The 70,686-nt window shown below is 41.2% G+C and overlaps 6 protein-coding genes across 8 annotated transcripts; 1 reads left to right on the top strand and 5 right to left on the bottom strand.

Annotated features, from left to right (window-relative positions):
• Positions 1 to 16,833: 16,833 nt before the first annotated feature.
• Positions 16,834 to 26,282, bottom strand: fam50a (family with sequence similarity 50 member A). The gene is made up of 13 exons (XM_020507006.2): positions 25,884 to 26,282; positions 25,635 to 25,719; positions 25,418 to 25,517; positions 25,132 to 25,268; positions 24,955 to 25,031; positions 19,442 to 19,508; positions 19,212 to 19,273; positions 18,995 to 19,071; positions 18,621 to 18,675; positions 18,481 to 18,529; positions 18,295 to 18,365; positions 18,077 to 18,187; positions 16,834 to 17,234 (listed from the first exon to the last, which is right to left on the bottom strand). The coding sequence occupies exons 1-13, from the start codon at positions 25,992 to 25,994 to the stop codon at positions 17,226 to 17,228; spliced, it is 1,011 nt and encodes a 336-aa protein (XP_020362595.1). The 5' UTR covers positions 25,995 to 26,282; the 3' UTR covers positions 16,834 to 17,225.
• LOC109908366 (transmembrane emp24 domain-containing protein 4) lies at positions 26,247 to 28,726 on the top strand. The gene is made up of 5 exons (XM_020507011.2): positions 26,247 to 26,493; positions 26,813 to 26,913; positions 27,059 to 27,184; positions 27,298 to 27,444; positions 27,615 to 28,726. Exons 1-5 carry the CDS (start codon positions 26,355 to 26,357, stop codon positions 27,762 to 27,764), a joined length of 663 nt encoding a protein of 220 aa, XP_020362600.1. The 5' UTR covers positions 26,247 to 26,354; the 3' UTR covers positions 27,765 to 28,726.
• A 348-nt stretch (positions 28,727 to 29,074) lies between these two features.
• plpbp (pyridoxal phosphate binding protein) lies at positions 29,075 to 41,426 on the bottom strand. The gene is made up of 8 exons (XM_020507009.2): positions 41,273 to 41,426; positions 37,554 to 37,661; positions 37,420 to 37,455; positions 37,252 to 37,327; positions 36,838 to 36,978; positions 30,104 to 30,246; positions 29,878 to 29,976; positions 29,075 to 29,731 (listed from the first exon to the last, which is right to left on the bottom strand). Exons 1-8 carry the CDS (start codon positions 41,360 to 41,362, stop codon positions 29,576 to 29,578), a joined length of 849 nt encoding a protein of 282 aa, XP_020362598.1. The 5' UTR covers positions 41,363 to 41,426; the 3' UTR covers positions 29,075 to 29,575.
• A 293-nt stretch (positions 41,427 to 41,719) lies between these two features.
• On the bottom strand, positions 41,720 to 47,658 carry LOC109908367 (small nuclear ribonucleoprotein G). The gene is made up of 4 exons (XM_020507012.2): positions 47,537 to 47,658; positions 42,562 to 42,584; positions 42,082 to 42,206; positions 41,720 to 41,946 (listed from the first exon to the last, which is right to left on the bottom strand). The coding sequence occupies exons 1-4, from the start codon at positions 47,566 to 47,568 to the stop codon at positions 41,896 to 41,898; spliced, it is 231 nt and encodes a 76-aa protein (XP_020362601.1). The 5' UTR covers positions 47,569 to 47,658; the 3' UTR covers positions 41,720 to 41,895.
• Positions 47,659 to 47,801: 143 nt separating this feature from the next.
• On the bottom strand, positions 47,802 to 51,105 carry LOC109908364 (zinc finger protein 615). 2 transcript variants are annotated; one of them, XM_020507007.2, is made up of 2 exons: positions 50,988 to 51,105; positions 47,802 to 50,383 (listed from the first exon to the last, which is right to left on the bottom strand). In XM_020507007.2, the coding sequence occupies exons 1-2, from the start codon at positions 51,090 to 51,092 to the stop codon at positions 48,866 to 48,868; spliced, it is 1,623 nt and encodes a 540-aa protein (XP_020362596.2). In that variant the 5' UTR covers positions 51,093 to 51,105; the 3' UTR covers positions 47,802 to 48,865. The 2 variants fall into 2 exon arrangements, with proteins under 2 accessions (XP_020362596.2, XP_020362597.1); XM_020507008.2 differs by having other exon boundaries at positions 50,894 to 51,058.
• Positions 51,106 to 52,743: 1,638 nt separating this feature from the next.
• On the bottom strand, positions 52,744 to 70,083 carry LOC109908607 (TBC1 domain family member 22B-like). 2 transcript variants are annotated; one of them, XM_020507273.2, is made up of 13 exons: positions 69,793 to 70,083; positions 67,657 to 67,713; positions 66,136 to 66,485; positions 65,801 to 65,968; positions 64,368 to 64,438; positions 63,760 to 63,888; positions 62,954 to 63,019; positions 58,865 to 58,979; positions 57,897 to 58,003; positions 57,667 to 57,742; positions 57,424 to 57,551; positions 57,092 to 57,187; positions 52,744 to 56,817 (listed from the first exon to the last, which is right to left on the bottom strand). In XM_020507273.2, the coding sequence occupies exons 1-13, from the start codon at positions 69,846 to 69,848 to the stop codon at positions 56,689 to 56,691; spliced, it is 1,548 nt and encodes a 515-aa protein (XP_020362862.1). In that variant the 5' UTR covers positions 69,849 to 70,083; the 3' UTR covers positions 52,744 to 56,688. The 2 variants fall into 2 exon arrangements, with proteins under 2 accessions (XP_020362862.1, XP_020362863.1); XM_020507274.2 differs by lacking the exon at positions 67,657 to 67,713.
• Between the last annotated feature and the right edge of the window lie 603 nt (positions 70,084 to 70,686).

The following is a 70,686-nucleotide window of genomic DNA, read 5'->3' as shown; positions in this document are numbered from 1 at the left end:
TCCAGGTTCTTTAATCCTGCATGGCCATCCTTCATTTATCCAGGTTCTTTAATCCTGCATGGCCATCCTTCACTTATCCAGGTTCTTTAATCCTGCATGGCCATCCTTCACTTATCCAGGTTCTTTAATACTGCATGGCCATCCTTCACTTATCCAGGTTCTTTAATCCTGCATGGCCATCTTTCATTTATCCAGGTTCTTTAATCCTGCATGGCCATCCTTCACTTATCCAGGTTCTTTAATCCTGCATGGCCATCCTTCATTTATCCAGGTTCTTTAATACTGCATGGCCATCCTTCACTGGTCGCAGTTGCCCTGGTAACATTTCAGCAATGCTAATGATAAAACTTATGGTAAAATATGATAAATAAAATATGATAAAACCTGGCATATAAGTGTATAGCACCAGAAATAGAAGCATTTCTTTAGCATTTCACCTGACATGTATACTTTGCCAGAGGACCTGGAAACAGTGAAGCTGCCAAAATATTGCCCAAAGTTACAATCAAGTCAACAAGTCGTGGTCCTCTTCTATGTGCAGGGATGGGCAACTGGCGGGCCGGGGCACTCTTTTGTAGCTCAAACGGCAAGTTGACAGTATTGTTCCATTTCTTCAATTATCTTTAACAGCCGAGTCTTACAATAGTAACGGAGATGCCAAACAAACCACATTCAGGACACAAATTACAATAAACAAGGCCAAATAAAAATGTTGTTTTTAATAATATAAATTAGTAAAGTTGATCGAATTTAATTAACATAGTGAACAGCGTCCAAGTGTAGGTTTGTTTTGTTTTTGTGTGGTTTTTTTAATTATTTGGGATCACACATTTTCATAGAAATTAAAGCAGTAATATTTCATAAACATAATTGTGATGTTATGGTAAAGAAATCACTATGGTTTGTTAGGCAACAACACTTTGGGGAAATGAAAAAACAAAAAGAAGTTAAGGAGTAACAATGAAGAGAAACTTAATGATTTAAAGTGAATATAGTTTATCAATCTGAAAGTAAAATGCTTCTGACAATACATTAACAGTATAACATGGGGAAAAAAATGTGTGTCCAGAAAGATCCTGAAGACAATATTTTCACCGGATCTGAAAAACAAGAAAAAATATATATATATATATTTAATTTACGTTGCATCATCTGCATGTTTTACGATAAACCTCTCAACTTCATATCCATTCTTTACCTAATAATAAAAGTTTTGGGCTATAATGATTCAATTATTGATAATAGGCCGATATTTGATATTTCCTACATGTTTTATAAACTAAGAGCTGAAAGTGAACAGGCCCATATGCATGCAGCTCTGTAAGAGCTGAAAGTGAACAGGCCCATATGCATGCAGCTCTGTAAGAGCTGAAAGTGAACAGGCCCATATGCATGCAGCTCTGTAAGAGCTGAAAGTGAACAGGCCCATATGCATGCAGCTCTGTAAGAGCTGAAAGTGAACAGGCCCATATGCATGCAGCTCTGTAAGAGCTGAAAGTGAACAGGCCCATATGCATGCAGCTCTGTAAGAGCTGAAAGTGAACAGGCCCATATGCATGCAGCTCTGTAAGAGCTGAAAGTGAACAGGCCCATATGCATGCAGCTCTGTAAGCAGACACTCATACAACGTCACGTGGAGAATGCTAATGGAACTATCCTGTTCGTTTCGGCCCAAAAGTTAGAAAAGGGTATAAATCACAAGCCATTAAATGCACGATGATCTATCCAGCCAATGATGCTACATTCTTTTGCTGTTTCATTTGTACATCGTGACGTTGTGATTGGCCACAGCAGGAAATATAATGTAGAGGAACACATTACATCACACTCTACATAAACCTAGAATACCAATCAGATCGTTTGATAAAACTATAAAGAAAGCATTTCTAATATTCCCACGTAGATATTGACAAGTGTGTTAAGGTTAGAGATCACCACTCACTGTGTATTTGTCCCATTTCTTCTCTGGGTCGTAGGGCTCCCAGCGGCTAGCAGGGAAGATGTGTTTGTTCTTCTCATACCAGCACCTCAGCACCACTTTACCTGCGTGAGACTACGACACACCAAGGACACTCGTTGTTAACGCTGCGGCACTAACAAATAACTAGGATTCAAAACACACTTGGATATTGAATATTAAAACAATATGGATCTCCTCACCTCGTCTTTTTCAACAGTGGCGTCGTTCACCAGCCGAATGTCATCGTGGACATCAAAGCTGAAGAGTGGACCTGTAGTGGAATAAAGTATATATATATATTTTATATAATGCCATCAGTGAAGTTACATAAATGTTTAAATATAACAGCGATTTTTAGATGACCTTTGAAGTCACCACTGGCTCACCAGATTTGCCTCGAGCTTTTGTCACAATGAAGTCATAGAAACTGTGATGCTAGAACATAAAACGGAGATAATTGTTCAGTTTAATATGAAGAAGAGACGTACATTTATAATAGTTCAGATCGATGTACAGCAGCACTCACATGTGGGATGATCAGATCCTCTTTGATGTACATCAGCTGCTCGACACCAGCAGCCCTACAAAGACCACCCCCAACATTTTACCACATTCCTTCATAAAGAATAACATTAAAGGGAAATACTATAAAATGTTAGTGCCAATGGGCACCTAGGGTGTATTCATTAGACGAAGAACGTAGCAAACAGTGGCAAAACGTTTTTACAATGGAAAACGTTTACTCCAAAACGGAAAATGCTTTTGAGATGAAAACGCTTCAAAGTTTTTATTTGACAAATTCAGGTCCCTCCCCGTTTAATTTCGTTTGCTTCTGTTTTCTAGTGAATACGCCCGCCTAGATAAAACCAAAGCCACCACTTCAGTCACATCTACTCTTACCTGAGCTCACTGAAATCTTTCCTCAAGACCTCCAGTGCTTTCTGGAGGAATTGCTGCATGGTATTGCCCTTCTTCATCTGCAGTAAACACACAACAGTGCACACTGATACATGCTATAGTATACAGGTGTATCTCATGCGACCAAAGTTAATGTATGGCTCCATTTGCTTTCCGGCAGCACATCCATTGCTAAGCAACCGGTTCTCTCTTACTGTACCTTGACAGTCTTACGATGCCCCGATCCATCCCAGTAGGAGAACGTAATCTCAATTTCTTCACCTGCACAGAAGATGTGTCATTATCATGGCATTATCAATAAGTGTCATTATCATGGCAAGGGTAGTGAACTATTCATTTAAGCTCATCATTACCATTAGGGACCAATCTAAAAAGATCACTGGATGTAATCGTCATGTGTGATTGTCGTGTGTAATCAATCTCTCTTACTCTTGATCTTTTCCTGCTTTCCCTCCCACTCCTGGCGCAGTTCCTCTCGAAGCCGATTCTCCTCCTCCTGAACTCCCAATAATAAACACATTTTAAGCTTGGGTTCTGTGTGTGTGTGTGTGTGTGTGTGTGTGTGTGTGTGTGTGTGTATATACAACCGTTAAAAAATGTGGTCACTTAGAAATGTCCTTGTTTTTGAAAGATAATCCATTTTTTTGTCCATTAAAATAACATCTTATTGATTAGAAATACAGTGTACATATTGTTAATGTTGCAAAGAAAAAGCCCTATCTCAGACTGGCCAATAAAAATAAAAGATTAAGATGGACAAAAGAACTCAGACACTGGACAGAGGAACTCTGCCTAGAAAGGGCAGAATCCCAGAGTCGCCTCTTCACTGTTGATGTTGAGACTGGTGTTTTGCGGGTGCTATTTAATGAAGCTGCCAGTTGAGGACTTGTGAGGCGTCTGTTTCTCAAACTAGACACTAATGTACTTGTCCTCTTGCTCAGTTGTGCACTGGGGCCTCCCACTCCTCTTTCTATTCTGGTTAAAACCAGTTTGCGCTGTTCTGTGACAGGAGTAGTACACAGCGCTGTACGAGATCTTCAGTTTCTTGGCAATTTCTCACATGGAAAAGCCTTAATTTCTCAGAACAATAGACGGAGTTTCAGAAGAATGTCTACACTGCATTTCTGATCAATTCGACGTTATTTTGACAGACACATTATTTTTTGCTTTTCTTTCAAAGACAAGGACATTTCTAAGTGACCCCAAACTTTTGAACGGTTGTATGTGTGTGTGTGTATATCTATATATATGCCCACACACACACACAACATGTATATAGTGTATGCCCTGGGCTCTGTGTGTGTGTATAAAGGCACATTTATATAGTGTACACCCTGTGCATGTGTATAAAGGCACATTTATATAGTGTCCCTGGGCTCTGTGTGTGTGTATAAAGGCACATTTATATAGTGTACGCTCTGTGTGTGTGTGTATAAAGGCACATTTATATAGTGTCCCTGGGCTCTGTGTGTGTGTGTATAAAGGCACATTTATATAGTGTACACCCTGTGTGTGTGTATAAAGGCGCATTTATATAGTGTACGCCCTGTGTGTGTGTGTGTGTGTAAAGGCACATTTATATAGTGTACGCCCTGTGTGTGTGTGGAAAGGCACATTTATATAGTGTACGCTCTGTGTGTGTGTGTGTGTGTGTATAAAGGCACATGTATATAGTGTACATCCTGTGTGTGTATATAAAGGCACATTTATATAGTGTACGCTCTGTGTGTGTGTGTGTGTGTATAAAGGCACATGTATATAGTGTACATCCTGTGTGTGTATATAAAGGCACATTTATATAGTGTATGCCCTGGGCATACTGGACAGGAGTCAAAGGGGTAGGATATGGGCAGATTTCTCCATCCCCATCTCCAGCTGTTGTATTGGGCAGTTCAATGGTGAGAAATGACTCAGTCCCTGGAGCAAAAAGGAAATTGAGGCCATCATAGTTCATGTAGGATTCAAGGACATTATGAAGGGCCGCTCAGAACAGCTGAAGATGGATTTTAAAGAACTGATTGGGTCTCTGCTTGACACCAACAAACTCCCCATACTATCTGGCCCTCAGCCAAATCGTGGCACTGAACGTTTCAACCTCCTATAACTGGCTACGTGACTATTGCAGCTCTGTGGGTGTAACATTAATTGACAAACATAATAATACATTCTGGAAACAAAGCTTGTTTTATAAAGGAGGATGGGATCCACCCAAATCATTTGGGTTCCTGGATCTTTTCACACCATTATCAGGCTGCGTTGAGACAATGATTTATCAATGACCCAGGTGCAGCTCAATTAATCCCCACCGTTGTGTCGCTGAGTTGTCATAATCCCAGAGGCGTTGGAAGGCACAATGTAAGTAATCTCATTTATGTCCCTCTGACTGCCTCAGCTGATCCTACAGCTATTATATGCATGTGCCTATGAACCAGAGTTATACTGTTAGCACTGAGGCGGTGTGCCCTAGTAGGAAGTCCACTGTGTGCAGCTCACCCTGCACTGACAGAAATAACAAGAGCTAATCTACCTCAGCTAAGCTTCCCAGTTAAACAATGAAAACAAGCAAGCATCCCAGAAAAGTGCTCAAAATATGTAGCTTAAGAAACAAGGTTCATGAAATTAATAATTTGCTACTAACATATGACAGTCATATTCTGACAATCTCTGAAACTCACTTAGATAATATCTTTGATGATAGAGTGGTAGCAATACATGGTTATAACATCTACAGAAAAGACAGAAATGCCAAAAGGTGGAGGTGCTGCTGTTTATATTCAGAACCACATTCCTATAAAGCTTAGAGAGGATGTCATGTTAAATACTGTTGAAGTAATATGGCTACAGGTTCGTCTGCCTAACCTAAAGCCCATTCTTGTGGGAAGATGCTATAGACCAAGTGCTAACAGTCAGTATCTAGACAACATGTGTGAAATGCATGTGATATCAACAGAGGGGTATATTTTCTGGGTGATTTAAATACTGACTGGCTTTTCTCAAGCTGCCCACTCAAGAAAAAGCTTTCAAACTATAACAAACTGAACCAGGTCACTGGCACTAATCAGTCAACCTGCCAGGCTAGTCAAACAGCACAGGAATGAAATCATCAACATATATTGATCACATCTTTACTAATGCTGCAGAAAGGTGCTGTAAAGCAGTATCCAGATCCATCGGATATAGTGATCACAATACAGTAGCCATATCTAGGAAAACCAGAGTTCCCAAAAGCTGGGGCTAATATAGTGTATAAGAGGTCATACAATATGTTTGTAGTGATTCCAATGCTGTTGATGTAAAGAATATTTGTTGTGTGTAATGAGGAGCAACCAGATGCTGCACTTGACATATTTATGAAATTGCTTATTCCAGTTACTAATAAGTATGCAACTATTAAGAAAACGATTCTTTAAAAAAAAACTGTTAATTCCCTGTGGATTGATGAGGAATTGAAAAATGGTATGGTTGAGGAGGATGAGGCAAAACAATTGGCAAATAAGTCTGATTACAACCGATTGGCAAACATACTGCAAATAGAGAAATCCTGCAACTAAACTGAATAAAAAGAAGAAACTACACTATGAAACAAAGAAATGACAAAGAATGATAGTAAAAAAAAAAGAAGCTTTGGAGCACGTTAAATGACATTTTGGCCAAAAAGGCAAACTCAGCTCCACTATTCATTGAATCAGGTGGCTCATTCATCAGAAAACACTGATATTGCAAATTACTTCAATTATTAGCAAATTTAGGCATGACATGCCAGCAACAAACACTGACACTACACATCCAAGTATAAATGATCAAATTATTAAAAGACAAGCATTGTCATTTTTAATTCTGTAAAGTGAGTGTGGAAGAGGTGAAAAAAGTATTGTTGTCTATCTATCAACAATGACACAAGCCACCGGGGTCTGACAACTTGGATGGAAAATTACTGAGGATAATAGAGGACCATATTGCCACTCCTATTTGCCATATCTTCAATCTAAGCCTACTAGAAAGTGTGTGCCCTCGGGCCTGGAGGAATGCTAAAGTAATTCCACTACCCAAGAATTGTAAAGCCCCCTTTACTGGCTCAAATAGCTGACTAATCAGCCTGTTACCAACCCTTAGTAAACTTTTGGGAAAAATGGTGTTTGACCAGATAATGCTATTTTACAGTAAAAAAAAACAAAGACAGTTTTAGCACACTTATAGGGAAGGACATTCAACAGGCACTTACACAAATGACTGATGATTGGCTGAGTGAAAATGTGGCTTTTGACATAATCGATAGTCTGCTGATGGAAACAACGTATGCATTATGGCTTTACACACCTTGCTATACTGTGGATGTGTTCTTTAATGGAAGCCTCTCCAACATTGTCCAGGGAGAATCAGGAATTCCCCAGGGCAGCTGTCTAGGCCCCTTACTTTTTCAATATTTATCAATGACATGCCACTGGCCTTGAGTAAAGCCAGTGTGTCTATGTACAGTGCATTCTGAAATTATTCAGACCGCTTGACTTTTTCCACATTTTGTTAGGTTACAGCCTTATTATAAAATGTATTAAATTGTTTTCCCCCCTAATCAATCTACACACAATACCCCATAATGATCAAGCAAAAACAGGTTAATATATATATATTTTTTAACTGTATTTAAAAATAATCAGACATATCACATTTACATAAGTATTCAGACCCTTTACTCTGTGCTTTGCTGAAGCACCTTTGGCAGTGATTACAGCCTCAAGTCTTCTTGGGCATGGACGCTACAAGCTTGACACACATGTATTGGGGAGTTTCTCCCATTCTTCTCTGCAGATCCTCTCAAGCTCTGTCAGGTTGGATGGGAGCGTTGCTGCACAGCTATTTTCAAGTCTCCCCAGAGATGTTCGATCGGGTTCAAGTCCAGGCTCTGGCTGGGCACACAAGGACATTCAGAGACTTCTCCCAAAGCCACTCCCGTGTTGTCTTGGCTGTGTGCTTAGGGCCGTTGGCCTGTTGAAACGGAACCTTCGCCCTGTCTGAGGTCTTCAGCGCTCTGGAGCAGGTTTTCATCAATAATCCCTCTGTACTTTGCTCTGTTCATCTTTCCCTTAATCTTGACTAGTCTCCCAGTCTCCGCCACTGAAAAACATCCCCACAATACAATGATGCCAAACCCATGCTTCACCGTAGGGATGGTGCCAGGTTTCCTCCAGACTTGGCATTCAGACCAGAGTTCAATCTTGGTTTCACCAGAGCAGAGAATCTTGTTTTGCATGGTCTGAGAGTCCTTTTACTGAGGAGTGGCTTCCGGCTGGCCACTCTAACATAAAGGCCTGATTGGTGGAGTGCTGCAGAGATAGTTGTCCTTCTGGAAGGTTCTCCCATCTCCACAGAGGAGCTCTGTCAGGATGACCATCAGGTTCTTGATCACCTCCCTGACCAAGATCCTCCTGATTGCTTAATTTGGCCAGGCGACCAGCTCTAGGAAGAGTCTTGGTGGTTCCAAACTTCTTTCATTTAAGAATGATGGAGGCCACTGTTCTTTAGGACCTTCATTGCTGCAGTAATTTTTTGGTACCTTTCCCCAGATCTGTGCCTCGACACAATCCTGTCTCGGAGCTCTATGGACAATTCCTTCGACCTCGTGGCTTGGTTTTTGCTCTGACATGAACTCTCTACTGTGGAACTTTATATAGACCGGTGTGTGCCTTTCCATATCATGTCCAATCAATTGAATTTACCCCATGTGGACTCCAATCAAGTTGGAAAAAATTTATTTAATCCATTTAGAATAAGGCTGTGACATAACTGCTTGGGGTAAACCTCGATTTTAAACTGTCTTGGCAGCAGCTAATAGGAATCATTAATAAATAACAATACTCTTGCAAATACTCTCCCTCAATGTAAGGGAGGTTTTATTTGGAGAAATAAGTGTGGCTGGTTGTATATACATAAGGCTCACCTCTCTGTCCCGGTCTGGCAGGAAACTGGTGTCACATCTGGGTTCTTCCCTAGCTTCTTCTTCTTAGCGGGAAATCTTTGGAAGATAAAAGTCAGTATTAATTGATTGTTCTTAGACAATAATATACACAAGTATTGTGGCTATAAACAACAGATTTATTATGAACACCACTCACAGTCCTCTTCCTCCTCCTCCTCTTCCTCCTCGGTCTCCTCTTTCTCCTCCTCTTCATCTTCAGGATTAAAGGATAAACTGGCAATCTTTCTCTTCTGCTCTTCTTTTTCTTCTTCTCCTTCTGCTTCTCCAGCTTTCTGAAGGTAGACAGAAGAGAGCGAGATGAGACACTGACAATAGCTTTCGACTGAAGATTTCACCCATAATCAGGGGTCATTGAGAGATCATTAAAGAGATAGAAAAGTGTTCAGGGAATCAAGTAACTCGCGGAATACAGTAACTCACAGCATCAACTCCTTTGATTGCTCCTTCTGGCCAGTTGCTTTCTAGTTCTTTCACAAGAGCCTCCTGCCTGGCCTCATATCATTGAGTGTCACCAGACCTGACAAGGGAAGACCGTATTGCAGTAAGATTGTGTTCTAGGACACCGCGGTCTGGACAAATAACCAATAATACAGTATAAGTCGTCGTTGGGTATTATCCTTAAAAAAATGTGGCATTGGATTCTTTTTAGAGGATGTCCCTTCACAGTGGACGATGGGTTTATTTCTCAACATCACCATGACAACCAGTGATACCGAGCCACTTTAGAGTGAGCTGTTTAAATGTAAAGAATGAGACAGCTTTTTTTTTTTTGCGTAAGATTCCGGGTCCTTCCAGAGTAAAGCTTGGGTAAATTTTAGAAGTAGCCAGTGAATTAGCCTCGCTGACGGATTTACATACATCACTCCCTTCCTGTTAGGGCCAGATTGTTTTAAAAGGTTCTGGGGCTGGGATTGTGGCTCCAGCCCAGACAACCCACCATCAGTGTCTCCAGTAGTTAGGCAGTCTGTCTCCAGTCGAGGGTTGGTGGGTTGGTGGATTATCCCGTATGGCTGTGAAGTCTGAGGTTCTCTGGTTACCCAGGGATGATTATCGCAGCTCTACATTCCAACCGGTCATTTACTTTACTGCAATCAACACAGGAATTCATTTGTGTCAGTACTTCCTCCTCCCAGGCCCTAACTAACAGCGGAACGGAGGTTAACCCCAAGATACCCCCCCCCATACAAAACGTTACTTCGTCTAGGTTTTCATATTCTTCATACAGAATGATAAATGTTTGCTTGTTAATTTCTGAAAGAAAACTAGTCTCTATTGATATCTTTAAAGCTCTGGTTGTTGTCTTTTGTTTTACTGTTGTAGCAGTAGCAGGGTTGTGAAATGTCATAAATGTTGTAAATGTGTAACCGGCATGTAGCTGTTTGTGTCTTTACACAAGCTGTGAAAATAGTGGTTTGCCCTTTGACCTGGGTAGGAATTCATTCTGCTGGAGAAAGACAACCTACAATACCTTTCAACACATTCAGACATTTACAGTATCACACCTCATGCCTCTATTTTGCTCTATTGCAAAGCAAATAATCCTATTGTTTTTACTGTGAGGTTTGATTGTTGATTATTGCATTATTTTATATCTAGACTGAGACTATTCCGATCAACTCATTATAGCACGATTGACATTTAAAAGTCATTTCTTACTGAGCATTTACCGTTATTGCAATCTCTGCGAACGCGGGAAAATTGGCTAAAAGCGCGTCTTATCTACAACTTGCGATCTCGTATTTGAAATCCGCGCCAAGTTTGCTTTGATTTCACACAACCATTACTAACGGCTCGATCCGACAAAACTGAAAACAAATCATTTTGGACGTAAAATGATCTTATTATGTCTGTGTGTCAGTCAGTGTGTGTGTGAGATTCAAAGAAAATGATTATTCCGTGTCGGATGGCTTTCCTGTTTCATATTCTTCATATTCTTCATCTTATGTGGCTAATTGATTTTCACAACGTCCTCATTCTCTCTCATCATTATTATCAACGGACTCTTTAGTTTATTAATAAAGTCAGGATTCAGCCGAACTGACATGCCTTCTAATGGCCTGCGGCACAAATGGCACCCTATTTCTTTATATAGTAGCGACCTAATATAGTGAACTAAATAGGGAATAAGGTCATTTGGAATGCAGCCTAGATGTCGTGATATCTCCACCAGAACGAGAGTCTGATTTATAGTAGGGAGGGAACGAAAGTCATGCCTTTGCTAAAGAAATGTAAACATATATTTTTTTAAAGCATGTGAAGAATATTGAAATTCAACTCGTCTTGACCGATATTAATCCCCTTGTTGTTATTCCTTCACCTCCATCCAAGTATGATCTGTAGATTCAGACAGACATCTTGGGGGATACATTTATTATCATATTAATGGACAGATCCAGGGAGGTTGGGTGATGGGGACGGATCCAGAGACAGAGGGGGTGATGGGGACGGATCCAGGAGACAGAGGGGGTGATGGGGACGGATCCAGGAGACAGAGGGGGTGGGGGTGGACGGATCCAGGAGACAGAGGGGGTGATGGGGACGGATCCAGGAGACAGAGGGGGTGATGGGGACGGATCCAGGAGACAGAGGGGGTGATGGGGACGGATCCAGGAGACAGAGGGGTGATGGGGACGGATCCAGGAGACAGAGGGGGTGATGGGGACGGATCCAGGAGACGAGGGGGTGGGGGTGGACGGATCCAGGAGACAGAGGGGGTGATGGGGACGGATCCAGGAGACAGAGGGGGTGATGGGGACGGATCCAGGAGACAGAGGGGCTGTTGGGGGTGAGGGTTTCCAGGAGACAGAGGGGTGGATGGATCCAGGAGACAGAGGGGCTGTTGGGGGTGGATGGATCCAGGAGACAAAGGTGCTGTTTGGGGGTGGATGGATCCAGGAGACAGAGGGGGTAGATGGATCCAGGAGACAGAGGGGTGTTTGGGGGTGGATGGATCCAGGAGACAAAGGTGCTGTTGGGGGTGGATGGATCCAGGAGACAGAGGGGTGGATGGATCCAGGAGACAGAGGGGGTGGATGGATCCAGGAGACAAAGGTGCTGTTGGGGGTGGCGGATCCAGGAGACAGAGGGGGTGGATGGATCCAGGAGACAGAGGGGCTGTTGGGGGTGGATGGATCCAGGAGACAAAGGTGCTGTTGGGGGTGGATGAATCCAGAGACGTAAGTTGTGTCTTTGGGGGTTGTGTTGCCTTGCCTACAGAAGATCAGAGGGTGTAGGCACCACCAGCTTAAATTCTCTGATGACCCTCTTTTGCACCCCAGTATATCTATCTACTGCACATCATCATCTGCACATCTATCACTCCAGTGTTAATGCTAAATTGTAATTATTTCGCCTCTATGGCCTATTTATTGCCTTACCTCCCTAATCTTCTACATTTACACACACTGTACATAGATTTTTATATTGTGTTATTGACTGTACATTTGTTTATTTTGTAACTCTGTGTTGTATGTGTCACACTGCTTTTGCTTTATCTTGGCCAGGTCGCAGTTGTAAAATGAGAACTTGTTCTCACCTGGCCTACCTGGTTAAATAAAGGTGAAATAAATTTAAAAAAATCACCAGAATTCTAGCAGAATTCTTGCTTCAGAAATTGCTATTTGCGAAGAGCTATTTTTTGTTTATTATATGACCATTTTAGATTAAAACAATCACAGTAAGGGTACTTAATTGTTACCCAGAAATGATTTGATGTTGAGGTAAAAACGGCTGCATTGGGCCTTTAAAATGTGTGTAATTGTACCGCTGAAATATACACTCTATCCTAGGGTTTAGTATTTAGAAGGTGGAGGCAGGGTTTCCTCTAACTTTATATCTGGGGCATATTTTATTTTGATCCTGGCAAACTCCCCAGTCGCTCTGCCGGTGACAAGTATAACCATAACATATGATGCTGCACAACAGTACTTGAAAATACAGAGGATCAACAACATTGAGTTCACTCCATATTACTCACCAGTATCACAAAGTGAAAAGAATAAAGCCTTTGTTATTAATAATCATTCCTGGCTCCCGAGTGGTTCAGCGATCTAAGGCACTGCATGCAGACCCGGGTTTGATCCCAGGCTTGTCACAGCCAGCTATGAACTGTTTATATAATAGCCTCAGATATGAGGTTTACATCTAATTGTTGTATAAGATGAATGAGTGAAGATGATACTGTTTGTAAAATTGTGTAATGTGATTTTGGACTGTTTAATGAAGGAAACTCCAATTCCCTTTTGAGTTGAACTAAATCAGAATACCGCCCATGAGCACAGTTAGGACCTGGCGTCATGAGACAGCCTTTTTTCTCTCTCCCGAATAAAACCCCCACTTTGAGAATTTCTCAACAGACCATGTTTCCCTCAATTACGAAAGGACAAAGGTTTGCAGACCAGCTTACCTCGATAACGAGAGGGCCAAGGTTTGAGTAGATGGCTGAATCTTTTAACCATACCACGTGGTTAAACTCTTAGACAATCGATACCGACAGAATAAGAACAAGTCTTTGATATTAATTACTAGTCAGCAGCTAGGAATTCGGTATCATTGAACGCGAAGACCGACAACCGCCGAAACAACTATTCTATAATGACATGAATGAATGTCACTCTGAACTATTCATTCTAACCACAACAGAGAGAGAGAGGGAGAGAGAGAGAGAGAGAGAGAGAGAGAGAGAGGACGGACACTCTCAGTTTTCAACAGAGACCCCGACGACACACTGAACGTAAATATATATATTGATTGCAATGGTTCCCGAATGAGTGAGCGTTCATGTGCAAAGGATTAGCATTTCAATTGTTATAATTATCAACTGGTTGTTGTCTCATCTCAGTCGACCCCCACTTCTCCTTTGTACACCAAGCCGCGATGCAGGTTTATCCCACTAGGGAAACTCCGTTATCATTTCCTTGTAACTATCTACTGTTTGTTTATGCATCTGTGAATTACTTAGTTAGTAAATAAATGATTTTAAGACAATTGATGTGTAGATGACTCATAGTGAAGACTGGGTTCGTCCAGATAACCAACAATTTACAAACGTTTGGAATGAGACTAACGTGAGGTAAAGAAGAATTCATTAATCAGAAGACTATTGATCAGATATGAAAATATCTGAAAAGTTATATTAGGAAAATTATAACTTTGTAATCTGAATATTTCCTTGGTGCCCCCGACTTCCTAGTTAATTACAGTTAGATGATTAATCAGTTTAATCGCATAATAATAATTACAGAGAGTCATTTGATTAGGATTAATCTTCAGTTTAATGACGCCAACGACAAATGAATATTCTATTTTCAGTGAAATCACATTATCTAAAAGTTTTAGTGGGTTTTGTGGACTTTAAACAACCAATTGTAATGACCACTACATTAGTTCTACAGTATATGATTGATAATTCGAAGAAAAGGTTTGTATCTTGTTTGCCCTTACCAAACTGGCTGGGTTGCCAGGAGACAATGAGTGTGTCATATTTAGGATTCTGATCAGCTACGAACTCAACAGTCACATCTTGTGGAGCGCGGACATAATGCTGTGGCACACATCTGTCCACCCAGAAAGAGAAAAACATGGCCACTGAACACAATCTGGGGAAGATTATGCTAAGAAGAGGATCATTGTAATAATGATTCCAATGAACAAACATCTTTAAAACACAATGCCTAAAATGGCCATGGTAGACATGCAAGAACATCGTATAGTAAATTAAAATAATAGTGACAGGCACTACAGTCTATGACATCTTGACCTGTTCAGAGGTACAGTAAATAACTTTCTTTTTAGGTGACGGCACTAGTCTATGACACCTTGACCTATTCAGGAGGTAAATTCTTAACATTCTTCAAAATCTGAAAACAAACATCACAAGTGAAAAGACAGAACGTTAACCCTTAAGTTGTTTTTGGTTCGGTCTTCAGAAATAACAGACAACGGCTCCTTCTTGTCTCACTTATGTGCAATACAGTGCCTTATGCAGTGACACATACCATTGTAGAAGATACCTTCAAGGTATAAGGTCTGTAGGGTGAAACCATACCATCGTAGAAGATACCTTCAAGGTATAGGTCTGTAGGGTGAAACTGTGTTTATTCTGACAACGCACTTACTGCACATCTCCAGATGCCTCGGCAGAGGAAATGGGTTCTTCCAACATCTCTGTTGATTCTGCAGAATTCACAGCCTGGACCGCCCATAAGATGGTGCATGAAGAGGACAGGATATACATCAATTACTTGATTGGGCAGAGAAAAGGAACAGGGTAAAATGATGTACACCCAGTAATGCAGTACATTTTCATTTGGCGTCACAATAAATCCAACTGCCCGAGGAGAGATTAGATATTTTTCCTAAAACAACTTCTATCACAAGAGAGTATGTATAGGTATATAGGCATAATGGAACTAACGATGTATGTCACAGTGAATAGGTAAACACAGAGGTAGAGGAGCCCAACGGTCTGATCCTTTTCTTTACGCTCGGTTATCTGGAAGGCATTGTTACCCATAGGGCGGTGCACAATCGGCCCAGCGTCGTCTGGGTTAGGGTTTGGCTGGGGTAGGCAGTCATAGAAAATAAGTTGTTCTTAACTAACTTGCCTATTCAAATAAAAGGTTAAATAAATACTCTAAGAGGGAACAAAACACAGCTGGAGTAAATGAGAAAACATTAACAGCCCGAGGCAAAGGCCTTCAACTGTCAGCTAGGTAGTATAGCAGGTAGACTAATGGCCTCCATCATGCTCACTAGCATTGCACGCTTTGGATAAAATGTCTGCTAAATGGCATATTGTTACGTCCTAAAGAGGGGAGAAATGACCATACGAGGGTAAAAACGACACACTTCCAATCACATTTCTACTCTACAATGAATCATTAAAAAAAGTCCTTCACTTATCCAGGTTCTTTAATCCTGCATGGCCATCCTTCACTTATCCAGGTTCTTTAATCCTGCATGGCCATCCTTCACTTATCCAGGTTCTTTAATCCTGCATGGCCATCCTTCACTTATCCAGGTTCTTTAATCCTGCATGGCCATCCTTCACTTATCCAGGTTCTTTAATCCTGCATGGCCATCCTTCACTTATCCAGGTTCTTTAATACTGCATGGCCATCCTTCACTTATCCAGGGTCTTTAATACTGCATGGCCATCCTTCACTTATCCAGGTTCTTTAATCCTGCATGGCCATCCTTCACTTATCCAGGTTCTTTAATCCTGCATGGCCATCCTTCACTTATCCAGGTTCTTTAATCCTGCATGGCCATCCTTCACTTATCCAGGTTCTTTAATCCTGCATGGCCATCCTTCATTTATCCAGGTTCTTTAATCCTGCATGGCCATCCTTCACTTATCCAGGTTCTTTAATCCTGCATGGCCATCCTTCACTTATCCAGGTTCTTTAATACTGCATGGCCATCCTTCACTTATCCAGGTTCTTTAATCCTGCATGGCCATCTTTCATTTATCCAGGTTCTTTAATCCTGCATGGCCATCCTTCACTTATCCAGGTTCTTTAATCCTGCATGGCCATCCTTCATTTATCCAGGTTCTTTAATACTGCATGGCCATCCTTCACTGGTCGCAGTTGCCCTGGTAACATTTCAGCAATGCTAATGATAAAACTTATGGTAAAATATGATAAATAAAATATGATAAAACCTGGCATATAAGTGTATAGCACCAGAAATAGAAGCATTTCTTTAGCATTTCACCTGACATGTATACTTTGCCAGAGGACCTGGAAACAGTGAAGCTGCCAAAATATTGCCCAAAGTTACAATCAAGTCAACAAGTCGTGGTCCTCTTCTATGTGCAGGGATGGGCAACTGGCGGGCCGGGGCACTCTTTTGTAGCTCAAACGGCAAGTTGACAGTATTGTTCCATTTCTTCAATTATCTTTAACAGCCGAGTCTTACAATAGTAACGGAGATGCCAAACAAACCACATTCAGGACACAAATTACAATAAACAAGGCCAAATAAAAATGTTGTTTTTAATAATATAAATTAGTAAAGTTGATCGAATTTAATTAACATAGTGAACAGCGTCCAAGTGTAGGTTTGTTTTGTTTTTGTGTGGTTTTTTTAATTATTTGGGATCACACATTTTCATAGAAATTAAAGCAGTAATATTTCATAAACATAATTGTGATGTTATGGTAAAGAAATCACTATGGTTTGTTAGGCAACAACACTTTGGGGAAATGAAAAAACAAAAAGAAGTTAAGGAGTAACAATGAAGAGAAACTTAATGATTTAAAGTGAATATAGTTTATCAATCTGAAAGTAAAATGCTTCTGACAATACATTAACAGTATAACATGGGGAAAAAAATGTGTGTCCAGAAAGATCCTGAAGACAATATTTTCACCGGATCTGAAAAACAAGAAAAAATATATATATATATATTTAATTTACGTTGCATCATCTGCATGTTTTACGATAAACCTCTCAACTTCATATCCATTCTTTACCTAATAATAAAAGTTTTGGGCTATAATGATTCAATTATTGATAATAGGCCGATATTTGATATTTCCTACATGTTTTATAAACTAAGAGCTGAAAGTGAACAGGCCCATATGCATGCAGCTCTGTAAGAGCTGAAAGTGAACAGGCCCATATGCATGCAGCTCTGTAAGAGCTGAAAGTGAACAGGCCCATATGCATGCAGCTCTGTAAGAGCTGAAAGTGAACAGGCCCATATGCATGCAGCTCTGTAAGAGCTGAAAGTGAACAGGCCCATATGCATGCAGCTCTGTAAGAGCTGAAAGTGAACAGGCCCATATGCATGCAGCTCTGTAAGAGCTGAAAGTGAACAGGCCCATATGCATGCAGCTCTGTAAGAGCTGAAAGTGAACAGGCCCATATGCATGCAGCTCTGTAAGCAGACACTCATACAACGTCACGTGGAGAATGCTAATGGAACTATCCTGTTCGTTTCGGCCCAAAAGTTAGAAAAGGGTATAAATCACAAGCCATTAAATGCACGATGATCTATCCAGCCAATGATGCTACATTCTTTTGCTGTTTCATTTGTACATCGTGACGTTGTGATTGGCCACAGCAGGAAATATAATGTAGAGGAACACATTACATCACACTCTACATAAACCTAGAATACCAATCAGATCGTTTGATAAAACTATAAAGAAAGCATTTCTAATATTCCCACGTAGATATTGACAAGTGTGTTAAGGTTAGAGATCACCACTCACTGTGTATTTGTCCCATTTCTTCTCTGGGTCGTAGGGCTCCCAGCGGCTAGCAGGGAAGATGTGTTTGTTCTTCTCATACCAGCACCTCAGCACCACTTTACCTGCGTGAGACTACGACACACCAAGGACACTCGTTGTTAACGCTGCGGCACTAACAAATAACTAGGATTCAAAACACACTTGGATATTGAATATTAAAACAATATGGATCTCCTCACCTCGTCTTTTTCAACAGTGGCGTCGTTCACCAGCCGAATGTCATCGTGGACATCAAAGCTGAAGAGTGGACCTGTAGTGGAATAAAGTATATATATATATTTTATATAATGCCATCAGTGAAGTTACATAAATGTTTAAATATAACAGCGATTTTTAGATGACCTTTGAAGTCACCACTGGCTCACCAGATTTGCCTCGAGCTTTTGTCACAATGAAGTCATAGAAACTGTGATGCTAGAACATAAAACGGAGATAATTGTTCAGTTTAATATGAAGAAGAGACGTACATTTATAATAGTTCAGATCGATGTACAGCAGCACTCACATGTGGGATGATCAGATCCTCTTTGATGTACATCAGCTGCTCGACACCAGCAGCCCTACAAAGACCACCCCCAACATTTTACCACATTCCTTCATAAAGAATAACATTAAAGGGAAATACTATAAAATGTTAGTGCCAATGGGCACCTAGGGTGTATTCATTAGACGAAGAACGTAGCAAACAGTGGCAAAACGTTTTTACAATGGAAAACGTTTACTCCAAAACGGAAAATGCTTTTGAGATGAAAACGCTTCAAAGTTTTTATTTGACAAATTCAGGTCCCTCCCCGTTTAATTTCGTTTGCTTCTGTTTTCTAGTGAATACGCCCGCCTAGATAAAACCAAAGCCACCACTTCAGTCACATCTACTCTTACCTGAGCTCACTGAAATCTTTCCTCAAGACCTCCAGTGCTTTCTGGAGGAATTGCTGCATGGTATTGCCCTTCTTCATCTGCAGTAAACACACAACAGTGCACACTGATACATGCTATAGTATACAGGTGTATCTCATGCGACCAAAGTTAATGTATGGCTCCATTTGCTTTCCGGCAGCACATCCATTGCTAAGCAACCGGTTCTCTCTTACTGTACCTTGACAGTCTTACGATGCCCCGATCCATCCCAGTAGGAGAACGTAATCTCAATTTCTTCACCTGCACAGAAGATGTGTCATTATCATGGCATTATCAATAAGTGTCATTATCATGGCAAGGGTAGTGAACTATTCATTTAAGCTCATCATTACCATTAGGGACCAATCTAAAAAGATCACTGGATGTAATCGTCATGTGTGATTGTCGTGTGTAATCAATCTCTCTTACTCTTGATCTTTTCCTGCTTTCCCTCCCACTCCTGGCGCAGTTCCTCTCGAAGCCGATTCTCCTCCTCCTGAACTCCCAATAATAAACACATTTTAAGCTTGGGTTCTGTGTGTGTGTGTGTGTGTGTGTGTGTGTGTGTGTGTGTGTGTATATACAACCGTTAAAAAATGTGGTCACTTAGAAATGTCCTTGTTTTTGAAAGATAATCCATTTTTTTGTCCATTAAAATAACATCTTATTGATTAGAAATACAGTGTACATATTGTTAATGTTGCAAAGAAAAAGCCCTATCTCAGACTGGCCAATAAAAATAAAAGATTAAGATGGACAAAAGAACTCAGACACTGGACAGAGGAACTCTGCCTAGAAAGGGCAGAATCCCAGAGTCGCCTCTTCACTGTTGATGTTGAGACTGGTGTTTTGCGGGTGCTATTTAATGAAGCTGCCAGTTGAGGACTTGTGAGGCGTCTGTTTCTCAAACTAGACACTAATGTACTTGTCCTCTTGCTCAGTTGTGCACTGGGGCCTCCCACTCCTCTTTCTATTCTGGTTAAAACCAGTTTGCGCTGTTCTGTGACAGGAGTAGTACACAGCGCTGTACGAGATCTTCAGTTTCTTGGCAATTTCTCACATGGAAAAGCCTTAATTTCTCAGAACAATAGACGGAGTTTCAGAAGAATGTCTACACTGCATTTCTGATCAATTCGACGTTATTTTGACAGACACATTATTTTTTGCTTTTCTTTCAAAGACAAGGACATTTCTAAGTGACCCCAAACTTTTGAACGGTTGTATGTGTGTGTGTGTATATCTATATATATGCCCACACACACACACAACATGTATATAGTGTATGCCCTGGGCTCTGTGTGTGTGTATAAAGGCACATTTATATAGTGTACACCCTGTGCATGTGTATAAAGGCACATTTATATAGTGTCCCTGGGCTCTGTGTGTGTGTATAAAGGCACATTTATATAGTGTACGCTCTGTGTGTGTGTGTATAAAGGCACATTTATATAGTGTCCCTGGGCTCTGTGTGTGTGTGTATAAAGGCACATTTATATAGTGTACACCCTGTGTGTGTGTATAAAGGCGCATTTATATAGTGTACGCCCTGTGTGTGTGTGTGTGTGTAAAGGCACATTTATATAGTGTACGCCCTGTGTGTGTGTGGAAAGGCACATTTATATAGTGTACGCTCTGTGTGTGTGTGTGTGTGTGTATAAAGGCACATGTATATAGTGTACATCCTGTGTGTGTATATAAAGGCACATTTATATAGTGTACGCTCTGTGTGTGTGTGTGTGTGTATAAAGGCACATGTATATAGTGTACATCCTGTGTGTGTATATAAAGGCACATTTATATAGTGTATGCCCTGGGCATACTGGACAGGAGTCAAAGGGGTAGGATATGGGCAGATTTCTCCATCCCCATCTCCAGCTGTTGTATTGGGCAGTTCAATGGTGAGAAATGACTCAGTCCCTGGAGCAAAAAGGAAATTGAGGCCATCATAGTTCATGTAGGATTCAAGGACATTATGAAGGGCCGCTCAGAACAGCTGAAGATGGATTTTAAAGAACTGATTGGGTCTCTGCTTGACACCAACAAACTCCCCATACTATCTGGCCCTCAGCCAAATCGTGGCACTGAACGTTTCAACCTCCTATAACTGGCTACGTGACTATTGCAGCTCTGTGGGTGTAACATTAATTGACAAACATAATAATACATTCTGGAAACAAAGCTTGTTTTATAAAGGAGGATGGGATCCACCCAAATCATTTGGGTTCCTGGATCTTTTCACACCATTATCAGGCTGCGTTGAGACAATGATTTATCAATGACCCAGGTGCAGCTCAATTAATCCCCACCGTTGTGTCGCTGAGTTGTCATAATCCCAGAGGCGTTGGAAGGCACAATGTAAGTAATCTCATTTATGTCCCTCTGACTGCCTCAGCTGATCCTACAGCTATTATATGCATGTGCCTATGAACCAGAGTTATACTGTTAGCACTGAGGCGGTGTGCCCTAGTAGGAAGTCCACTGTGTGCAGCTCACCCTGCACTGACAGAAATAACAAGAGCTAATCTACCTCAGCTAAGCTTCCCAGTTAAACAATGAAAACAAGCAAGCATCCCAGAAAAGTGCTCAAAATATGTAGCTTAAGAAACAAGGTTCATGAAATTAATAATTTGCTACTAACATATGACAGTCATATTCTGACAATCTCTGAAACTCACTTAGATAATATCTTTGATGATAGAGTGGTAGCAATACATGGTTATAACATCTACAGAAAAGACAGAAATGCCAAAAGGTGGAGGTGCTGCTGTTTATATTCAGAACCACATTCCTATAAAGCTTAGAGAGGATGTCATGTTAAATACTGTTGAAGTAATATGGCTACAGGTTCGTCTGCCTAACCTAAAGCCCATTCTTGTGGGAAGATGCTATAGACCAAGTGCTAACAGTCAGTATCTAGACAACATGTGTGAAATGCATGTGATATCAACAGAGGGGTATATTTTCTGGGTGATTTAAATACTGACTGGCTTTTCTCAAGCTGCCCACTCAAGAAAAAGCTTCAAACTATAACAAACTGAACCAGGTCACTGGCACTAATCAGTCAACCTGCCAGGCTAGTCAAACAGCACAGGAATGAAATCATCAACATATATTGATCACATCTTTACTAATGCTGCAGAAAGGTGCTGTAAAGCAGTATCCAGATCCATCGGATATAGTGATCACAATACAGTAGCCATATCTAGGAAAACCAGAGTTCCCAAAAGCTGGGGCTAATATAGTGTATAAGAGGTCATACAATATGTTTTGTAGTGATTCCAATGCTGTTGATGTAAAGAATATTTGTTGTGTGTAATGAGGAGCAACCAGATGCTGCACTTGACATATTTATGAAATTGCTTATTCCAGTTACTAATAAGTATGCAACTATTAAGAAAACGATTCTTTAAAAAAAAACTGTTAATTCCCTGTGGATTGATGAGGAATTGAAAAATGGTATGGTTGAGGAGGATGAGGCAAAACAATTGGCAAATAAGTCTGATTACAACCGATTGGCAAACATACTGCAAATAGAGAAATCCTGCAACTAAACTGAATAAAAAGAAGAAACTACACTATGAAACAAAGAAATGACAAAGAATGATAGTAAAAAAAAAAGAAGCTTTGGAGCACGTTAAATGACATTTTGGCCAAAAAGGCAAACTCAGCTCCACTATTCATTGAATCAGGTGGCTCATTCATCAGAAAACACTGATATTGCAAATTACTTCAATTATTAGCAAATTTAGGCATGACATGCCAGCAACAAACACTGACACTACACATCCAAGTATAAATGATCAAATTATTAAAAGACAAGCATTGTCATTTTTAATTCTGTAAAGTGAGTGTGGAAGAGGTGAAAAAAGTATTGTTGTCTATCTATCAACAATGACACAAGCCACCGGGGTCTGACAACTTGGATGGAAAATTACTGAGGATAATAGAGGACCATATTGCCACTCCTATTTGCCATATCTTCAATCTAAGCCTACTAGAAAGTGTGTGCCCTCGGGCCTGGAGGAATGCTAAAGTAATTCCACTACCCAAGAATTGTAAAGCCCCCTTTACTGGCTCAAATAGCTGACTAATCAGCCTGTTACCAACCCTTAGTAAACTTTTGGGGAAAAATGGTGTTTGACCAGATAATGCTATTTTACAGTAAAAAAAAAAACAAAGACAGTTTTAGCACACTTATAGGGAAGGACATTCAACAGGCACTTACACAAATGACTGATGATTGGCTGAGTGAAAATGTGGCTTTTGACATAATCGATAGTCTGCTGATGGAAACAACGTATGCATTATGGCTTTACACACCTTGCTATACTGTGGATGTGTTCTTTAATGGAAGCCTCTCCAACATTGTCCAGGGAGAATCAGGAATTCCCCAGGGCAGCTGTCTAGGCCCCTTACTTTTTCAATATTTATCAATGACATGCCACTGGCCTTGAGTAAAGCCAGTGTGTCTATGTACAGTGCATTCTGAAATTATTCAGACCGCTTGACTTTTTCCACATTTTGTTAGGTTACAGCCTTATTATAAAATGTATTAAATTGTTTTCCCCCCTAATCAATCTACACACAATACCCCATAATGATCAAGCAAAAACAGGTTAATATATATATATTTTTTAACTGTATTTAAAAATAATCAGACATATCACATTTACATAAGTATTCAGACCCTTTACTCTGTGCTTTGCTGAAGCACCTTTGGCAGTGATTACAGCCTCAAGTCTTCTTGGGCATGACGCTACAAGCTTGACACACATGTATTTGGGGAGTTTCTCCCATTCTTCTCTGCAGATCCTCTCAAGCTCTGTCAGGTTGGATGGGGAGCGTTGCTGCACAGCTATTTTCAAGTCTCCCCAGAGATGTTCGATCGGGTTCAAGTCCAGGCTCTGGCTGGGCCACACAAGGACATTCAGAGACTTCTCCCAAAGCCACTCCCGTGTTGTCTTGGCTGTGTGCTTAGGGCCGTTGGCCTGTTGAAACGGAACCTTCGCCCTGTCTGAGGTCTTCAGCGCTCTGGAGCAGGTTTTCATCAATAATCCCTCTGTACTTTGCTCTGTTCATCTTTCCCTTAATCTTGACTAGTCTCCCAGTCTCCGCCACTGAAAAACATCCCCACAATACAATGATGCCAAACCCATGCTTCACCGTAGGGATGGTGCCAGGTTTCCTCCAGACTTGGCATTCAGACCAGAGTTCAATCTTGGTTTCACCAGAGCAGAGAATCTTGTTTTGCATGGTCTGAGAGTCCTTTTACTGAGGAGTGGCTTCCGGCTGGCCACTCTAACATAAAGGCCTGATTGGTGGAGTGCTGCAGAGATAGTTGTCCTTCTGGAAGGTTCTCCCATCTCCACAGAGGAGCTCTGTCAGGATGACCATCAGGTTCTTGATCACCTCCCTGACCAAGATCCTCCTGATTGCTTAATTTGGCCAGGCGACCAGCTCTAGGAAGAGTCTTGGTGGTTCCAAACTTCTTTCATTTAAGAATGATGGAGGCCACTGTTCTTTAGGACCTTCATTGCTGCAGTAATTTTTTGGTACCTTTCCCCAGATCTGTGCCTCGACACAATCCTGTCTCGGAGCTCTATGGACAATTCCTTCGACCTCGTGGCTTGGTTTTTGCTCTGACATGAACTCTCTACTGTGGAACTTTATATAGACCGGTGTGTGCCTTTCCATATCATGTCCAATCAATTGAATTTACCCCATGTGGACTCCAATCAAGTTGGAAAAAATTTATTTAATCCATTTTAGAATAAGGCTGTGACTAAACTGCTTGGGGTAAACCTCGATTTTAAACTGTCTTGGCAGCAGCTAATAGGAATCATTAATAAATACAAATACTCTTGCAAATACTCTCCCTCAATGTAAGGGAGGTTTTATTTGGAGAAAATAAGTGTGGCTGGTTGTATATACATAAGGCTCACCTCTCTGTCCCGGTCTGGCAGGAAACTGGTGTCCACATCTGGGTTCTTCCCTAGCTTCTTCTTCTTAGCGGGGAAATCTTTGGAAGATAAAAGTCAGTATTAATTGATTGTTCTTAGACAATAATATACACAAGTATTGTGGCTATAAACAACAGATTTATTATGAACACCACTCACAGTCCTCTTCCTCCTCCTCCTCTTCCTCCTCGGTCTCCTCTTTCTCCTCCTCTTCATCTTCAGGATTAAAGGATAAACTGGCAATCTTTCTCTTCTGCTCTTCTTTTCTTTTCTTCTCCTTCTGCTTCTCCAGCTTTCTGAAGGTAGACAGAAAGAGAGCCGAGATGAGACACTGACAATAGCTTTCGACTGAAGATTTCACCCATAATCAGGGGTCATTGAGAGATCATTAAAGAGATAGAAAAGTGTCAGGGAATCAAGTAACTCGCGGAATACAGTAACTCACAGCATCAACTCCTTTGATTGCTCCTTCTTGGCCAGTTGCTTTTCTCGTTCTTTCACAAGAGCCTCCTGCCTGGCCTTCATATCATTGAGTGTCACCAGACCTGACAAGGGAAGACCGTATTGCAGTAAGATTGTGTTCTTCACAATTATGTATTCAAACATTCATCATTATTAAAAAAGGCAAGTCTGACATGGAAAAAGTTCCATAATGTACTTACCAACAGTGCTGGATTTGAGCTCTGCTTCCACCGCATCATAATGAGCTGAGAACTTCTTGTCTATGTTGGACTTGACCATGTTGTCCTGTAGGAGATATTCAGGTAGTAAGAGGAGGACACATAGCTAGGAACGTTAAGGCTACTCCTGTAAACAGTCTAGCGCAAAGGCTATAGATTGCTCGTTTGGTATTTCAGTAACTAGATAGCAGTGAATAAGCAATACTATTACTTAGCTAACAAGTGACTGACCTGAGCAATTTTCTCCTTTAGCTGTGAAAGTTGTTCTCTTTCCTTTTCACGCTTTTTTATCAACTGCATGGCTCTTCCAGCCTCGCTTGCTGCACCTTTGTACTGCGCCATGCCTATATCTTCCCGAGAATCAAACAGCAATAATAATCTGGAGAAAAAAAAGTAGCTAAACGCTACAGTCACAGACAACTTGTCTAAACAACAACTAATCACTGTTTTTATAACAGTGTAGAGCGAAACGTTATTGTAGCTAGATGCTGAAATGTCCTCGCATCATAACAAACACAACAGAAAATGGTCTCGTTGAAGTGCATTCTGGGTAGTGTGCGAATCTGTAAAAAAAAAAAAAAAAAAAAGGCCCGTGCAACCACTTCCGGCGGGGTTTCAATCATTTCAAAATAAAAGTAAAGTAGCAGCTGGTTGCATTTACTACACTGACCCTGCTGCAGGGGACAACAAAGCTGATTTAACATGATGCTCACTGCACCTGGCGCTGGAATTATCATATTATTTGTTTGGCTCTCTCCAAGTTACGCTCTCTATTTTCACATTGGAGAGACGGAGAAAAAATGCTTCATAGAAGAAATTCCAGATGAGACTATGGTTATTGGTAAATTATTATTTTTGCGTTAGATAACGTTAACTGGTTTTAACCAGTCAGCTGCTTCTGGCTCATAGGCTATTTTGATTAATCCAGTCAGTTAGTGCATGAATGTCTTTCATTTCCTGACAGATGTAGCTAGATTTGATGGATAAAAAATACATCATGGGTCTTAATAAATAAATACAAATTTGCTGGCTAGCTACAAAGATGAGAAGATTATACAGTATGTGACTGTGGGATTAGCCACCGTGTTATTTGATATGGAATATGCCCTTTATCGAGGATGCGAGGAATATCCTTTCATCTGGCATCTCTCTATTATCAGGGAAATACAGGACCCAGCTGTGGGACAAGCAGATGGGATCCTTCCTCCAAACCACCCCTGGCCTTGGAATGCATGTGGAGATCAAAGATCCGGATACTAAGGTCAGTCAAACAATGAGAAGATTAGATACAAGGTTACCACACTCAAAAGTGAACAGACATACACAAACTGTAATGAATCTTCATACACACAATGCCTCCACGTATGTTTCATCGGTATGTCTCTCTCTCCAACCCTCTATTCTAGATAATTCTGTCTCGTCAGTATGGGTCAGATGGAAGGTTCACCTTTACTTCCCATACACCAGGCGAGCACCAGATCTGCCTGCACTCCAACTCTACCAAGATGGCCCTTTTTGCTGGTGGCAAACTGGTATGTATGAGATGTTGTTCTGGACATTTTCTTCTCACAATGAAAAATAAAACATTTCGTATAGCAGTAAATATGCAGATAGTCTGGCATTCTAACCTTGTGTTCCATCGTAGAGAGTCCACCTGGATATTCAGGTTGGTGAACATACCAACAACTACCCCGAAATCGCAGCAAAGGACAAGCTCACAGAGCTGCAATTGAGAGCTCGACAATTACTGGACCAAGTAGAACAAATCCAGAAAGAGCAGAACTATCAGCAGGTGGGTTGAAAGAGAACATCTACATTTTGAGTTGAGTAACTATGCCACAACCATAAGAGGATAATATTTACATTTATTTGAACCTGTATAATGTCACACAACGCTGTTGTGGAATCCACATCTTACCCTTGTCTTTTAACGATCTAGTGACTGTCTGTGTATCTCAACAGTATCGTGAGGAGCGGTTCCGCATGACGAGTGAGAGCACCAATCAGCATGTGCTTTGGTGGTCTATAGCTCAGACACTTATCCTCATCTTCACTGGCATCTGGCAGCTCAAGCACCTCAAGAGCTTCTTTGAGGCCAAGAAGTTGGTGTAATGCTCACAGGACATCACTGATTGAGTTCAAGACAGGAGTGACAACCATACATAGCTGACTGGCAGAGAGAGACGCTTAAACCCGGGAAACAAATGAATTGAGGACATCCAGTGTGTTATGTATTGTCCATTATTAATTATTCCGTGACTTAAATTATTGTGATCAGTAAGCACCTATGTCCATCTCCTTGTATTTTCCCCACTTTTGTATTGTTTCATGTCAACTTTGTTGGACTGCACCTAAGGAGTGGCAAATGTAACGTTCAATTCTGTTCCACTTTGTTTTGTAGATTTGTCATACTGTATACTTTTGGTTTAAACAGGTGGTAGTTTAAACAGTGGTTAGAGTGTTGGGCCAGTAACCGAAAGGTTGCTGGATCGAATCCCCGAGCTGACAGTCTGCCCTTGAGCAAGGCAGTTCCCCGTGCGCCAAAGATGTGAAGATTATGGCAGCCCCCCCCCCCTCTGCACCTCTCTGATTCAGAGGGGTTGGGTTAAATGTGGAAGACTCATTCAGTTGTACAACTGACTAGTTATCCCCCTTTCATTTTGATTATTGTGGTTTAGTCTGATAACATAATTATAGCAGAGCTAATAATAGTTTTAGCTCAATGACTAACCTGTTCACAAACAGAATGCCACACACATCCTTAACTTCTGTGGAAGAGCAGTATCATTCCAGGAAGCAGGGTGTTATTGATTTTTAGAGGATGGTCCAAGCAGTATCATTTTTATTTTCTTCCAAAGACCAACATATCTTTGAATCAGGTGCAGATTACATTTGAATGTTATCAAATGAAGGCCTATGATAAAATAACCTCGTTATTCCAAACTGATCTAGACATCAGTAAGATGTGAATAATATGATGGTATAAATTCAACAACTTAATTTGTAATTATGAAGGTTTTTACTTTTGGTTGGCTGTCATTTTCAATGTATGCAATAAAGTACAAGTAATTAGTTGTGATTGTTTGTCAAATTACTGTACATTTCCTGTATTGGAAAAATACAAAACCCAAGTTATTTTCAATGATTTTGTTTGTCACCTTCTGCAGTATCAATTTAATCCTGTATCTCATTTAAGTGAATGTTTTGCTGTTTATTTGCAGTTCCCTTAGTTATGGATTTAGTTTTACATTGAAAATCATAGCAGAATGAAACTTTCAGTGCACCAACACACAACTCAGACCAAAATAATCACTATCACAAATAATACTAGTGTAAACATATTGTATGAGTGAATCTACCTGCAGTTTTGTAATTGTTTATCAAGAATTAAAAAATGTAAAGTATTTGACAACACCATACCATCCATCATAAAGGGGGGGTTATGTTTATTAAATCACAAGTATTTTGCCAGAAAAATAGGACATTTTACTATGTAAGATTCCCAATCACTGGGATATTCAAAACAGTGAAGAGTTCAGTATATTAATTATCAAAACATTTGCTAGATATAAACTCCATCTCTGCTCGACTCTCTGAATGATCGATATACTGTATTATGTTATCGTGTTAAACGGTATCTATTGAATCTAGGGTTGGCACAAGATCGAGATGTGAGCTATAGCTTCTTATATCCAACATCAATTAAGGAATGAGAATCTATGCCTGATGTGAGAAGTAGTTTAAAAATCTCCGTTTGTAACGTCAACTTGAAGATCGAATTCCTTCCAAAAACGCTCAAATGAATGGGCTCCGTAGAAATGAATTGAAAATCTAGATCAACCAAAGACATTTTTTCCCCCAGTTAATTCTCATAAAATTCTGAATTCCTTTTCAGCCTGTTGTGAGTGTAGGAAGGAGAAACATCACTGTTCTGTCACCGTGAGACGCTCCATCTTCTTAGCTGTTTCTTCTGTCGGCACCTTTGACTTTCTCTCTGGACTGGGAGTAGGAGTGTTGGGATAATCCCTATTACCAAAAATAGTACTACCAACTCGCACGTTGGTTGAACCCACCTCAATCTAAAGGAGGGAAATGAAAAAGAATACCTCAGAAGGGTATAATTTATACAAACAGCATGAGCATTCCAGTAGTAATTGCTAGTTAAATCAATATGTTAAGAACATATTGTATTAGCCAATAAGAAGGCTGAGACAGTGGAACTTACAGCGTGTTCGAAGTCAGTGGACATGCCCATACTAAGTTCTACATCCTCAAGGGGCAGCTGTAGACTGGCACACACTTCCTGTCGCCGACTCAGCAAAGCCTGGTTGGTGATGCACAACAGACTTAACACACACTTAAAGATCTTTACCAAAAGCCTTAACATAAAATATTTTTTGGGTATTTTTTATTTAACTAGGCAAGTCAGGATAATCAAAACAGACAAATACCTGAAAATCTGGGTTAGGGCCATCGGCTAGGTCGTAGCCATAGCGACCAATGGTCATGAGTCCAGAGAAGTGTAGGGCAGAGCATTTGGATAAAATGTGTTTCACTGTGTTCACGGTCTCACCAGGAGGCAGTCCATGTTTACCTAGAGAAGACATAGAACGGTAGTTAGTGTGTCTGTCTGTCTGTCTGTCTGTCTGTCTGTCTGTCTGGCAGGCAGGTTGACGTTTATTGTCATGAGTCTTAGCCAGGAGGGAAAACTGAGCGGGTTCCTCTAGATGGGCCAATTACATGCAAAAAAAAACATTTGCTTTTTGTTCTTAATTTAAAAAGGGGAATGGAAACACTTTAGGAAGTAAATCTAAAACAAAGAGATGTATTCAATCCACTAATACTAAACATGTGCATTTAACATAAAAACATCTCTTATATTTAGTATTTTGATTGCCGACAAGGTTTATTTGAGCTATGGTCAGCGCGTCACAGGCAGGAACCAGCTAATTGTCTGGTATTGAGTTTTCACACAGAGAATTAATCTAAGAGAAAGAGAGGTTAGGTGCGGACAACAGAGATGGCAACACCAAGTAGTAATTCAAATATGAACTGTATAGCGCCAGGCTGTATGAATTGGCTCAACAACAACAATCCCTCGATAAACTACCATCGGCTGCCCAAGGAACCACAACTTTTGAAGAAGTGGCTCCATGTCCTGAAGAGGAAGGACGTGCCAGATCGAGCAGCAGGATCTGCAGACAGCACTTTGCGATGAAGGGCACGTTCGATACGGCAACCGGGAGTTTCCGAATGGAAAGGAGTCGTAATGCCTACGTTGAAGCCCTCTGCTTGCGCCTCCATTTGAAATTGAGGGTTATGGTGTAGGGGTTACCGACCGAACATTCATCAACATCACAAACTGTTGTTGACTAGGCCAGCGTTAGATGTTTGCTGAAAAATAAATGTCCCTGTATTTGCTGTGTGTGTTGACAAAGCATACAACACAGGTAGCTTGTTAACGCCAACTGATATATATATATGGGTTTACTTGTCTTCACAAAACGTTTGTTTGTTTTCAGGATGACATCTTCATCCCTGAACATGTTTTCATCCTGGAGGAGACTGTGCAGTAAGCAGAGGTGGTTCATGCAAATCTATGTTATTTCTAAAGGCTATTGTTTATTTCCAAGTATATGCAGTGATTCTTGAATATAACTAGAGCCTAATAGACGCCTTAATTTCTTTCTACCAACAGGAAGGAACGGTTAGTACAGCATGCCGAACTGACCCCTTGGTGCCAGAGTGTTCCTGTGCTGCGGTGGAGAAGAGGTCCACCGGGACCATCACTAAAGAGCTCGGGGTCCAGATAGATTGAGCTCACAACCATCAGTATACAGCCGAATCCTGCCCCGATAGGCCACAGACGGAGATCAGTGAAGACCATAACCTGCTGTATGAACCTGAGAGCTCAGAATCACAATCACAGTGCGAAGGTGTTCTGAAAATGGAGAAGGAGCCGGCCGTTCAACAGCGAATTCAAAAGATACACCCATCCATAAAGGAAATCGGAGTGGACGTGCTACCATGTCCCGGTTCTGTTGTTTCGACTCTCTCTCTCAGCCTATGAATGCTCAGCTATGAAAAGCCAACTGACATTTGCTCCTGAGGTGTTGAACTCTTGCACCATCTATAACCACTGTGGTTAAGTTCTTTTTTTGTATTTTTCACCCCTCCCCCCCAATTTCTTGGTATCCAATTGGTAGTAGTTACAGTCTTGTCTCATCGCTGCAACTCCCATACGGACTCAGGGGAGGCGAATGTTGAACGGAGCCATGCGGCTTCCGAAACACAACCCAACCAACCACAATGCTTCTTGACACAATTCCCATCCAACCCGGAAGCCAGCTGCACCAATGTGTCGGAGGAAACACTGCACACCTGGCAACCGTGTCAGCGTGCAATGCGCTCGGCCCGCCACAGGAGTCGCTAGTGTGCGATGAGACGAGAATATCCCTACCGGCCAAACCCTCCCTAAACCGGACGACGCTGGGTCAATTGTGCGCTGCCCCATGGGCCTCCCGGTTGCGACAGAGCCTGGGCTCGAACCCACTGCGATGCAGTGCCGTAGACCACTGCGCCACTCGGGATGCCTTGTGGTTAGTATATTAATGTAAAAAGGGCTTTTGTAAAATACATTTGATTGATTGTTTGCTGTGCTGGATATTCACTGTCTGAGTGATGGAACATGTTCATAGTATCTGTAACATGTGTTGTTGCGTATTTAATCTGTAGTAGTAGAAACAATTACAAAGTGTCTCCCTGCTCCTCCTCTGCTGAGGGATGGGGCTGGAGAAATATAACCACTCTCAAATGCATAGACAGAGTTAAAGATAGAATGACTGACCATCCATGACATCAACATTGTAATCCTGTTTCTATGATCTGTTGCCACTACCATGTACCCAGTTCGCTTTTGTTAAAGACATCTGCTAAATGGTATATATTATTAAAGTCTACTTTGACAACTAGCTGCCCAGTGTAGTTACCATTCCTTTCCAATAGATGGCAGCCAAAGCTAGTTGAAGTTACTAATCTAGCGACAGGGACACCAGGATTTGTGCGCACTGAAAGTCGTTTTTATCTTCAAAGCAAGTTTATCTGGTTACGCTTGAACCTGTTGTTATAGTGGACAAGCTAACTAATACTATTTTTACATAAGGCGCAGGCATTATGTCTCTGTCTCAGGTTAGGCTAGATGTACTAAATTAACTGGTTCTATTCAAGGCCTTTTCTTCTGGCTATTATGCGCCTTTTGGAAGAAACGATACACGCAGGGATGAGATGCCGTACACCCCTTCTAATTCTCCCTTGTGCCCACAGGGTGACCTGGTGATAAACTGCCAGCCTGTATACTCTGCAAACAAAATCATAAGAAAAGTTAGTCCGATACCGAAATAAAATCACTATGTATTTACATTGCTCAAAAAAATAAAGGGAACACTAAAATAACACATCCTAGATCTGAATGAATGAAATATTCTTATTAAATACTTTTTTCTTTACATAGTTGAATGTGCTGACAACAAAAATCACACAAAAATTATCAATGGAAATTTATCAACCCATGGAGGTCTGGATTTGGAGTCACACTCAAAATTAAAGTGGAAAACCACACTACAGGCTGATCCAACTTTGATGTAATGTCCTTAAAACAAGTCAAAATGAGGCTCAGTAGTGTGTGTGGCCTCCACGTGCCTGTATGACCTCCCTACAACGCCTGGGCATGCTCCTGATGACTAAAGCATCTGCCAACTCCTGGACAGTCTGTGGTGCAACGTGGCGTTGGTGGATGGAGCGAGACATGATGTCCCAGATGTGCTCAATTGGATTCAGGTCTGGGGAACGGGCGAGCCAGTCCATAGCATCAATGCCTTCCTCTTGCAGAAACTGCTGACACACTCCAGCCACATGAGGTCTAGCATCGTCTTGCATTAAGAGGAATCCAGGGCCAACCGCATCAGTATATGGTCGCACAAGGGGTCTGAGGATCTCATCTCGGTGCCTAATGGCAGTCAGGCTACCTCTGGCGAGCACACGGAGGGCTGTACGGCCCCCCAAAGAAATGCCACCCCACACCATGACTGACCCACCGCCAAACCGGTCATGCTGGAGGATGTTGCAGGCAGCAGAACATTCTCCACGGCGTCTCCAGACTCTGTCACGTCTGTCACATGTGCTCAGTGTGAACCTGCTTTCATCTGTGAAGAGCACAGGGCGCCAGTGGCGAATTTGCCAATCTTGGTGTTCTCTGGCAAATGCCAAACATCCTGCACGGTGTTGGGCTGTAAGCACAACCCCCACCTGTGGACGTCGGGCCCTCATACCACCCTCATGGAGTCTATTTCTGACCTTTTGAGCAGACACATGCACATTTGTGGCCTGCTGGAGGTAATTTTGCAGGGCTCTGACAGTGCTCCTCCTGCTCCTCCTTGCACAAAGGCGGAGGTAGCGGTCCTGCTGCTGGGTTGTTGCCCTCCTACGGCCTCCTCCACGTCTCCTGATGTACTGGCCTGTATCCTGGTAGCGCCTCCATGCTCTGGACACTACGCTGACAGACACAGCAAACCTTCTTGCCACAGCTCGCATTGATGTTCCATCCTGGATGAGCTGCACTACCTGAGCCACTTGTGTGGGTTGTAGACTTCACCACTAGAGTGAAAGCACCGCCAGCATTCAAAAGTGACCAAAACATCAGCCAGGAAGCATAGGAACTGAGAAGTGGTCTGTGGTCACCACCTGCAGAACCACTCCTTTATTGGGGGTGTCTCGCTAATTGCCTATAATTTCCACCTGTTGTCTATTCCATTTGCACAACAGCATGTGAAATGTATTGTCAATCAGTGTTTGCTTCCTAAGTGGACAGTTTGATTTCACAGAAGTATGATTGACTTGGAGTTACATTGTGTTGTTTAAGTGTTCCCTTTATTTTTTTTGAGCCGTGTATAATGAGCACGTCCCATTATTGGTTAGGATGAGATTTCTTGAATCTGTCTGCAATTCGAACTCCGATCGTCTAATTTAAAAGGTAAACGTGTTACCATAGCGCCAAACAGCGCTGATAAGAAAACATCTTTATAGGATACAGATTATATTTATTGAGCACCTACCTACTACTGATATTAACCTTATATTTATAATCAAGCAAAACTTCACCAATTATTTAACTGGCATATCGGCTGCTGACTGGTTGAGTAACCTCTTCTACCAGGAGGTCCTTCATAAGGATTAATGACACGTCCAATACATACATCACCATCCAGACAGACTGACAGGAACCTCTGACCTGGATGTAATGCATCACCATCCAGACAGACTGACAGGAACCTCTGACCTGGATGTAATACATCACCATCCAGACAGACTGACCTGGATGTAATACATCACCATTCAGACAGACTGACCTGGATGTAATACATCACCATCCAGACAGACTGACAGGATGTAATACATCACCATCCAGACAGACTGACAGGAACCCCTGACCTGGATGTAATACATCACCATCCAGACAGACTGACAGGATCCTCTGACCTGGATGTAATACATCACCATCCAGACAGACTGACAGGATGTAATACATTGCCATCCAGACAGACTGACAGGAACCTCTGACCTGGATGTAATACATCACCATCCAGACAGACTGACAGGAACCTCTGACCTGGATGGAATACAGTGGGATTTTGTGCTGTATCACCACAATTTCTCTACAACACACACACACTCATACATACTCTAGCAGCATCCCCACTCACACCAGTTTGTGTTTGCCTAGGCAAACCCTCTAGCTGAGGTGTTTCAGGCGGCATGTCTGTGTTGTTACTGCTACGAGAACAAACTCTGATCTGGCAGTTTGGCTCAAACATGAACAGCTTCAGTAGGTTTATTGGCTCCCTAACTAAAGTGATTTCATTCTCTGTTATGAACTCATTCTCAGTCTCGGAGCTACTCGGTAAATTCAGACATTTTGGGGAGTTCCAAAATCTTCTCTCCTGTCAGCGATGCAACAATGTCAATATGGAGATTCACAGTTACAGTTAGCTGACGTTCTAAATCCTGGTGTTTCCATTCCCCTTTAAGGTCAGGCATTAGGGTTAGAAGTGTGGTCGTGGTTAGGCATTAGGGTTAGCAGTGTGGTCGTGGTTAGGCATTAGGGTTTGCAGTGTGGTTAGGGTTAGACATTAGGATTTTGCAGTGAGGTTGTAGTTAGGCATTAGGGTTTGCAGTGTGGTTAGGGTTAGACATTAGGATTTTGCAGTGAGGTTGTGGTTAGGCATTAGGGTTTGCAGTGAGGTCAGGGTTAGACATTAGGATTTTGCAGTGAGGTTGTGGTTAGGCATTAGGGTTTGCAGTGAGGTCAGGGTTAGACATTAGGATTTTGCAGTGAGGTTGTGGTTAGGCATTAGGGTTTGCAGTGAGGTTAGGGTTGGGCATTAGGGTTTGCAGTGAGGTTAGGGTTGGGCATTAGGGTTTGCAGTGAGGTTAGGGTTGGGCATTAGGGTTTGCAGTGAGGTTAGGGTTGGGCATTAGGGTTTGCAGTGAGGTTAGGGTTGGGCATTAGGGTTTGCAGTGAGGTTAGGGTTGGGCATTAGGGTTTGCAGTGAGGTTAGGGTTGGGCATTAGGGTTTGCAGTGAGGTTAGGGTTGGGCATTAGGGTTTGCAGTGAGGTTAGGGTTGGGCATTAGGGTTTGCAGTGAGGTTAGGGTTGGGCATTAGGGTTTGCAGTGAGGTTAGGGTTGGGCATTAGGGTTTGCAGTGAGGTTAGGGTTGGGCATTAGGGTTTGCAGTGAGGTTAGGGTTGGGCATTAGGGTTTGCAGTGAGGTTAGGGTTGGGCATTAGGGTTTGCAGTGAGGTTAGGGTTGGGCATTAGGGTTTGCAGTGAGGTTAGGGTTAGACATTAGGATTTGCAGTGAGGTTAGGGTTGGGCATTAGGGTTTGCAGTGAAGTTAGGGTTAGCAGTGTGGTTGTTGTCAGGCATTAGGGTTAGCAGTGTGGCTGTGGTCAGGGATTAGGGTTAGCAGCCATCTCAATACATGTTTCCAGTACATGAGCCATCTCAACAAATGCCTCCAGTACATGAGCCATCTCAACAAATCCCTCCAGTACATGAGCCATCTCAACAAATCCCTCCAGTACATGAGCCATCAATAAAATCCAAGCTGTGTGTGTGTGTACACTTACTTTCCTCCCCACTGGTGTTGATCTGAACCATGATCTTTAACTTCTGCGTACTAGCTGCTCTTAACCTCTGCCAGGAGCTGTTCACCTTGTCGGCCAACTTGGCTGAGTCCACCGTCTCCACCATGAACAGGTTTGGTACACCTATGGGATGTGTGTGAGTAGAATTAAGATCTGTCGGCTCCACTAAAGGTTTCTAAAAGCTTGACAAAGACCGATTTTGAGGTCGAAAGATGAAACATGTCAGCTTTTTTTATTTTATTTTAAATGTGTGAGTAGATTTAAGGGTTTTGGGAGACATGGAAGTTGATGTTGAAAGCGTTAAATATAGAGGCCTTTGGTGCACCTGAACAGAACACTACACTATTAAAAATATGAAAACACAAAACATAACATGTTTCACAAGATGTTACTTACCCAAAAGTTTGTTGACATTATTCTTCTGTAAATGGCCAATAAAATGCCACTCGATTTCTGGGCATGATTCTAAAATCTACATTAGGACATAAATAAATATTTTTAACGGATGTCGGATAGACATGTCATGAGATGAAGAATAATGTGACTTCAAACCTTCGAACCAACCTGAGGATTTGATGCTTTATCCACAAGTTCATTCACCTAAAAGTCAAATTAAAAAGTTAAAAAGCCACCAATGACGTAACACTAGCAATAAAAGTGATGTGTAACTGTATAACATGTTCAATACAAATACTCACATAGTTTTCACCAAAATTGCGATGCCCTTTTCGGTACGCCTCGATCACCATGTCAGGTGGTTTGGTCTTACTCACGGCTACCAGGCGGGGCGGCACCGCGGGCAACGTCTTGAATGGGAGAGCAGAGGAAAAAGAAGAGCAATATAATATATGGTGAATAAATGAATGGATGTGTGGATGACATCATCATAGACAAAGGGATAGTCACATCTTGATAAACCTGAACTACTTCAGGACAGTCCAGTACATATCTGGTGCTCCTTCAGGAGGGCATATTGGGGGCACAATATGGAACGAAGAGAAATAGATGGTGTAGACAATGAAGATTTGTGCTCGCTGGCATTGGGGTTAGCAGTGAGGTCAAGGTTAGGCATTAGGGTTAGCAGTGTGGTTGTGGTTAAGGTTAGGCATTAGGGTTAGCAGTGTGGTTGTCGTTAAGGTTAGGCATTAGGGTTAGCAGTGTGGTTGTGGTTAAGGTTAGCAGTGTGGTTGTGGTTAAGGTTAGGCATTAGGGTTAGCAGTGTGGTTGTGGTTAAGGTTAGCAGTGAGGTCAAGGTTAGGCATTAGGGTTAGCAGTGTGGTTGTGGTTAAGGTTAGGCATTAGGGTTAGCAGTGTGGTCAAGGTTAGGCATTAGGGTTAGCAGTGTGGTTGTGGTTAAGGTTAGGCATTAGGGTTAGCAGTGTGGTTGTGGTTAAGGTTAGGTATTAGGGTTAGCAGTGTGGTTGTGGTTAAGGTTAGGCATTTGGGTTAGAATGAGGTCAAGGTTAGGCATTTGGGTTAGAATGAGGTCAAGGTTAGGCATTTGGGTTAGAATGAGGTCAAGGTTAGGCATTAGGGTTAGCAGTGTGGTTGTGGTTAAGGTTAGGCATTAGGGTTAGCAGTGAGGTTGTGGTTAAGGTTAGGCATTAGGGTTAGCAGTGAGGTTAAGGTTAGGCATTAGGGTTAGCAGTGTGGTCAAGGTTAGGCATTAGGGTTAGCAGTGTGGTTGTGGTTAAGGTTAGGCATTGGGGTTAGCAGTGAGGTCAAGGTTAGGCATTTGGGTTAGCGGTGTGGTCAAAGTTAGGCATTAGGGTTAGCAGTGTGGTCAAGGTTAGGCATTAGGGTCAGCGGTGTGGTCAAGATTAGGCATTAGGGTTTGCGGTGGCAACGTTTACAACACTACCCAGATATACTGTCCAAATGCACTTATTTTAGCCTGATGAAATTTCCTTACAAGATGACAACCTGTCATTGAAATCGGAAATGGTTGTCTGCGTCTGTCCACGCAGTTGGATATTATGTCGCGTTAGTCGTGTCAGAAATGAGTTCAAATGAACTCAAATTATTAGTGAGATATCCGATGGGTTGATCGATTCTCTTCTCATCGCTCATCTTTAACACAATGGAAAGATGTGATTTATTATTTAAATATTTTAAATGCGTGGGCTACGGCGAGAAACCAAATGGTGCAGTTTCAGGCCATGTGGAGGAAAATGATGCGGGCGCTGGAGATGGGGGTGGAGGCTAGTGGGTCTGGGCAGATGTGATGTAGCTATCGTTTGTATGTGTATGTTCTGTATTGTTTATCAAATATAAAATTAAATCAATATTTAATAATGCTGGGTTAATGTCGGAAACTCGGGACCCCCGAGTTCAAGTTTACGTGCGCACAGTATTTCCAGATAGTAGCTAATATCCCGCTTAAGGTCTTATTTGGGATAAGATGTTTAGATACACCTTTCATATCCCGCTCACGAGTATCCCTTTATCCGTGACTAAACAGAATATTCCTAATATGGGTTAAATGAAATAGTAATTTAAATATGGACACAGTTTTTAGATCTATGACCTTTCACATGTATCCTAACTCCTGCAGAATGATGCATTACTTTATGATTTATTACGTTCAGCATCTCTTGAGAAAATGCGAATGCGGTGTTGTGTTATCTTTGACTCTTATGCAAGCAGACAGTATTTCAACCACATAAAATATGCACCCAAAACGAACTAAAGTCTTATCAGAAACGTGTTTTATCATTTTCTCAACTTTTCATTTCCTTAAAACCGGTCAAACTGATAACATTTGGACATTTTCCACAGGATCAATCTTCCCAGTGTTTTTGCGTTCTCCCCGGTTACTAAATGCATTAATTATATCAATGCAAGATATTATTCTGGTGAACACTACTTTATTTAGTCTTCTGGGGCAACAAGTTATGACAGAAGACAAGATGCATGTAAAAATGGCCTACCAATTATAATATAGCTTACCAAATGTCTGAAATTATAAATTGAAAGTGGCCTAAATTAGGGTTGAATGTAGCCAGAAGCCTATACGGTAATGTACGGAGTACCAACAAAATACATTATGGAATTATGGTGTATCGAACTGCGCACGTGTAGCCTACAAAGTGATTTGTTTGACAATCAGACGAAGAAAAACATTTCTAAACACCCATGATGTTAAACTGAGCCGTATCAGACCGCCTGCGAAAAACAGCAGTAAATGTGGTAAGATGTTTGCATGCCACGGTATCCCATCTAAGATCAGCATATCCCAGGCATCTTATCCGACTTTCTCATAACCGGGATACAAGCTTTTTGGGGTTATTGTAAACGTGATATGTTTATATGTGTCAAGTCAAAAACAGAATACTTGAGTATCCCGAATAACGGGATATTGGTGTGCATGTAACGTGGTCATTGACCTCTACACAGAAAGTCCTTGCTTGGTGGGCTAAACAACAAAAAAGCGCCACCTGCTGGATGGAGATAGATTTTCCGTCGAGTTGGGCATCTCTTCCTCTCTGGTATTACCTACCGGCTGGGAAAATCAACCCTAGACGATGGTGCAGTTTCTAAACCCAGAGGCGTAACACCGCAACACTTCCGGGAACGCTTGCGAAACATACCAAATTTACCAGGCCGGGGTTTGATAAATCAATGAGAAGTGAACAATTATTCCTTAGTTATATTTCTCGAAATCTAAAAAGACTACCTAGATTCGAGCCAATATCTTAAATAATGTAGTTGAACATGTTATTAACTCCAACCTCGTGAAAGTGTTTTTTCCCCCGTCAAAAACAACTTCAAATTAACATCAACTTTACAAATATATCGAAAGGGGTGCCTTTGAGTTGACGGCCTACACATGCGCAGTTCGGCGCGATACAACCGTTATGACCCAATGACGTGAATCTACGCATGAGATTAGATGGCCAACGTCACGACGACATCGCCTACAAGTGTCATCGGGGATTTCTATTTGGAGAAGCAATTTTAGGATCTCTACATTACTGTCTGTGGTGCAGATCTAGCGCTCACTATCATAGGCTGCCTAGGCTAGTTCAATTGTAGTGGGATGGTGTCGATTGAACTAATACAAACGTTAATTCAATTACTAAACAGGTGTGCACGGAAGTTGATCGAATAAATGTTTTGCAATACTTACGAAACATTGACGTTAACAACATGATAGTGGAATAATCACTGCAGCAGCAGCGAGCAGTTCGTGTACAACCCTCCGCGTGGTAAGAGTTGGCTTCACGGGCCATGCGATAGGAAAGCGCCAAGTTTGTTAGCTAATTAGGTGATATCAAAATGCAATGTGCATTTTATGGTGTAACGTCTCAAAGGTTGAGGTGTTTTGCCTGACACACAACTGGTCCACCCCCGCTTTTAAATATGACCATTTCGCACGACTCTAAAGTAGATACTGGTTCTTCCCAACTTGACTTACCTTGGGGCGACGTGCCGCCGCTTGATTTACCCTGTCTACCACCGCGTGTAACGCTTTTCCAACCTCCTCCGACATACCTACTTTCCACATACCCTCAATACACTGTGCAACCAATGGTAGAGACCGGCTCTGCGTAATCAACACAAACGTGATCAACCCGTCAAAATAAAAGTCCTTTCTCTACCATAGAAAGCCTGTGTGAAGTGAGAGGGCGACCCCTTGTGTTGACTGCAGAGAAATCAACCCGTGTCCATTAATTGTAGTCACGTGTGTAAAGAAAGGTGAAAAATTGGGGCAGTCAGTAACACGAATTTATTAGGGGTAATAGCCCTCAATGTTTGAATAGATATCTATATTGTATGTTATCACCTAACTATAATTTTACATTAAATGTAATCCATCAAGTGCTTGAAACATGTGGAGGTAAAAAACACATTTGCGCAAAAATAAAAATAAAATACCCAGTTTATTCACAAGATTTCAAAATTAAAACATTTCCAACTGAAATATCTGTCGAAACGTATCAAATACATAATCTATCAACAGGAAAAACAAGGAAATTACATAAAAAGTGTAATGTCCATTATTCCACTTCTTTCAAGATGATTCTGTCATCCCCGCCCTCATACTCTCTCAAGTGCCTCCAACATGATGATGCTGTTTCCTCTGATCACCTACAGAAAAAAATATATATTTTTATTTTATTTACACGCATAGAAAAGTGTGGTCACATTGATGAATAAAATCAAAATGTGTCTGTCCCCAGAGGTAGTGTGTAAATGTAGTTGACAACGCCGTTGGGTACTGACCACCATGCCTATGGTGTTCTGTATTCCCCCAGGGGCCATCTCCAAGCACTCATCCATCACCAAGTTCATGAAGGGGTCAAAACCTCGCAGGACTCCTTGGACCTGCCTGCCACCGTTCAGCTTCACTGAGGAACGAGATGTAGAACTTTGAAGACCCGGGGCGCATTAATTACACAGCTTCTGTTCCAAAAAGTTTCATAAAAATGCTAGCAAAGTGAACAGGGAAGGACATACCAGAATTTGTCCGCTAGAAACTCTCCGTTTGAACTAATGATTACACCCGTGGACAACATTTCAACAACAGTAATAATGAGGCAAGCCAAATTGGAGACACTTTCTATTTCATATGGCTAAGAAATTGTAAATTGGGTTTGTCAATTCATGTAATCAAAGCCTTGGTTGGCTTTGCATGCAAATAGATAATTCATAGTTTGTCAATTCAACTCGGCAGAACCATCGATATTCAGAATCAGTACTCACGAGAAAGCTTCTTGTCCATGAACCTGAAATTAGTAGAAAATATGTTATTATTATTTGCTAATAAAGATAGTTACACCACAAACTGTATGGCTATACCAGAGGGATTGGCTATGTGTGAGTGTGCCAGACTAGCTCTGGTCCACACAACGAGCTGCATGGTCATTGTTTAAATTGAACCTTTATTGAACTAGGCAAGCCAGTTAAGATCAAATTCTTATGACGGCCTTCCCCCAGCCAAACCCTCCCCTAACATGGACGACGCTGGGCCAATTGTGCCCCATGGGACTCCCGATCACGGCCGGTTGTGATACAGCCCGGGATCAAACCAGGGCCTGTAGTGATGCCTCTAGCACTGAAATGCAGTACTTTCTATTTTCTACAGAGATCGCAAAACAATTCATATGTTGATGTAGAGCCCATCTGTGTTGGTAAAAATACGTTGGATTTTATTGTTCGTCAGTTTCCGTCTCAAAGAGCACCAAAACGTACACTAACCATGAGCTTTGTGGTCACTATCGTCCAATCACAGAGCAGATACAAGTCATGTGATCTGTTAGCGATCACGTGACTTGTATCTGCTCTGTGATTGGATGAAACAGACAGCAATGCTGTATTGGATGATTAGTTTGTTTGCCAACTAACTCTGTACCTACCAGAGTCTTGACTTTTCTTTCATATCACTTTTTTTTTTTAAATGTGATTTCTTATCTTTTGAATTAATGCTTCACCCCGGAGATTGTTATACCTATTCAACGTTTGGAACCACGTGAGTGGGTGTCTCAGTTCCGGAACCATAACTGCGGAAAGAGGAGTGCAGCCAGGTCGGAGCTTTAGGACCTGTCGTGGAAATTCGTACACAGGGACACTCGAAGTCATTATTAAATGAGTCATTGTTTATTTGTCAGCGCGCTGGAGGTTCCAACTAAGTCAATGCACCATATTACACGTTAATCGGGAGCTCTGCAGCTGTCTTATATACGGCTATACACAGACAAGTGATATTTGCATGATTTAGCATAATTAATTAATCATTACTGGGTTTTTTTCCATTCATGTGAACAACCAATATTGTTTCCTAACATGTGACAGACTTCTCCTCTCTAAGCTGACCTTGAAACTGAGATATTTTGTTTGTTCTCAAAACAAGGTCTGGGCGTACTGCCAAATTGCAGCTATTAGTGAGGATTTGTACAGTCAGCCACTTGCATGAACACAGAAATTAGTTAAGTTATAAGAAAAGCACAAATATTAAAATTCCATTACACACGCACACAAAGATAAAGGGTGTAATCATAATGCCGATTCTATAGCAAAAATGTTTGTCTGTTGCAAAAACGAAAGGTTTACTCCAAACTGAAATGTTTATTGGACAAATTCAGGTAGGTCCCTCCCCGTTTCATTCCCGTTTTGTTATTAAACAGTAATCAGTTTCCATAATGAATACACCCAAGTTCTAAAGCGTTGGTGAGTTACGAAAGTATATTGAGTGGTGAGGAGGAGCTCCATGGACCCTTTGCCCCCGGAAGTCATTTAGCCATTCATTATAGGTCATTGCGCTCTGTAGAGTTGCTATTTTCTCAATTGTGTCAATTAACTCCTGGCTTTCCTAGATGACTCACTATATTAATAGTCTGATTTGATCACCAAATATGACTGGTCAATTTAAAATAAAGTTAAGGGTACAAAACTGAGTCTGGCTGTGTTGGCAAACATAGGTAACAGGTCTTCACACTGGGGCGGCAGGGTAGGTTAGAGCGTTGGACTATTAACCGAAAGGTTGCAAGTTCAAATCACCGAGCTGACAAGGTACAAATCTGTCGTTCTGCCCCTGAACAGGCAGTTAACCCACAGTTCCTAGGCCATCATTGAAAATAAGAATTTGTTCTTAACTGACTTGCCTTTTTAAATAAAGGTCTAATTAATATGCTCGTGGATAGAAACTTTAGCAAGAAATTGAAACTTATTTTTGATTTGAGTGTTCAGAATCTTTCAGTTTATCTGAGTTATTATTATTTATTTTTTATTACAAACATGTAACTTGAAACGTTAATTTTGTAGTTGTACATTTTCAGTGAAAATGACTACAATAAATGTAATGTTGGTAGAAACCATCTGTCACTGTGATACAGTCTACACTTCTCAATGGGGAGAGTTTGTGTTTCAAGCCGGCAACACAAGAACACTGGGCACAGTGACCTTTGGCCTGCTTGCCGACTGCTGTCTGGCAGTACAGAGAGGGAAGTAGCCAATAGCAGGCCAGGGCGACAGCTAAAAGCACAAGTTATTTATCGTGTAGGCTGTTAACCTACTACAAATCGAATTAAGTGGGAGGAAACAAATTGGAGATGGGACCAAATCCAGATGGTGACCAATACTACCTGTTTTTTCCCCCCGCCCTTACCCATCAAAATAAACACTTTATTTTACTAGTGCCATGCTGCTGTTGTTGCCAGCATAAACTAGCTAGCTGGGAAGGGCTCATCAGGACCAGTGACTGAACTGAATCCATTCGTCTCCACACTTGACTCTCAGCTGCGCAACATAAGTTATCCATTTGGGCACCAGGCGTGTCCGTATAGCCTCTCCCAAAATAAATGAACGGTGAAGTCGCTGCCGAACCTGAAGTATAATAAGAACTGGAGACTGCGTCCAAGATGTCCGCCCAGTTGTTTTCAAGGTAACTCACGTTCGCATACGCCGATTCATGAACCGTCTATATCCGGGTTACATGGACCAAAATTACATGCGCACTAGCACTCCATATGCACAGGAAGTAGCGTCATCACGTCATCCAAAAACATATCTTGGATTAGGGCTGGGCGATATGCCCATTATCTCATATCCCGATAACGATACATATCACGATATTGCGCATTTTCTGTAAATTCTATGAATAAATAGTTTATATAAAATGACCACATGTAAAGGCCTATTACTTATTACACTTTGAATTACTTACTCATTTTATTATTTAGAACCTGTGCAAATTTTCAATTAAGCATGTAACAAAATATAAAATATGAATGTATAAAATCTAAAAAAGTAAATAGAAAACACTTCAACTATAGTTGCAAACAAAAATAAATATAGGCCTAAAATACTAATATATATATAATGAACCTGGGTTTATAAGCGCGGAAATGGACTCTGCCGCTTGAGGATGATTTTGGGGCACAGTAGACAGCGAGCAGGACTTCGGGCTAGAAGGTGGAGGGTTTGAGGCCTGCTCCCTGCCCGTTTCATTACAATACATATATATTTTTTGGGGGCTTGCCTGTTTTGCATGTTATTTTGGCATTAATACGTGTACATATCGATTTGCATGTGGTACCTTGGGTCGAGTGTTAGCACCAACTCACGAAACCCCCGTTTCCCGGCCGTGTAAACTGAGGCCATGTCTTTGCAGATGTAAGTTGTCTTTGCAGATGTAAGCTGTAACTGCAGCTGATATCTCTTCCATCTTCATGGTTCTTTGCCATATGCTGTGCCGCGGCCAAAAGCCTGTTGCAACGTCTGAGACGGGGGTTTGTTTTGAGCACTCAACTGTACTTTTTTGGGTCTCATCCGTAGACTCTTTCCGTTCTGTTTCACACGATTCTTGCGTAGGTGGTAAAAGAGGTTAGTGGTGTTTGAGCCTGTTGTCGGGACCGGTCTGCGGCATATTTTTGGAGAGGACAGTTTTCTGGTCCGTGTCAGACTGTTCATACCCAAGCTACGTCCATGAAACCGAAGTTGCCCCTTTTGTAGGTACGGTCTCTGTGCTCTGTGTCACGTTCACTCTCCTCCGTGTTTGTTTGTGCAAAGCGTTGTCAAATTGACTAAAAATATTGCCGTAAAGAGTGATTTGTGACACAAAATAAATTATACAGCATAATATGAACCGATAAGACGTTTTTCTATCGTCACACAATGTATATCATCCAGCCCTACATTGGATGAATATAAAATGTAAATATCTTTGGCCTCAGCTACATTTAAAATCATTTTATGGATGTTTTGTGCACAAAGGTGATGACTAACGTGTCTTAATAGGACATTTCAAATTCGACTGTGTGTGAAAGTTGTCTTTCCGGATCGGGCTTCAGTTAAACTGCTTTTAGACCAGAACCCTGGCCCCCTGGGTTGACTCCTCACCACCACCAGAGGAAGAGCGGCCCAATTCGGGGGAAATCTGTCTCCCTCCAGCAGGTGGCGTTCTTTCGCCCACCAAACAAGGGGTTTTAGTATTTTTTGTATAGGCTTAAATTACTTCGCGTGTACTGATATCAGTAAGACACGTGACATCCTGGCAACTTTAAGAAAAAACAAACACTTTATAGCGGAGTTTCCTCGAGATGGCTATGCATATTAAAGGGTTTGAGGCTAATATCATATCGTCTTTCCATTTAATACAGGCGGGTTCACGTCAACAACAGGAACATTCAAAATAAGATTACAATACTGTATCCACCAATCCAAAGGAAGGATGGACGGAGAGACATGTATCTTGTCAGTATATGCATAATCTTTCCAACCACTATTGAACATGAAGACGGACATCAACCCACATGTGGCGGGGACTCCTTTTAATGCGACTGAGCGCAGAGCGTCGGCAATGGACCAGAACTAGACTGCCACAAGATTAATAAACCAAAAACAAAGACCCCATCCATTAAAAAAACACTTTCGTTTGTAAAACATGATTTTTTTAAACGATATTCAATGGAAATGTTTGCATGGTTTAACTAGCTGACATTTCCATTCATTAAGTTAGCTAGCAATTTGACTAGCCGCACAACAACAGCTAGCTAACGTTACCGACTCCCGGTAGCTTTGTTGGCTAGCGCGTAGCTAATCATGTTAGCTTGCTAGGCACATGATCTAAAATGGACCGTGAAATACGGTAATATTGGCAATATGTACATTGTTACGTCATGCCAATAAAGCGAATTGAAATATGATCGTAGACCAAATGTGTATTAAAAAAGGAACTCACTTTTTCAACTCTGGTGGGTGTGCTTTACTCATCTTTCTTTTTGTAGTGGTTCCTTCAGTTCGTGAAAAAGCGGAAAGAATGCGCAACAAGCAGAACCGGAAACAGTCATGCAGACTTCCTCTAACATAAGTGGGCACAACGCCGCCTACTGACTAGATGTAATTGCAGCTTGCTTTTTCTCTTCGTATACACACGGTGTACAAAACATTAAGAACATATTCCTTACAAGTGTCTTGCCATGTTGAATTCTGTAACTACACGAATGGAGTAAACACAAAACATTTTCATGGGAGAATACTTTTAATGAGGTATGTTCTAAGAAAAGTTTGCTAACTCGGATACAAAGGCACTTTCCTAAGTTGAAACCTAAAATACTTTTTAAAAATAACATTTGACATTCTTTTAAGATTTTATTATATTTAATTTTTTTACAAAACAGCAGAAAATTGATAACCTGGTACACCAATTGCTAACAAACAATTGCAGGAAGGTTGCTATCACTGCTTGTTTTGCATAATAATATCCAAGACAAAGCTTCTTCCAGAGAAAATGAACCTGTTATGTCACATTGTTAGATGGCCTTTAGTGGCTCCATGAGTATGCATATATCTCTCTCTCACACACACACACACAGGTAAATAATCATGAAATTAATGCTAAACCAGTGTCACACTTACAAGTACAATGCCATCAAGAGTTGGGAAAAAAATCACATTAAATGGAAATATGGTCTTCATTTGAGTCATCAAATCAAAACCTGTCAATATTATAGTAAACTATATCACTGTCCATTCCAACTTCTATGTTACATAAAAACTACTTTATTTAAAAGCTTTTTGACACCACATCTTAGGCCATGTTATTTGTAACAGTGCAGTTAATATTGCAACCCAGATTTGTTGGAAGTTGAATTGGGTTGTTTATAAAGATTGAAAGTAATATATTTCAATGCTCCAGCAACATGCTAAATTAGGTCTTGCGTATATTAATTTCATTGAAACCAAATCAACAAATGGATGGTTGGATCTGATTTGTGATGGGATATAAAATGTAGAAATCAAGAATGAACATGACGAGGATTTAGGCCTAGGAAGATTGTGTCTTCAGCGCTTCCAGTGTACCATTGTTGGTCAGTCACAAAAGGTATCAGACAACACACACATTTTTGTTGTTTCAATGTATTGTTGCAACTGGAATGGCATGTTGACATGAGTTACATCCAAACAGCTATTCTGGCGAGAGGTCTAAATATTTCACACTTTAAAATGTACATGTACACATAATATTATCTTGGGAACTCAGTACAGCTTGTTAAAAAAAATCATCATCTCAGATTTTGCCATCAGTGTCTGAATAGCTCCTCTCCTCATCGCCACTGACAACGAGGTGATTTTGGCAGTGTTGTAAGAAAGTGTCCAGTGTTACAAAAGCCTTCAGGCAGGGCACACAATGGTAGGCCCTCCGAAGCTTGGCCCCAGGCTTCTTAGAGATACTCATGCCCTGATTGCACACGCTGCAGTGTCTCATACTCCCTGTAGGCTGATGCAGCTCCTCATGCTCCTTCAGAACAGACTGCAAAGAAAACACCTCAGCACAAGACGGGCAAGGAAACTCTCCCTCTTCCTCTTTCATGGGAATTTTCTTTGGTCTCCCTCTGCTAACCTTGACCAAAGTTCCTCTCATCTTCCGTGATAGGTTGCTTTTAGTCTTTTTTGGCATCTTCTCAGCTAACTTGGGCTCCTTGGCTGCTTTCCCAACCTGCTGAACATGGCTTGGTGGTTCTTGACTATGATTCTTGACGTGTGCTTTAAGTGACAAATGGTGCAAGAACACTTTACCACAAACGTCACATGGGTAAGTCTCTCTTTTCCTCCGCTTGCTAATCAGCGGCCTTGGATCTCTTCTGATATCCTTCTCTCTGCTGTGGGATTCTTGTCTGTGCAAGTACAGCTTGGCAGTGCTTGGGAAGACCTTGTCACAGGAACGACAGGAGAGGAGTTGACTCTTCTGCTTGGATTTTCTATTTACCCCATTTGTGCCTCCTTTTGGCGGGAGATACTTAGAGATACTCCACTCCTTCTGATGTGAGGATCGCTGATGGCAGGCAAGGCCAGCCCCTGAGCGAAAGCTCTTGGAGCAAAGTGGGCATTGGTTTGGCCTGTCAGGAACTGGAGCACTAGTGGCATCAGGGGAAGGAGAGTCCGAGGGGGGAGAGTCAGGGGGAGAAGAGTCAGACAGGGCAGATTCAGGCGAGGGAGAGTCAGCGGGAGGGCTGACAACCTTTGCAGTTCGTGAGGCAGATTTACTACAGCCAGCCTGCTGATGGTGAAGCAGCGCTTGCTTTTGGCTAAAGCCTTTACCACACGGAGCACAGGCATATGATCTGCTCTCATGATGGTGGGACTGGTGATGAAGGGACTTATCCTGGACACTCTGAGAGTCTGAGGTTGAAGCCTTGCATGCATTGCATGGAGCATCTAGCTGAGGTTTACCACAACAGACCTGACAAGGGGCTGCATCATGAATACACTTGTGCAACTGCAAAGAGGATAGGAGAGAGAACTCCTTGCCACAGGAAAGGCATCGGTGACGCTTAGGTAAGGCATGCTCTCCCTGCTGGTGGTGCAATAACTCGGCCATGTCAGAGAATCCCTGACCGCACTCTGCACACACACACGGGCACACATCAGGCAGTAGTTGGTTTTGGCTTTTACTCTCTTGCTTTTGTGCCACAAGTTTTGCCAGCTTTGTTAGCGCGTCTGATGCAGGCTTAGTCCGAGCAAACGACTCCTGAACTCTTGTTTTGTTCCAACTGCAAGGAACTGCATCCATCTTCAACCAAGGCACCTAGTTGGAGGTACAGAGGACAGTCTATTAGACACGTTAATGAATAAAGTAAATATAGGAAATTCATCATCCTAATACAAGGGGAAACGTAGCTATAACCTACAACACATTTCCTTGTTCTCTCTTTTCATAGTACAATGGTTGGCTGCAGAGACGGCTGTACATTTGTCACCCTCTGTATCTCAGTTGGTAGAGCATGGCGCATGCACCGTGGTGGGTTCGATTCCCGAGACCACCCATGCGTGCACGCATGACTGTAATTCCCTTTGGATAAAAGTGTCTGCTACATTTCATTTATAAATCCCTTAACTACCTACGGCGTCTCGCAACTCAAATTATAGCAGGCACTGCAAATGTGGTAGTTGAGTATTTCACAAAGTCTACACGCAGTGGTAATAAAACAAATAGCAGGGAATCGCTATAACGTTAGCTAGTTTCGTTAGCTAGCTAGCTAGCTAAACAAGACCGAATGTTAAAAGTGCCCCCACTCCTACAACAAAATGAGCGTACCTTTTTTTGTCAAACAAACTTGAATACAGGCAACATATTCGTTTCCAACAAGTGTAGAAGTAATTTTTCAAGATAAGTACTTGGCTAACGTTACCAAAACTTTGTTTTCATTTCCATGTAGCACCGTTGCCATGTGTTCCAAAGTGAAGCCAAGTTGTTTGTGTACTTTGAGTTTAGATAAGACTACAAAACCTAGCATTCTGGTACTTCCGTTTCCACCAATGAGTCATTCAAGAACACTAACGGGTTCAGGAAAGTTGGTAATGTTAGAGAACAACCCAATGATATAATGTACATATAGGTAGGGGTAAAGTGACTATACATAGATAATAAACAGCGAGTAGCAGCAGGGTAAAAATGTGTGTATGTGTGTGTGTGGGGGGGGGGGTCAATGCAAATAGTCCAGTTAGACATTTAATTAGCTGTTCAGCAGTCTTATGGCTTGAGGGAAGAAACTGTTTAGGAGCCTTTTGGTCCGAGGCTTGGAGCTCCGGAGAGAACAGTCTATGACTTGGGTGGCTGGAGTCTTTGGCATTTTTTTAGGGCCTTCCTCTGACACCACTCAGTATATAGCGGTAGGTAGCCTAGTGGTTAGAGCATTGGACTAGTAACTTAAAGGTTGCAAGATTGAATCCCTGAGCTGACAAGGTAAACAATCTGTTGTTCTGCCCCTGAACAAGGGAGTTAACCCACTGTTCTTAGGTCGTCATTGAAAATATGAATTTGTTCTTATCTGACTTGCCTAGTTAAATAAAGGTAAAAAATAAATAGGTCCTGGATGGTAAGAGCTTGGCCCCAGTGATGTACTGGACTGTACACACTACCCTCTGTAGAGGCTAGGCAGTTGCCATACTAGGCTGTGATGCTCTTGATGGTGCAGCTGTAGAACTTTCTGAGGACCCATGCCAAATCTTTTCAGTGTTTTGAGGGGGAATAGGTATTGTCGTGCCCTCTTCACGACTGTCTTGGTGTGTTTGGACCATGATAGTTTGTTGGTGATGTGGACACCAAGGAACTTGAAGCTCTCAACCTGCTCCACTACAGCCCCGTCGATGAGAATGGGGGCGTGCTTGGTCCTCCTTTTCTCTAGTTCACAATCATCTCCTTTGTCTTGATCACGTTGAGGGAGAGGTTGCTGTCTTGTCCTGGCACCACACTGCCAAGTCTCTTGACTTCTGGCAGAAGTCCGCAAGTTGTTGTGATTCTAGATGGCCAGATAGCTATCAACAATGACAAGAAACTGCCATGTGGGGGAATCATAAGTGACTTGTTTCAGCTAGTTTTATCTTGTTCTTGATACCATGTCCTGTTTTGAGGTGTTTTGACTGATGCTAATGGCAAACAAATTCCCTAGCTAACCAACAACTGTAACAATGTATTTGAGAGACAACAAGTGCTCATTGTGCCAATTTATTTATGTTTTCAATAAACATGGAGATGAAATATAGTTTACATGTTGTCAAAAATCAAAGCCAAACCAGTCTGTTTTGCCCCATGGTTGCACGCACATCGGTTTGGTTGCTAAACAACCAACCAATCTATACCTTGCAAAATATTTGTTACACCAGTGGAGGAGTACTAAAATGGAGGCGAGTTGGCTTCAAAACAGCAACCCCTATCAGTTATCTAGTGTGTGTATATACTGTATATATATATATATATATATATCTCATTGGATGAACCCCAAAGTTTATGATTAGAGAATTAAGTGGAATGTAAAATATACAAATATTCGATTTAGCCAGAGAGGAATATAAATCTGAGCTTTTTGGGTGTATGTCAGTGAGGTGATGTGTGCATGATCACTCCCACCAACCCCCCCCCCTAATGCACAACACATAACAACATGGCTCAGTCAAAACAAAGGGTAACACTCATTTAATATAAACAAACAGTTAATATACAGCAGATTACTGTACTCATTACTGTACTCATTACTGTACTCATTACTGTACTCATTACTGTACTCATTTCATCCATTTAAGGCTAAAACCAGTAATGACTACAGAAGCATGGATCTGAAAGGAAACATTATTGGCCGAATAGTTTGGCATTGAATATTAGAAAAAGACAAATTTATGATTGGAAATTTGAATTTAGACAATGACTTCAGGTTTCATTGTCCTATATCTCCTGTTTTTATAATCAAAATGCAGTGAACCTTTGCATGACCATAAAACAACGCGACATGGAGTGAATAATACAATCGTAGAATGAATTAAATTAAAATTACACAAAGTCTGATTTTTTTTTTAGCAAATAAACAAATGAGGACAGAGCACAGTTTAAGGCTGAAAGGCAACTACTTAAATACACCAACAAATCATTATAAAATGTGAAAATGCCAACTAAGAACACAAGTCTGCATTTTTCCTACAAAAACACTGACTTCAGAAGACATGGTATAATGTGTACCTGGAACAAGCAGAAATCTAAAGTAAGAATGACAATTAGATGATTTAATTGCAGAAAAATCCTAATTGAACTACATCTTAAAAACCAATATGAGAATTATACTGGTACAGAAGTTATGGCACTTCAGTTTTCTCATTATCATGATTACACATCCAATACCACCAAGTTCACTGTTCTAGCACTGATTATTGAAAAACTAACCAGGATCTTCAGATTGTGCCAGAAAAACTGATGCACGAAAAAACGTACTTCAGTTTTATTATGTTAGGTTGTCATAGGGTCACAAAATAAAACCTGACAAAACTAATCTGAGCCATATTGTTGAAACTGAACCTAAATGCCAATCAATTCATTGGTTGCACCTCCATCACTCAGTCGCGTCATTCCATTCTTATGAACGTTCTCCATCTGCCCTTGATCTAAAATGCATTGAGTAGAATGCTCAGTCGGGCATCAGTTCAAAACAAACGTTCAAAACCATATTGTGACGAAACAAGCAACCATGAATACAAGAATGACTGTCACATCTTTCCTACCATAGCAGAGAAATGGGTATGAAAGTTGGAAATGGAATTACTATTCCTGATTTACATCAGCTAAGTGAGGTCAAGGCAGGTAGGCTACGACATAACCCCAATATCAACTGGTAGGCTACGACATAACCCCAATATCAACTGGTAGGCTACGACATAACCCCAATATCAACTGGTAGGCTACGACATAACCCCAATATCAACTGGTAGGCTACGACATAACCCCAATATCAACTGGTAGGCTACGACATAACCCCAATATCAACTGGTAGGCTACGACATAACCCCAATATCAACTGGTAGGCTACTACATAACCCCAATATCAACTGGTAGGCTACTACATAACCCCAATATCAACTGGTAGGCTACTACATAACCCCAATATCAACTGGTAGGCTACGACATAACCCCAATATCAACTGGTAAGCTACTACATAACCCCAATATCAACTGACACAAAACAAAAGGTCAAATGACAACATTTCAGTTTTCCATGTTAGACAGTAAAAGAAAGAGAGCATTACACATTCTTATAACAAAGGCTTGAAATACAGCTGTGTTGATATCACAGGACACCGTTTTCAATAGATCAAGTAACTGTGTAGGGAGGGTTACTAAAAGTTTCCTCTGAAAATCCCCATCAGCATTAGCAACCCTCAGAGTCAAGGCAAAACACAGTCAATTACTATATAACAAATCTGAACATTTGAATTCTTAATATACACAATTTTCACTTCTATAAAGTTTACAGACAACTGTTTAAGTTAACCATTACTAAATAAGAGTAGATGCTGTTGCAAACCACAAACAGGGAAGTACAACAGTCATTTTCTCTCCTATCTGAAGAGCTTCCTGAATGGTCATTACATCGTGTTGCAGATTGTTGATTTAGATTGCACTGGTTTGTATATTTCTTCAGGAAGAGGAAATAGACAAAGCAACATTTGCATCGCATTGTTATGAACACCACAAACATACACAATATAAATTTGGTAAAGTGTCAGATCCCCTTCAGGTTTACACTATTTGAAGGGTAGACAAGTCTCATTCAGTTGCAAATGACAAATTCATTTTTGATCCAATTTATCAACTTTCATACGTGCCACAGTTTCATATAATCTTAGAAAGAAAATTTAAGTCTGACGAATACTAAACAAAATAGCAAATAATCAGATGATAAAATCCAGCTATATCTAGTCCAAACTTTACAGCAATACATCAACAAGGTCGCTATTCTCATCCGATTCACATTGAGGCCTTGGGATTCAATATGGCACCCCTATAGATAAGCCCTGAAATAAAGTACCTTTTTTCTGGTCTACGGAGTGGCTATTAGTAACAGCTGTGACTCCTCCCGTATCACGTTGTACTACATTGGACCATTTCTTTACTAGATATTCAGACTGGCCTTTTGCTGGACTCAATATATCCACGAAGGGAACAAGTGGGGACAAAGTGGTCAAATATATGTGGGCTAGCTTTACCACAGAACTCTTGTCATAAACAAACGACAAACAAAATAACTCAAGTATATTCTCTCTGAAACTTAAAGGATGATCAAACTGTCATCATCATCCATTCAGAGTTCGGTTAAAACTTTTGAGACAAACAATACTGATTTAACGCCAGTATGAATTAATTTGAACTAGCCATTAACCGATTAGCCAAGTACTTATTCCTTCCAGATTAAAATACCAGTCATTTACACAGTACAGTATAGAGTTCCAACAGCAGAACTCACAGCTGTATGCCAGGACCCTACTCGATGCCTACAGCGTGAACTGTAACAGACTACTACTGAGATGTTCAAGTCACTGGCTCTAAGATAATACACTGCAGAGTCAGTGGAATGAAACTTGCCAATGCAATTATTAACAGAGAAAGACAGCAAGAAAAATATTGTACAAATGGTAGTTCAGGCCAGGGTTTTTGAGTGAATAATCTATACGCATGTGCAAGGTATTTTACAGTATGTCCGTCAGTCATGTCAGAGGAATAAAAACCTACATATCAGCATCTCTACATATCTCTACATACCTAAATATCTCTTGTTTTACAATCTGTTCACCAGTGCATATAGCAGTGGTTTTCAACCTGTGTGACGCAGCACACTGTTGTGCTTTGAGGAACTTTCAACTGTGCAGTGAAACTTTTCTTAATCTTAAATTTTTTTTTTGGGGGGGGGGGGAACACTAACGAATGTGAACTGTGGAATTTGGACTTGGGAGCACCAGCGCCGTTCAGATAATACATTGAATGACACATGGTTCCATCTGTGTGGCTGTTTCAAGTCCAGTGCGCTCAGGCTGTTGTTACATTTTGTATCATTTGAGGGGCGCGCATCACGAGAAAATACATTTATATATCCCTTTACTTCGCCTGTGAGAACAATTAGCATAACCAAGTCTGATTAGGTTTAGCTGTACCACAGCCGTTGCCGTAGAAACAAATGGAGCGTGGCTTTGTGTCCGTGGTTGCACCTTTAACAATGCAGTAAACTGTTCATATGTAGCCCAAACCGTAAAAAAAAATATATATATATATATATATATTTGTAACAGACTATATATATTACCGGACCTATAAAAAAAAATTCTAACTCGGATTCACAGGACACTCTTTAAGGGGTGGACACACATTCAGATTAAGGAACGATCAAATGAACTCCATTTAACCTATAAAAAACATTTGTCACAGAAAATAGATGATTTGCAGTATGGATCATGTAAGATGCATGCCATTACCACTCCATGAATAGGGAAATTGCAGGTGTGCAGCACAATGTTTTATCCTATCAAGGTGTGCCACGGTTAAAAAAAGAGTTTAAGAACCAGTGACATAGAGGCCTATCTCTTGTAGTGATTGGGCGCGTCAGCGAACATATACTTGAGTCTGTATGCTTCAGCCAGGAGAAGGCCCACTTCCTCGTTCCCCCAGTGGATTGTAGGAAGGTTCTGGAGTAACATGAGAAGACCCTGGAAAGGCAGAGACACATTTTATGACATAAGCACCATTTTTGGAACTGGATGGGATGTGTGTGAATAATCCCTGATGGGCCTCAGTCACAGTCACCATCTGCAAAGTGTCATGAACACTGAAATATGCAGATCATTTTTTTTAATGAGAGCTTTTCACTGGAGGGTCTGTCAGGCCATAGAAAAAAAGGTAATATGTTTTCAAATACCTTGATCAACAGAACCTGCTCGAGTACTGTACAAACAGTCCAACAGTCGACAGAATTAATGGTACCTGAAAATCGACCATGGAGAGGATCTCTTTGCGCCACTCGATCAGGAAAGCAGCACAGACGTAGAGGTGGAAGTGGGAGAAGCCCTCTTGTTCAGCCTACAGGGATAAACGACAGGTCAGCATGTGATGAACACGTACACATGATCTATGTAAATCCCACAAACATTCAGATCTACATGCAAACGTTGAATGCAAATATCTATATGTGTGTGTGTGTGTGTGTGTGCGAGTGCTTCGGTGTGTGTGTGTGCGCACGCGAGTGCTTGTGTGCGCGCGCGAGTGTGTGTATGTGTGTGTGTGCGAGTGCTTGGGTGTGTGTGTGTGTGTGTCACCTGATAGGTGTCCCAGAGGCGTATGGTGCAGCGTAGAGGCAGCTCTCTCATCAGCAGGTTGTTCATCCAACGAAAAGCGAACTGCAGGTACTCCACCTCATACCTCTTAAAGTAGTTGTGTATGTCCTCTGAGAGAGAAAAGGACACAGCCCCACAGAGAGATGAAAACTGACCCTGAGGTCATCTGAAATAATACACACTGGCCTCAGACACTGTAAACAACACGAGGAGACCATATCTCACCATCGATTCTGCTGACCAATTCTTCCAAAGCTTTAACTTTGTTCTGTATCCCTGGCTGAGCAAAAGTGTAGTTGTCCTGTACAGATACAACAACAATAATACCAACAACACATCACGAGGAGGATTTTATTTGTGATTGTGGGGGGGGGGGGCTGCTGTAGACAGAGGTTCGGAATAAATATCATTGGCACAAATGGAGAAAATAACTGAATAACATTCTAGATACCAACCTGTATTCCGTCCAGCAGCTTGGTCATGCACCAGAAGCTGTCTGCCTCAATGTTCCTCTGGGTGTCAAGAGGCAAGGACGCTACGTCAAAATTCTCCACATCCTCCTCTGTAGAAACAAACCCCAAATATCACAGTCATCCACCCCTACATCCAACACACTCATGGAAGCAGAGGTGCCGGTTTGCAATGCTGAAAAATAACTACGCAAGGGGGGGGGAAATGTAACTGCCAAAATAAAGGAAACACCAACAAAGTGTTTTAGTGTTGTTGGACCACCACGAGCCACCAGAACAGCTTCAATGCACCATGGCATAGAATCTACAAGTGTCTGGAACTCTATTGGAGCGATACAACACCATTCTCTGTGAGAAATTCCATAATTTGGAGTTTTGTTGATGGTGGTGGAAAACACTGTCTCAGACACCGCTCCAGAATCTCCCATAAGTGTTCAATTGGGTTGAGATCTGGTGACTTTTTATTTTATTTGTATCTTTATTTAACTAGGCAGGTCAGTTAAGAACAAATTCTTATTTTCAATGACGGCCTAGGAACAGTGGGTTAACTGCCTTGTTCAGGGCAGTACGACACATTTGAGAGATATATAAACCCTTTAAACACTCTAGGTTCCTTTGAGGCCTCTCTTTCAAAGTCACTGATATCTCTTCTTCTAGCCATGGTAGCCAAAATAAAGGGCATCTGGGAATTTTATACATGGCCCTAAATACTTAATTAACTCAGGAACCACACCTGTGTGGAAGCACCTACTTTCAATATATTTTGTATCTCTCATTTACTCAAGTGTTTCCTTTATTTTGGCAGTTACCTGTATATTAATCCTTCAGAAATGTAATATAAGACAAGATTATTGGACACACTGTCAGAGGATTCAGTGGCCATTTTCATTTCATATGGAAAAGCCTTGTCTGGTTCAGCAGATCTACGACACATCATCCACCAGCCAACCTACCAACAAATTCGGAAAGGAATACCACAAAGAATGGAGTGACCAAGTCATTGATTCCCTGGACGTAGCCGCTGGCTGGATGGCGGATAGCCCAGATGAAGAGGATCCTCTCAAACACCTGATGAACACAAGGCACAGACAGGCATGGATACAATCCAACGAGATATTACACGTATACACTCTTAGAAATAAAGATGTTATCTACAACCTAAAAAGGGTTCTTCAGCTGTCCCCATAAGAGAACCCTTTGAAGAAAGGGGTTCTGTGTGGAACCCATTCCACGGGGAGTTCTACATGGAACCCAAAATAGTTCTACCTATTTCGGGTGATAGCCATCAATGCCCTGTACCTCACTTTATCACGAACCCCATCAAACTGCACCCAGGCTCCTCTTGTGAACGTTGTATGAAGAGTAACAGCAAAGCTTTGGTATGCAGTGGATTCATCTAAAATGCAGCAAATTCTAGCTTTGGACATGGGGTCAATGAAGCTTACCGTTGCTGTCGGTGTGCTGTACCCGCGGGGTGCGTGAGCATTGAAGGTGGAATGGGACCAGAGGACTTACTGAGGGTGGAGAGTGCATCGGAGGAGGGGGGGGGGGGTCCACAGCGGAGCGGAGACCACCAGAGGCAAGTGACGGGGGACACGGTGGTGAGGATGATGGAGTAGCACCTGGGGAGGGGTGCTCCATGGCAACAGAGGCGCCACCAGAGGCAGTGCAGTGGGAACATGGCAGCACAGTGGGAGGCGAGTTACAAGTGGATCGGGAATTCAATGAGGCCTTTGGGAAGAAAGGCTTACATTTTGTGCACTTAAACGTCTGAAGTCTACTACCGAAGATCGATGAGATACGCCTGTTGGTTTGCAAATCAGGTGGGTGTCTTATGTTTTACTGAGACATGGTTGGATTCATCTGTTTGTGACTTAGAAAATGAGATGGGTAATTACTCTGTTGTCAGGAAGGATCGGAATCGGAATGGTGGGGGGATATGTGCGTTTGTAAGATCCGATATTGCTTTTAACGTCAGATCGGATTTAAGGGCTGATCTGGAGATTGTCTGGCTGGATATCTGCCATCCCAAAACCAAGCCGATTTTGTTGGGGGTGTGTTATAGGCCGCCCAATCAGAATGCATTCTATGAAGGTCTTGAAATTGTGTTGTCAAACTGTAATGATTCCCTGGTGAAGGAAATAATTAGGGGATTTCAATACTGATGTCTGCAGAAAGAATAGCCCAACCCACAATGTATTATTGCACTTTTGCAGATCACTTGCTCTGACCCAAATGATACAAGATCCCACCAGGATATGTGAAACAGCGCAAAGCACGATTGACTTAATATTGGTGTCTGATAAATCTAAAAATATCGCAGAGTGGAGTAATAGTATATGGAATCAGTGATCATTATATTACATTTTGCACAAGGAGGATTTTTAAAGATATATTTAAGTGTCACAAAACCGTTAGAATCAGAGGACTCAAAAAATACTGTGTTGAAATGTTTAGGGAGGAAGTGGGTAAAATTGACTGGTCACCTGTGCTAGATAGTGTAGGGGTAGACAGTGCCTGGGAAGTCTTTAAATGTAGATTCCTTGATGTGGTGAATGTGATGGCCCCCATTAGATGGTTCAGGGTAAAGCAGAGATCTAGAACTTGGTTTAATCATGAGATTCTAGAATCTATTCATGCAAGGAATAAGGCCTTTAAAAAATGTAAGAACTCTCAAGAGCAGCATGATTTTGTCACAGAAATGAAGCACAGAGCAGGATGGATGAAGCTAAGAGGGGTTACTTTGCTGAGAAAATAATTGAGAACAAAAACGACCCTAGAAATCTTTGGAAATCATTTAAGGAATTATGCTGTAGTAGTACTACCAAAAACAAACTAAACAGTATTGGACTGAATATCAAGGAGGAGATGGTGTATGAAAAAGCAGAGGTTGCCAATGAATTCAACTCTTTTTTTACTTCTGTTGCCAGCAAGCTGGTTAGCAAGCTGCCCACCAGTTCTGGTTTGTATGGAAGCTACCAGGTCAAGAAGTATTATGCAGAGTTAGGGGTTCAGCCAAACTCTTTTTATTTTGCAAAGGAAGCAACATGCAAAATAGTCAGTATGCTGGCAGAGCTTACATGCTCCAAAGCCACAGGCCTGGATAATATTCCTGCAAGGTTTCTAATAGATTCTGCTGAGCAAATTGGCCCTTGTATTACGCATATCATTAATCTCTCTCTTGAACAAGGCACCTTTCCCATGGACATGAAACAAGCTAAAGTTATACCTCTGTATAAGAAGGGGATAAAGTCTGACCCTGGGAATTATAGGCCTGTATCTATCCTCCGTGTAACATCAAAGATCCTGGAGAGAATTGTACATGAGCAAATGTATGAATATGTTAACAAACAGGGTCTAATGTATGATTTTCAGTCGGGTTTTAGAAAAACCTACTCCGCTGGGCAACTTTAAACATAAAGTAAAAACATGTTTGATGTCTTCTGTGCCCATATGAATAACCCCTATGATGTAACTGGAATGATGAGATGTTCTTCTTCTATGTTTTTGATGAGATAGATCTTCTTCTTCTATGTTTTTGATGAGATAGATCTTCTTCTTCTATGTTTTTGATGAGATAGATCTTCTTCTTCTATGTTTTTGATGAGATAGATCTTCTTCTTCTATGTTTTTGATGAGATAGATCTTCTTCTTCTATGTTTTTGATGAGATAGATCTTCTTCTTCTATGTTTTTGATAAGATAATGTTCTTCTTCTATGTTTTTGATGAGATAGATCTTCTTCTTCTATGTTTTTGATGAGATAGATCTTCTTCTATGTTTTTGATAAGATAATGTTCTTCTTCTATGTTTTTGATGAGATAGATCTTCTTCTTCTATGTTTTTGATGAGATAGATCTTCTTCTTCTATGTTTTTGATGAGATAGATGTTCTTCTTCTATGTTTTTGATGAGATAGATGTTCTTCTTCTATGTTTTTGATGAGATAGATGTTCTTCTTCTATGTTTTTGATGAGATAGATCTTCTTCTATGTTTTTGATGAGATAGATGTTCTTCTTCTATGTTTTTGATAAGATAATGTTCTTCTTCTATGTTTTTGATGAGATAGATGTTCTTCTTCTATGTTTTTGATGAGATAGATCTTCTTCTTCTATGTTTTTGATGAGATAGATCTTCTTCTTCTATGTTTTTGATGAGATAGATGTTCTTCTTCTATGTTTTTGATGAGATAGATCTTCTTCTTCTATGTTTTTGATGAGATAGATCTTCTTCTATGTTTTTGATAAGATAATGTTCTTCTTCTATGTTTTTGTTGAGATAGATCTTCTTCTTCTATGTTTTTGATGAGATAGATCTTCTTCTTCTATGTTTTTGATAAGATAATGTTCTTCTTCTATGTTTTTGATGAGATAGATCTTCTTCTTCTATGTTTTTGATGAGATAGATGTTCTTCTTCTATGTTTTTGATAAGATAATGTTCTTCTTCTATGTTTTTGATGAGATAGATCTTCTTCTTCTATGTTTTTGATGAGATAATGTTCTTCTTCTATGTTTTTGATGAGATATATGTTCTTCTTCTATGTTTTTGATAAGATAATGTTCTTCTTCTATGTTTTTGATGAGATAGATCTTCTTCTTCTATGTTTTTGATGAGATAGATCTTCTTCTATGTTTTTGATAAGATAATGTTCTTCTTCTATGTTTTTGATGAGATAGATGTTCTTCTTCTATGTTTTTGTTTTATTATTTCACTGCCATACTGTGTTGGATCTTGTCTAGTCATCTTGTCTCAAGAGGACCACAATGGAAATAAGTCCCAGACTTTATTGTGTGTTATCCTCTATGATTTTATTCATGTGCATATATGGCTTTTGAGTTGTAATGTGTGCTTGTTTTTTTTTAAATGGTCGAATTAATAAACTAAACTACCTGAAACCAAAAAGGGTTTTCCTATGGGGACAGCTGAAGAACCCTTTTGGAACCAGTGTATTAACCCATCTATATAAAAAAATATATTAACAATGAATTGTTGCCTATCCAAGCCAGGCAAATAGTATGAAGAGCTGAGAGAGAGAAGCTCACCTCTTGCACCGCAGGCTGCTGGAAAAGTGGAATTAGTGGGTTTGTCCTCGGAATATCAATGTGGATCTGTGGAAACAAAGCATGTTCTACTTAAACACTGACTCACTACAGTAGGTATGATCTATTTAAACACTGACTCACTACAGTAGGTATGATCTATTTAAACACTGACTCACTACAGTAGGTATGATCTACTTAAACACTGACTCACTACAGTAGGTATGATCTACTTAAACACTGACTCACTACAGTAGGTATGATCTATTTAAACACTGACTCACTACAGTAGGTATGATCTACTTAAACACTGACTCACTACAGTAGGTATGATCTACTTAAACACTGACTCACTACAGTAGGTATGATCTACTTAAACACTGACTCACTACAGTAGGTATGATCTATTTAAACACTGACTCACTACAGTAGGTATGATCTACTTAAACACTGACTCACTACAGTAAGTATGATCTACTTAAACACTGACTCACTACAGTAGGTATGAACTACTTAAACACTGACTCACTACAGTAGGTATGATCTACTTAAACACTGACTCCCTACAGTAGGTATGATCTACTTAAACACGGACTCACTACAGTAGGTATGATCTACTTAAACACGGACTCACTACAGTAGGTATGATCTACTTAAACACTGACTCACTACAGTAGGCATATTCTACTTAAACACTGACTGACTACAGTAGGTATATGCTACTTAAACACTGACTCACTACAGTAGGCATATGCTACTTAAACACTGGTAAACATTGATATATTAGGATTTGGTGATTCATCTATTACCTGTCTATATGTGTCTTTGTAAGTCTCGTCTGTCCTGGAGTGGTAATACTGTTCAATGAAGCCAAAGTACTCGTCTCTCTTCCTCTTCAGCACCAGGTCTCTGCGCTCCATGTTGACTGGGAGGTAACCCTGCCATGATAGAAATGACAAGAAGAAAACATGTTGTTTATTAATCAAGAGGAAATACTCTTGAAGATATTAACAGTACCAGAACAGGAAGTGTGATAAGAGAATTTTGAACATATCGCAAATAATACCAAGAGCAATGTGTGTGCAGTTGTCACATACATGCAGTGATTATTTGGGAAGTGATATTATTTCACACTGCTACAATTGCTCAAAGAAATACATTTTGTTGAACAAGTAATAATAAAATTAAAACATCTTAAAAAGATAGGATGTGAAACCCACCCCAACATATCGTCATACTCCTTTGTGTGTGATCTCCAGCTTAGCCAAAGGTCATCATGGTACTTACAGAGAGTAGGTCAAAGGTCATCATGGTACTTACAGAGTAGGTCAAAGGTCATCATGGTACTTACAGAGAGTAGGTCAAAGGTCATCATGGTACTTACAGACAGTAGGTCAAAGGTCATCGTGGTACTTACAGAGAGGAGCCTCCATGTGATGGGCCTCACTTCTCGTGGAATGCCTGACCAGCTGTGCTTCCGGAGCTCCTCTGTGGATCACAAGGCCCAGGAGATAGAATGAGAATACATACTTTACATTGTAAAAAATAGAATGAGAATACATACTTTACATTGTAAAAAATAGAATGAGAATACAAACATTGTAAATAGAATATTGGCCTTCCATTAGCTTCCTCAATCTACACTGAACAAAAATATAAACGCAACATGCAACAAATTTCAAAGATTTTACAGAGTTACAGTTCATATAAGGAAAGATGTGAATTGAAATAAATTCATTAGGCCCTAATCTACGAATTTCACATGACTGGGAATACAGATATGCATCTGTTGGTTACAGATACCTTAACAAATGTAGGGGTGTGGATCAGAAAACCAGACAGTATCTGGTGTGACCACTATCTGCCTCATGCAGTGTGACACATCTCCTTTGCAAAGAGTTGATCCGGCTGTTGATTGTGGGCTGTGGAATGCTGTTCCACTCCTCTTCAATGGCTGTGTGAAGTTGCTGAATATTAGTGGGAACTGGAACATGCTGTTGTCCACGTTGATCCAGAGCATCCCAAACATGCTCAATGGGTGACATGTCTGGTGAGTGTGCAGGCCATGGAAGAACTGGGACATTTTCAGCTTCTAGGAATTGTGTACAGATTCTTGAGACATGGGGCCGTACATTATCATGCTGAAACACGAGGTGATGGTGGAGGATGAATGGCACAACAATGGACCTCAGCATCTCGTCACGGTGTCTCTATGCATTCAAATTGCCAACGATAAAATGCAATTGTGTTCATTGTCTGTAGCTTATTTCTGCCCATACCATAACCCCACCACCACCACGGGGCACTCTGTTCACAACATTGACATCAGTAAACTGCTCGCCCGTACAACGCCATACATGTGGTCTGTGGTTGTGAGGCAGGCTGAACATACTACCAAATCTTTTAAAATTATGTTTGTTGGCAGTTTATAGTAGAGATATTCATATTAAATGATCTGGTAACAGGTGGACATTCCTGCAGTCAGCATGCCAGTTGCACGCTCCCTCAAAGCTTGAAACATCTGTGACATTGTGTTGTGTGACAAAACTGCACATTTTAGAGTGGCCTTTTATTGTCCCCAGCACAAGGTGCACCTGTGTAATGATCATGCTGTTTAATCCGTTTTCTTGATATGCCACACCTGTCAGGTGGATGGATTATCTTGACAAAGGAGAAATGCTCACTAACAGGGATATAAATACATTTGTGCAAAAACATTTGACAGAAATAAGCTTTTTGTGTGTATGGAACATTTGTAGGATCTTTTATTTCAGTTTATGAAACATGGAAACAAACCTTTCCATGTTGTGTTTATATTTTTTGTTCAATGTATAGGGTGTTGAGTCTCACCGAGGTCGGTGTTAGGACAGGACAGAAGGTATTTGAATTTGTCCAATCGACTCTTGTCTCGCACTGTCATGATTGGGGCCCCCGATGAATTTTGGTCAGAGATTCTGGCGACTAACGGGATGATGGGGCGGACTGGGAGAGACTGTTGCTTCTGCAGAGTGGAACGCACTGTGGAGGAAGAGAGTGGAGGATCATGGGACTGCAGAGTGACAAGTCACAAAGAGCAGATTACTGACCATATTAAGGCAGTATTGAGTTGATAATGAGCAATATCTTAAATGGGATAACACATGTTCCCTAAAACCCACCCCTGACTTTAGTGTCCTGTTCATTACCTGTATTGGTGTTGAGCTGGGCCTCACTGCTGGACTTCACCACCACTCTGCCATTGGCCTCCTCATGCTGAAGGCGGACCTCTGCTGTTGGGGGAGCCAGCCGGTCTGCAGGCCCTGGCCCTGTGTCTGGCTCAATGGTGGTGTTAATGGGTTGTTGTGGAGGAAGAGGAGGTACCTGGTGTGTGGAGGGCAGGGTGGGCGGGAGAGATGAGGGATGGATGGGAGCTAAGAAGTCCTCATCCTCCTCATCGTCAATGTCCCAGGCATCGTTTGTGCTGCGGGCAAACTCGTGGAAACTAGACGCCTTTTTTGACTTGAGATTATTTGCCTTTGGAGTGTCTTTAGGAAACCTGCAGAGAGAAAATGAAAACGTTTAATCAACGTGCCACTGGTCTAAAGAAGAAACCATTGAGCAGCTACAGCTGTCTCATGGTAAACACACAATGATACATTGACAATATACACTGAGTGTACAAAACATTAAGAACACCTTCCTAATATTGAGTTGCGCCCCCTTTTGCCCTCAGAACAGCCTCAATTTGTCGGGGAATAGACTCTACAAGGTGTTGTAAGCGTTCCACAGGGATGCTGGCCTCTGTTGACTCAACAAGGTGTTGTAAGCGTTCCACAGGGATGCTGGCCCATGTTGACTCTACAAGGTGTTGTAAGCGTTCCACAGGGATGCTGGCCCATGTTGACTCTACAAGGTGTTGTAAGCGTTCCACAGGGATGCTGGCCCATGTTGACTCTACAAGGTGTTGTAAGCGTTCCACAGGGATGCTGGCCCATGTTGACTCTACAAGGTGTTGTAAGCGTTCCACAGGGATGCTGGCCTATGTTGACTCCAATGCTTCCCACAGTTGTGTCAAGTTGGCTGGATGTCCTTTGGGTGGTGGACCATTGTTGATAAACACGGGAACTGTTGAGCGTGAAAAACCCAGCAGCGTTCCAGTTCTTGACACAAACCGGTGCGCCTGGCACCTACTACCATACCCCGTTCAAAGGCACTTAAATCTTTTGTTTTACCCATTCACCCTCTGAATGGCACACATACCCAATCCATCTCAAGGCTTTAAAAATCCTTCTATAACCTGTCTCCTCCCCTTCATCTACACTTAAGTGTATTTAACAAGTGACATCGATAAGGGATCATATCTTTCACCTGGATTCCCCTGGTCAGTCTACGTCATGGAAAGAGCAGGTGTTCATAATGTTTTGTATTCTCACTATATCTAATATAAAAAGGAACCGCTGAACAAAAATGTATAAAAAGGAATAGTGTAAAAAAAAATATCAATATAATAACGTGGAACAATCAAACTAAACAATTACCATCCACACATATTCAAAGGCTTGGCAATACAGACAAGACACGAACGTCAACAATCTAAACTAAGCATGCGAAAATCTATGTTGAAACAATGGAAAAAAAGAAAGGGTTAAATAAAAGAAGATCTGCTGAATGACATATAGTATAAATCCCTGTGGGTTCCATGCAGATCAGCTATGCAGAGCACTTACGTGCGGTGGATTCTGGGGTCAAGGGGAGGATGCTGTGCTCCATAAACTGGCTGTATACTGTAGAGGGGAAAGAGCAGTAGCCTAGCTGTACTTCACTGGGAGAACGTGGGCCCATTGAGGCCTCTTTTCATGATTCATTGACAATGTTGGTCATAAGGCCGTCATTGTAACATAAGAATTTGTTTTTAACTGACATGCCCAGTTAAATAAAAGTTAAATAAAATGTTTAAAAATAATAATAATAATAATACAACAAATTATAGTCAACTCATTATGAATTTTACAGGTTGAAAAGCATAGACCCCCCCAGAGCAACCATAATGGGCATACTGAGGACTTCTTAGCTCGCTCCTAAAATATTAATCTAAATTCTGTTTTGGTTTTGGATAATGGTTGTTACAGTAGTACTGTAGGTATATACTGTAGCTTTAAGAGATTCTGTGAACAGCTTGCCAATGCGAGTGACAGACTTACTGCCACCCCATGGAGAGAGTATCCTGTTCAGCGGATGCTAGCATGTTGAGCACTCATCTGATGATGCTACAAGAGCTGTGACCTGCAACACAGTCCAAAGGCGCCTGTGTGCCTGTCTCCCTTTGTGTTCTGACGTGAACCAAGCTCTGTCGAGGGGGAAATAGCCAAATGTTATCTAGGCTACGTTGTGTACACAACCGAATTAGTCAAGTCACTGGGTCTTTGACACAATAATAGCTCATGTTGTAGTAAAATGGCTCATCAGCTGTGTCTTTTGGGGATATTTGTAGAATATTGACTTTACCTAGAAACCTTTTATATAATGTATTTATTTACAGACTGTATATTTGTATAAAAGGCACAATGGTAATGCCCTATCATGTCTGGATGGTATCTCATTGTGGCTTATTACGTAACTTGTTCTGTCAGGATTGGGAACAGTGTTGTTTCCTCACCAAAGGCAACACCCACTCCTTAGAGACTCCTCACATTACCTTGGTACCCACCACACCCTACCCTTGCCCTGGAGCCTCAACAGACCCGGGCAGCCTGGCAGGAAAACAGCCATTCAACTGCCTGGGCTGATTTGAGGCCTGTAATTCACAAAGCATTTTTAGAATAGGTATGCTGATTCAGCATGGTCACCCCTGTCCATATAATTGTATTCATTGTGATCTAAAAGGCTAAACTGATCCTGGATCAGCACTTTGTGAATATGGGCCTTGGTCATGCATTTCCAATGTGACTGACATCTGTGTTCTCCCATCCCCCATGTGACTGACTCAATTAGTGACTTAGAAGGGCTCGAGAGTATTAAAGAAAAGTACCAACCCGGAGGATAAACCTGTAACCAGAATGATTTGTACTTTCCATTCAACATTATGTATCTATATTAATGGGTCATATTAATTCAGAAAACTCAAATGTAGCCTATTGGGATAGAATAACGTTATTTGCTAATTGTTCACAGGAACAACATGAAAACGTTTGATTTTTCAAAAAGCATTCTACTGAAATATTTAAACTAGGTTCAAGAGTTTAAAATGAATAAAATCAAGATCCTCACTCTTGACCAGAAATGACTGTCAACTCTAATAGCTACAATGTTATAATCAACTTCCCCTTATGATAGTTTCTGAAGAGATACATTGTGATACCTCATCATGGGCCATAATTAGAGAGACACATTGTGTTGATTTTCCCACCGGTAAAGGGGTTCCACAAGAAAGGCTATATGCCAATCTATTAGTTGGGGACGTTTCTGAAATGATTTTTTCTCAGTCTGCTGCATATGCTACATGTCAACATTCCCCCGTTACACCTGACATGTTGTATGAACCATAGGTTGTATATGTAACGTTTAGGTAACAACATATGTTAGCCAAGACAAAGGCATGATTGTGACCTCATGTGAGCTCTAATAAGTGCTCTAGTGCAACAAAGACCACCACTTCTTTATTGTCAAAGGCTTTATAAACTATCCATCAAACAGGGCTATTAAGCATATGTTTTATTAACCTTTAATGGCACTGTAATGACGCAAAATCAACAACGTTATGCCCACTAAAATACAGAGTTATTAACTCCTTATCAGAATACACCATTCTAATCTTAATAATCACGAGATTGTTATCATTGACGAGAGGGAGAACTGAAACCTACCTCCCTGGAACCTTTGCGTTTTTCCTCCAGAAATGAATTCTGTTATCGGTGGCCATGCTTGGAAATCCCCTCAGACCATCACCGCGCGCAGTTCTACAAATGTACAAAGCATTGGAGACGATTTTAACGTTTCCGATTCAATATACTAAACCGTGTTGTATTTTCTGCGACCAACAACAACGTTTTGACATGTGACAATAATGTTATTTTGTTGCAATTGGCGAGAACGTATAAGACAGAACGATGGAGGTCGCCATCTTGGACACATTTACATGGACGTGTGATTGGCGGACGGGTTTAACAGGTGCATAGACACTTACCAATAGGAATACTATGGAGAAACAGAGTCAACCTTCTCTGAACACGCATCCTTCATCTTGTGGTGTTACAAGTAACATTCATGAAGCCGGGAAAATAAACATGGGTTATTATTATGTTATTATGACTACGGTGTAATAAATAGTAAACTAGCTAGCCTGAGGTCTTCTCTTGGCTTGTATTTTATGTTACATAGTTAGTACTTCGTAAGGGACAGGGTTATTTTTCCAAACAGAAACAAATCAGCATGAGAACAAATACATAGACTTTATATATTTCAAAGCAGAAGCAATCATTTTGTAGACCTTGTTCCTAAGGCTGGGAATTGCCAGAGACATCACGATACGATATTGTCCACTTCACGATACTCAGGTGCCGATACGATATGTAATTGCGATTCTCACGACTCAATGTGTATTGCGATTTGATGTTCCAAACGTATTGCTCACTATATGTCTGCTGCAGAGCACACAAGAGAAAGAAAGAGTTTTGATCAGTCGGGGAAATAAAAGTGCTGAAAAATATTGGCTCACTATTTTAAAGGAAGATGGAGAACAAGTCGGTACTAGGAGTCAA

Source organism: Oncorhynchus kisutch, linkage group LG17 (genome assembly GCF_002021735.2).
Source record: "Oncorhynchus kisutch isolate 150728-3 linkage group LG17, Okis_V2, whole genome shotgun sequence".
NCBI classification, from domain to species: Eukaryota; Metazoa; Chordata; class Actinopteri; order Salmoniformes; family Salmonidae; genus Oncorhynchus; species Oncorhynchus kisutch.
Note: the sequence above shows the minus strand (reverse complement) of the source record. Positions and strands in the feature narration are given on the sequence as shown.

Coding starts and splice junctions, on each gene's coding strand:
- fam50a (XM_020507006.2), bottom strand. CDS start 25,994: ATGGCGCAGTACAAAGGTGCAGCAAGCGAGGCTGGAAGAGCCATGCAG. Junction 25,269..25,417: donor CAATCAAAGGAGTTGATGCT/GTGAGTTACTGT, acceptor GTCTACCTTCAG/AAAGCTGGAGAAGCAGAAGG. Junction 18,530..18,620: donor AGGATCTGATCATCCCACAT/GTGAGTGCTGCT, acceptor TTTATGTTCTAG/CATCACAGTTTCTATGACTT.
- LOC109908366 (XM_020507011.2), top strand. CDS start 26,355: ATGATGCTCACTGCACCTGGCGCTGGAATTATCATATTATTTGTTTGG. Junction 26,494..26,812: donor AGATGAGACTATGGTTATTG/GTAAATTATTAT, acceptor CTCTATTATCAG/GGAAATACAGGACCCAGCTG. Junction 27,445..27,614: donor AAGAGCAGAACTATCAGCAG/GTGGGTTGAAAG, acceptor GTATCTCAACAG/TATCGTGAGGAGCGGTTCCG.
- plpbp (XM_020507009.2), bottom strand. CDS start 41,362: ATGTGGAAAGTAGGTATGTCGGAGGAGGTTGGAAAAGCGTTACACGCG. Junction 37,662..41,272: donor CGGCGGCACGTCGCCCCAAG/GTAAGTCAAGTT, acceptor CTCCCATTCAAG/ACGTTGCCCGCGGTGCCGCC. Junction 36,979..37,251: donor TAATGTCAACAAACTTTTGG/GTAAGTAACATC, acceptor CACATCCCATAG/GTGTACCAAACCTGTTCATG.
- LOC109908367 (XM_020507012.2), bottom strand. CDS start 47,568: ATGAGTAAAGCACACCCACCAGAGTTGAAAAA. Junction 42,207..42,561: donor CATGGACAAGAAGCTTTCTC/GTGAGTACTGAT, acceptor CTCGTTCCTCAG/TGAAGCTGAACGGTGGCAGG. Junction 41,947..42,081: donor AGAACACCATAGGCATGGTG/GTCAGTACCCAA, acceptor TTTTTTCTGTAG/GTGATCAGAGGAAACAGCAT.
- LOC109908364 (XM_020507007.2), bottom strand. CDS start 51,092: ATGCTAGGTTTTGTAGTCTTATCTAAACTCAAAGTACACAAACAACTT. Junction 50,384..50,987: donor GAAATGAAAACAAAGTTTTG/GTAACGTTAGCC, acceptor ACCTCCAACTAG/GTGCCTTGGTTGAAGATGGA.
- LOC109908607 (XM_020507273.2), bottom strand. CDS start 69,848: ATGGCCACCGATAACAGAATTCATTTCTGGAGGAAAAACGCAAAGGTT. Junction 64,439..65,800: donor CTGTCCTAACACCGACCTCG/GTGAGACTCAAC, acceptor TGTGATCCACAG/AGGAGCTCCGGAAGCACAGC. Junction 56,818..57,091: donor TCTCCATGGTCGATTTTCAG/GTACCATTAATT, acceptor CTGCCTTTCCAG/GGTCTTCTCATGTTACTCCA.